General features: G+C 34.6%; 1 long non-coding RNA gene across 1 annotated transcript; it reads right to left on the minus strand.

Moving 5' to 3' along the window:
* Positions 1-26,143: 26,143 nt before the first annotated feature.
* On the minus strand, positions 26,144-47,834 carry LOC144288261 (uncharacterized). Its single transcript, XR_013356233.1, has 7 exons — positions 47,315-47,834; positions 46,375-46,506; positions 45,150-45,223; positions 41,747-41,936; positions 28,199-28,267; positions 27,480-27,630; positions 26,144-26,460 (listed from the first exon to the last, which is right to left on the minus strand). It is a non-coding gene; the product is annotated as an uncharacterized LOC144288261 (long non-coding RNA).
* Between the last annotated feature and the right edge of the window lie 13,114 nt (positions 47,835-60,948).

Here is a 60,948-nt window from a genome sequence, read left to right on the forward strand (position 1 = left end):
GCTTTATTTTTAGTACCAAGAATATGGAAGCAACCCAAGAAGTGTCTATAAATAGATGAATAAAGAAAAAAAAAAGTGGGGTGTGTGCGTGTGTATATGGAAATTAGTCATAAAAAAGAATTAAATTTTGCCATTTGCAACAACATGTATGGATCTAGGGGGTATTATGCTAAGTGAAATAAGTTAGAGAAAGACAAACACCATCATCACTCATATGTGGAATTTAGGAAACAAAACAAATGGGGACGTCTGGGTGGCTCAGCGGTTGAGCGTCTGCCTTCAGCCCAGGGCGTGATCCTGGGTCCCGGGATCGAGTCCCACATCAGGTTCCCTGCATGGAGCCTGCTTCCCTCTCTGCCAAAGTCTCTGCCTCTCTCTTTCTGTGTCTCTCATGAATAAATAAATAAAATATTAACAAAACAAATGAACAAGAAAAAAAGACACATACACACCAAAAAACAGACTCTGAAATATAGAGAACAAACTGGTGGTTACCAGAGGATAGGTGGGTGGAGGGATGGGCAAAGGGAGGTAAAGGGAATTAAGAGGACAATTATCTCAATCAGCACTATATGGTGTAGAGAATTGTTGAATCACTTGAAACTAATATAACACTATATGTTAATTACACTGGAATTTTTAAAATAATAAAAGGAAAAATATAACGACTAATTGTAAAAAGTAAGATAATTTTTAACAGTTGATTATGTAAGAATAGACTGTCATTAAATTATGAAAAATATTCAAATATCATAAATTTTAAACATAAAATGCATATCTCAAGTTTATCTTTTCTGTAGATACAAGTAACTTCAGAAAACTATAGTTAATGAAAGCATGAATTAAAGAGATTAACTCAAAAACTGTAACATTAGAAAATAAAAAAGATAGACTTGATGTCCAAAAACCATTAAAGAAAGATTCTTAAATAATCTTATAAACAGTAAAAATATTTATGTCAAAAAAATTGCTATAATAAAAATACATAACATTAAAGATAAAATTGCTAGTCTGGTTCTAAAATTCCAAACTGTATAAATGAAATAAGAAAACTGGTGTGGGAAAAATGACTCAGAAATAAAATTAAACTTACAAACTTTATCTTGCATATGAGATATGAAATAAACAACTCTTTCACTCCTAGTAATTGCATAATGTATTTTGAGCTTAAAGTTATTTACTACTATAGAGACATTATTTATACCTCAAAAATATTCTATAAAATATACTCTATAATAATGAAGAGAGTAAAAATAGAAAACAAAGTGGATGATAGACAATGAAACTAACACTAATGACAACCATTATAAATGGATTAAATTTCCCTATTAAAATTCAAAGTCTGTCTGGTTGCATTAAGAATATAAAAACATTCATGCTTTTCTAGAACTTGTAAACTTAAAGCCATGTGAACAAAATGGATTTAAAATATATATGTGCATGTCTGTGTGTCTGTGTGTAGAGTGCCAATATATGTCTGTTAGATATACATTTAATTTTGTACCCTAAGAAAACTGTAACTTTTCAAGTTCCTGTTATATTTTTTAAGAATCATATAATCTTCCATATTATTACTTTCACTAGTGCAAAAATCATTAATAATTTCTGCTCAATGTGCAGAATTGTGCAGAAATGTGCTCAAACAACAAAATAAAATTAGACATTATCCGTAAATATTTTTCAATAAAAAACACAATACTGGGTGTGGCTAGCACCCTATATGTATTTATATCTAAATACATTGATACCATGTTTATCTCCTCTCCCTAAGAAGTATTAACTAACATTATAAAGAAAAAAAAAAAAAAGATCTCCCCCAAAGGATAAGAGATTGGCTTGTGTGAGGCATAACTGAGTAACAGATTTAAACAGATTTTCAAATGAATGAAAGAAAGAAAGAAAGAAAGAAAGAAAGAAAGAAAGAAAGAAAGAAAGAAGGAAGGAAGGAAGGGTTTGATTTCCAGAATAACCAACCAAACAAACAAAACTCAGGATGCAAGGCCACAAGGCACACGGAGGGCAGAAGATTTAAGAAAGGAGGCTTAATGAAAGTCTGTCTTCTAAATTTAGGATTTTTCAGCAACTTCCTCTATTCCCTTCCAGAAAGGCATCAGTTAGTCCTAACAAAAACTGCTCTGACACTCCTTCCATGTGCTGGATACAATCCCTACCCCAGGTAGGATATTCTCATATGATTCTGCATCCAGACACATAGAGCCTTCAAATGTATCAAACTGAAGCACTGCTCACATAAGTGGAAGATTAAATCACAGTTTTAAAGCTTTACTCATAATTCTGAACAGATATTAAAAATAACTCGACATGAAATAAAAACAAGAGATGAGCAGAAATAAGATCATAACTCAAGAGTACAGTACAGAGAGCAAAAGGTAGAGTCAATTGACTATAATTAACATTATTTAAAGTTAAAAATAAAATTATACACTCAAATCAACAAAAGGATATAATAAAGAAAAATAATCAGAAAATAAGAACAATTATGAAAATTAAAAATTGAGAACTCTCACAGGACATGGAAAATAAAAGGAAAAGGACAAAAAATGGTAAAAAGATTATGAAAAATTTTAAAAATCCATTTGTGTATGTGCTGCAACATATAAAGAGCTTAGAAACTGTTATTCCTATCCTTACATCAAGAAAAAAAAAGAAACTGTACAAACTGAATATCAATGACTCTGATTAAACCCAAGGTAAATCACCACTCAAAAATCTGGGAAGAGAGGCACTTCATCTGCTTTTCAGAAAGCTGCAGCTATGCTCTGATCATTTGGGGCAGAAGTTGATAGAGTCACAAACTGGCATAAAACACTTAAATGTCTACTTTTGACAAACTGCTGCCGGCTAAATGTGGACTGGTATGAGGGTGAAAAATTCTTAGGTCGTGGTGCTTGGGGGAGACTCCCACACTTTTATGGTATTTTATACATCCAGGAGACCCAAAGTTTCTAAGCATAAAGATCCAAGAAAAATCCCATTGTGGTTCTGGCAGGGTATTTTTTCTTTCTTTCTTTCTTTTCTTTCTTTCTTTCTTTCTTTCTTTCTTTCTTTCTTTCTTTCTTTCTTTCTTTCTTCCTTCCTTCCTTCCTTCCTTCCTTCCTTCCTTCCTTCCTTCCTTCCTTCTTTCTTTCTTTCTTTCTTTCTTTCTTTCTTTCTTTCTTTCTTTCTTCTTTCTTCTTCTTTCTTTCTTTCTTTCTTTCTTTCTTTCTTTCTTTCTTCTTCTTTCTCTTTCTTTTTTTTTTTTTTATAAAGCTAAACAGTCACCATTTATTGGCCAATGCTACACCTAGGTTTTTACCCTACTTACTTAAAGATGTGTGTCCACAAAAATACCTGCATTAAAAATATTTATAGTAACTTTATTAATAATTACTAAAAACTGGAAACAATCAAGAGATCCTTCCACAATCCTCCAGTGTTTGGATAAACAAACTTTGGTACATCCACACAGTGTGATCTGATTCAGGGCAAAAAAGAATGAACCGGCAGCTTTGAAAAGATGAAAATGAATTGCAAGTATAAAATATTAAGTGAAAACAGCCAATCAGAGAGGGCTACGTACTGTACTAGTCCATTTATATGACATTCTGGAGAAGACAAAATAATAGAGGGGGTAAGGAGATCAGCAGGTGCTATGGGTTCAAGGAGGGCTGAACAAGTGAGGTACAGAGGATATTTTAAGGTGTGAAAACTATTCTGAATGGGACTGTACAGTAGATGCACAACACTATGTATTTTCAAAATCCAGTAACTTTCCAGCAGAAAGAGCAAACCTCAACATACATACATTTAAAGAAAGAACAAGAATCATTGCAGAGGTTGGGGAATCCCAGAATGGGACGCAGAGTGTGACCCAAAACTTTATGCAAAGGTATGAGACAATCTCACTAAAGGGAGGTGAAAAGTGGCCACTTAGCTAATTCTGGTAATAAATGGGTCTTCAAGAGTAAAGGCAGAAAAAAAAAAAAAGACTAAAGGCAGAAAGAACCACAGATATTCTGTAATTTGATAAATTTGTTTCTCACACAGGCAAGGGGTAACAATTCTGATAACACTGTTCATGTATACTCTGAATTGAATGAAGAAGTAAATGAATGGTGGATGGTGAGTGCCAGGCTTCTAACTGTTGGGGTGGCTACAGACAAACAAGGGCAGAAAGAAGGCCAGACTGATCTTTCTGGTCATGGGTAGAGTTGAAAACATCGGTATGAACTCCTATTTTACTATAGACACAGGACTGCATCTACAGGTATTTATAGGTAAGTGTGTATAAACGGGTTAGTGTACACACATGTATTTCCTTTTCTCTCAGCTGAAAGGGCCTAGAAACAATGATACGCCAAGAGCAAGAAGCACACTTAGTGCTCAGTTCCCAGCCTCTAAAACCATTCTCCAGGGAAGGGAGTCAGGATTCCCCGAACAAGTGGCTAATCCTAGGACCGGAGCAGGAAATGCATGAGAGGAGCTTGAAACATCTGTAGTGGCAGAAAGTTAGGAAGTAGTCAACAAATTTAACAGTGATGGGGGCATGTCAAAGGGACACAGGGATCCATAAAAGAACTAATGCCAAAGTGGTACAATTTGAGCAACACATTAAACAATAGTAGATTTAAAGCTCGAGTATAAAATATATAAGGCAAGTCCATGCAACCGCCATAACATTTTGAATGAATAAATCAATAGAACAGAAAACTGCTCATGCAGAAGAATTCCAAATAATTTACATAGATACTCTTCCCTCACACAGGTGGTGTGTTATTCCCTACTCCTTAAATGTGGTCTACTCATACTGACTTTTTTTTTCAAACAGTATGACATGTAAAAGGAAAAAAAAATTACAGTTACAAACACTACCTCAGTCAGGTGATCACAAATAATCCAACCAGTGATGTCAGTCATGTTGACAGTATATACCTTTGATACAATGTAGCAAAAATGACACTTCACCGTCATGGTCTTCCCTTTAAAAAAATTTTATTTTTTTATGAGTGAGAGAGAGAGCACAATCAGGGGAAAGAACAATGGAGGGAGCAGTGGGAGAGGGAGAGGGATAAGCAGACGCCTCACTGGGTGTGGGACCCCATGTGGAGCTTGATCTCATGACCCTGAGATTGTAACCTGAGCAGAAGTTAGAGGCTTTAACCAACTGAGCCACTGAAGGGCCCCCACTGTTGTCTTCCTTAAAAAGACAAAATGAAAAATAACCCCATATCTAGTCATGAGAAAAACATCAAAACAATCCCAACTGAGGGACACTGCAAAACTATTTGACCATTACTACTGCAAACTGTCAAGATCATTCAAAACAAAGGAAGTCTGAAAAACTTTTAGAGCCAAAAGAAAACATGACAACTAAACATTATGTTTAAACTAAACTAGATGGAATATTGGAACAGAAAAGAGACGTTAGGTAAAATGAGGGAAACCTGAATATAATATGAGCTTTAACTAATAATAATGTATCAGTATTTGTTCATTAATTGTGACCAATGTGCCACACTAACACAAAATGTTAATAATAATAGGGAAGACTGAGTGTGTGGTATATGGGAACTCTCTCTACTATTGTAACTTTTCAGTAAGTTTAAACCTGTACTAAAATGAAAAATCCTTTGTAAAATAAAAGAAAAACACCAAAAAGTCCCACCTGTGACAGACACAAACACTGAGATTAAAAGGTTACACTTACCTTTCAACATAATTAATAAAATTTCAAAAAAATTGTGCACTACAATACTTCATTGCTAAACTTAAGAACACCGGTAGGTTACCAGAGAGTAAGAGCACCCCCATCACACACACACACTCTAACAACAACAAGCAAGACTGGATTTCAACATAGAAATAAATATTAGAATAGAATCAACTTCTTTATATAAATATATTTAACAGAAATATATAAAAGACTAAAGAAATATCTTCAAAATTTGAAAGGAAAATTATTTTCATCCTAGAATTCTCTACAATCTATATTATCAATTATGTCTGAAATTAGAGTACCAAAAGAAAACCTAAATAAAAAGACAAATTCCAATAATCTATCTACCTATCTCCCTAATGCCTTCAGTTTTTTAGGAAGTTGTTAGTCTGTTGTAATAAGAGAGGAGTAAATCAAATCAGAGCATTACATCTTACTGGAGCAGAAGGGCCATCTGTTTCACTACATTTCTGAAAAAATTTTAACCAAGTGTTATAGCATGTGCCCATTATTTTACCAGTATCCTGAATCCACGTAGAGAATAAAACTTAATCATTTATTTTGCTTGGTGCTCTTATAAGCTTTAGGTAATAATTGAATAAAGGGAGGAGATTTTTTTAAAGAAAATGTGATTGTGTAGTGTTTACTTTAGGACATGTTGGTATTTCCAAATAATAAGAATAAGTGAATTCATTAAATGAAAAGCAAATATTTTTAAAAAGTATATAATTTATTAGATTCACATAAGATTTTCCTATTAGAGTCAATCAGGCTCATTAATATTGTAGAAAGAACGTCAAAAATTAACACGTCATACATATAAACTCATATTGGTTGCCAAACTAAAATTAACACATCTTATTTGCTCTATTAATACATTTTAGAAAGATAATTTGAGCCATTCTAAAAACTACCTTCTGAATAAATACCAGGTTTCTCAGTAACCTTAAACTGCAGCTGCTTCTCCATCCCTGTTTGAAGCCATCTTTCTTCAATCATGGGGGAAGCACCCTTCGTCTCCCTTTCCCATAAAGATTTATATAAGATCTCTTTTTTATCTTTTCCATTTTCCTCTTCTGTAACAGCTGTGCTTTCTCAAAATACCCCACAGGAATGATTTGAGCATGATAACAACCAACATGCTGCTGCTTTGTATTCCTTTCCTAGACTAATTACAACAGAAGCTGGAAAATCTGCTTTGTCTCAAACTTTACACATGAAAAATAAAATAGGTTCAGAAGAAACATTTTACACTCTTATCCTAAGGAAAAAGGGTGGGGGCTGAGGCAGTGGAACTATAATAAACAAGAAGTACTAAGAGAGGGTCTTTTGAAACTCCCATCCATTTCTCGTACACTGTGCCACAGAGGAACTTACTTATGAGGAAAGTTTTGTAAAACTGTAAAAAGAATTTGGTCTTAGTTCTTAAAAGAGGTTTAAATAGAGAACAGAGATGATGATAATAAAAAAGCATAGTTTGCAAATCCATAAAAGCTCAGGTGTAGAGGATTTTCAAAGTAATTGGATATTAATTTGATAATGTTTTCAGAATACTTAAATTTCATGCAAATAGGATAAAGGAAATATTTTGCTTTCATTATAAAATACTTTTCTTTATCTCCTTTAAATTATTACCATCATTCCATTTAAAAATACTTTCAAAATTCTCCCACATTATGATGTACAAAGAATTATATGATATTCATTCTATTAACCATTCCTTGAGGTATGACTAGGAAAGTATGTTTATTATTTCTTATTCATTATCTTCACTATGTTTATTGAAATTATTAATTTTATATATCTAGCTCTGCTTTGAAATTATAATTTTTTTTCCTGAGAGGAACTTTTGCCTGGGATGGCATATGAGAGAAAAAAAGTTTTTCATTTTTATTATTGGGACACTTTTCTCAAATCTTCATTATGTTTCCATTTTTTCAATGAAATTGGATGGTGGAAGAGGATGTGTTATATTAAAGCATTCTTAATGTAAATCATGAATTATCAGTTAAGGCCCAGGTGTAAAAGATTATCTTTAGACTTTAATATAGAAAGTATACAAATTGTAATCAGTAGAAAGGGTAAGATAACATAGTAGTAAACTTGCAGATTCAGAGAACGAAATAATGTTCATTCCAGATAAACATAATTTACCAGTATTATTTCACATATCACTAATACATCATTTATGCACACTAATCTGTGACAGATTCTGCTGTGGGATTTCTAAGATAGTTAATAAAAGCCTCTGAACATGAGCTAAGGAATAACATACTATGGCCTATGACATCTTGAAAATACAGGTGACCCTTGAACACATGGGTTGAACCATGTGATCCACTCTTACATGAATTTTTTGTGATTTATACAATACTGTAAATGTAGTTTTTTTTATTCCTTTTGATTTTCTTAATATTTTCTTTTCTATTTATTATAAAATATATGGTATGTAATAAATAAAAAACAACATATGTGTAATTGGGAAGTCTTCTGGCCAGTAGTAGACTATTAGTAGTTAAGTTTTTGAGGAGTCAAAAGTTATATGCAAATTTTCAACTATGTCAGCACCCCAACCCTCATGTTGTTAAAAGGTCAACTGTAGTCAGCAGTCTAATTAACTCATATATTAGCCCAATCCAGAATATGTGGGGTGAAAATGAGATGAATAGGAACTCATACATATGAAAATAAAATTTTCTTGCAAAGACCATGAGACAGATTATATAAGGGCAATGAATGGAACTCAGTGTGTAATTGGGAGTTTTGAGGACTAAAATGAAGTATTTTGACACTTAAATTGAGACTATGGAATAAGTTGAGGAATGGTAAATGAAGAGACAGAGGGCCACTCATTCATTTATTTGAGAATTATTTATTTAACATGGTCTATAGACAAGAATTTTTATTTTTTAAGTAAACTCTATGTCCAACATGACACTTGAACTTATGACCATGAGATTAATAGCTGCATGGTCTACTGACTAAGTGTCAGACACCCCTGGATCAGCATTTTTATAGTTTTATAGTTTTTGAGGATGTATAGACAAACATCACAATTCTAGGCCTCAAGAAACTGGCAATAGAGTAGAAAATAAACCAATAATTATCATGAATTTTGGCAATAAAGTTAAATTATTTAAATATATCATCAAAACAAATACCACCAAAATTGAGACAAATACATTTCCACAAAGACCAAAAGAATTAAGCAAATATAAAATAAAACCTACACTAGCCAAAGGGTTTTAAATAAGAGCAGAAACCAAAATATAAATATAAAACAAAGTGGACTCTGAAGTAAATCTATTAAATGGAGCTTTTATTACTTGAGATGCAAGAGTTATGATAAAGGATAGTTATATGTAATTAATGTAGTGAATGAGTCATTTAACCCATAGAAAACATTAAAAGTTCTAATACTGCTTCCTCAATATTTAATTGTTAAGCAGAAAAGTTAATGACATAAATTAAGTTAAATAATTAAATGTAAAGATGATATAATAATTATATCTCTAAACTTTCACCTTCCAATGAAAGGATAAAGTTTTTTATGTGTCATTAAGCATTTACAATAAATGATCATATGGTTGACCTTAAAGAAAATCTTTGTAAACTGAAAATCTGAAACTCTGAAACAAAGCTTTTGGGAAACAAATGAAGATGAGCAGTCAAGTTAGATACAGAATCTAATGAATTATAAAAGCAGTGAAACAATAACAGGAATAAGTAACTCTAAGGGCTATGTCTTTGTTAAATAATTAAATAGACAAATAATACTCAGAAGTCAATAAAAAATGAGATAACATGAGTACATATAAACCCAAGGTAGAATAGATGATATTTTAAGAAATTATTATGTGCAATTCTAAAACAAACAAGAAACTGGAGCATAATTTTTCCATGAGAAAAAAAAATGGTCTAAAAAAGAAAATTCTAAAGCTATAAAATTCAAACTATTACAAATAAGACTAATTCCATACAGTTTTATTCAGGCGCATTTTAAATTGTTCACCTCCATAGAAAGAGCTTTCTTACATACTTAACAATCCTTACATTGAAAACAGCCAAATAAAAATCAGAGCATTCAAAAACATTGGAATAAACTTAAAATGATCATTGATTTACAGAATAAAAGAATCAATTAAATTTTAATAAGAATTATGAAGGAGAATTGAATAAATGTAAAAAACCTGCACCCTTTCATATTCAATTCATTAATGATGTTATTTTTCCAAGTTGATGCATATAACCAAAGCTATTTCAGCTTTATAATTTTTGAGATATTTTAAAACTTAAAAGAATTTCTTTTAAATGAGTAACAAAATGCAGAAACAGAAATATAGCCATTAAAGACATTATAGTTCTTTTCTGATAAAGTTGGAATTTAAATCAGTAGAAAGTTATTATTAACAACTGTAATTGGTGGCAAATTTGGTTAAATATTTTTGGAAAAATCATTTGATCCACATTTCTCAAAAACCAGGCAAACAATTCCAAAATGAAATAGAAATAGGTTTGCCTGGTAAAATACAGTACACACAACTTAGAATTTCTGATAACAAAAGTTTTTAATATAATATGTCCTATGCAATATACACTAAAATTATCAGCTTTTTATCTGGAGACTTATTACTATTTTTATTTTCTAAATCTGGCAGCCATAGAGATAAGTTAAAAAAAAAGAACAGACATTATAAAAGAATCAGAATAAGAAAATTAAAGAATAAAAGCAAGAGAATAATGCATGAAAGTAATATATTTGACCACATAATCATTTGATAAGAAACATCTTTAAGAGGTATATCCTATATTTACTGAGCAGAAAAGTTAATAATTTCAATAATTTTAATGTCACTCTTTCAAATCATTAAGAAAACATCCAAATAGACAAAAGAGATGACAAAGTAATTCATTAAAAATATTAAATGCTAATAAATATCTGTCTTCCATTTCACTCATACCTATAGAAATGAAAATTTATTTTTAATAAAATATTATTTTTAATACAATTGTATTAATGAGGTAAAATTTATATACATTAAAATTCATTGATTTAAAAAAAATTCACTGATTTTTAATCGTATAATTTAACTAATTCTGACACAGAGTTATGCAACCACCACTACAATCATGACATAGAGCAGTTACATCACCCAAAAATTTCCCTATGTCATTTTATAGTAAGTCTCACCCTCCAGCTCTGATTTCTGGTAATCACCGAACTGCTTTCTATCATTGTGGCTGTATCTTTTCTAGAAATTCATATGAATGGAATCATATTTCATGTAGAATTGTATTTTTGGGTTCTTTCACGTAGCATAATTCTTTTGTAATTTAAAACATTTTGGAATGTATGTCTGCATATCATTCTTTTTTACTTCTGAGTAGTAGTCCCTTGCATGTAGAACAAATATGTATTGTTCTTTTAATTAATACAGAGCAATGAATGTTACAGAATGACCATTTCTGGGAATAAATTGCTCAACTACTCTTTTCATGTATTATACATAAGGAATAATATCATGTAGCATGGTAATAAACTGCTATACATCAATAGTAGTACTTAGTATATTTAATTTTGTTATTTAAATAACAAAACAAGTAATACACACAAATAATTCTATTTCATGTTAAATTTTAATGAAATTGGCAAATCTATTCTAATAATGTATGTTACTAATAAACTTATTTCTTTCTGATCTCCAAACTTAGTATCTCTTACTTTTAAAATGAAAGGTTAAATTTCAGATTACCAGATAAGCCACTGAAAAGCACTGAAAAGTCTTAATCATTTTCAACTCTTCAATTTGTGAATTAGTAGTATTTGGGTGTTGGGCAACTTAATTAGCTATAGAAATATAAAGGTTGTTATACCAAAATGGGACCACAACAGTCAACCCAAATCTTCCTTCTTAAGTTTAGGTTTATCAAAATAGCCTCATTATTTGTGTAGGTAGAAATTATAATAAGGTTTATCTCTAAATAACATACTACTATCTGAATTTAATTTTTTAAATTTTTTTTTTAAAGATCTATTTGAGAGAGAGAGAGAGAGAGTGAGCATGCAAACATGGGGAGGGGGAAAGGTGGAGGGAGAGAATCTCCTAGTAGACTCCTGCTGAGGGCAGAGCCCAACAATGCAGCCTCAATCTCATGATCCTGAGACCATGACCTGAGCCAAAATCAAGAGTCCATGCTTAGCCAACTGAGCCACCCATGGGCCCCTTCTCTTCACATTTTAAACTTTAGTAACTTTGCATAGGTTTTCTAACAATAGCAACAAAACCATTACCATATGTTATAATCTTAGGATCCAATGAATCCATTAAATCTTAGTGACTCATATCCTTGCTTAGCAGGATCCTGTCTACATTAGTATCTATTTCTAATTCTGCCTTTATCTTTTTTTAAAATACAAATTCTTGTAACCTGACCAAAGATGTTTGAAAATAGGCTTGTCATCTCATTCTGAGTTGCCTGACAACTACCAAACTGAGATCTGAGTAGCCCATGTGGTGGGGAATGCGCGTCTAAGCTTCCCACACCATGGTGGTTTCTTCTTCTCATCACAACAGAAACATACCATCAGTCAGAATGTGCTGGGCAGCTAGCTGGTCCTTGCACAGAACATCTTTAAAGTGCCTCTCAGATCCAGGCTGCCAGTCTATTACTCCATTGTCATGGGCCTATCCCATTTGCACTCCACAAAGGAGAGGATTTGTCACCAGAACAGATACCGACTCTGTGAGCCAGAAGCACCCTGGGGAGGATGGTGCGGTGGCACTTTTATAATGCAGATGCCTAGGGGCACCTGGGTGGGTCATTTGGTTAAGCATCTGCCTTAGGCTCAGATCATGATCCCAGGATCCTGGGATGGAGCTCCAAGTCAGGCTCCTTTTCCCTTTGCCTGCTGCTCCCTCTGCTTGTGCTATCTCTCTCTCAAATAAATAAATAAAATATTTTTAAAAAAATAAATAAAATGCAGATGCCTAATCCCTCTTAGACCAATTAAGTCAGGATATATGGGAATGGGACCAGAGTACCAGTGTTTTTAAAATCTTTCCTAATAATCCTAATGTGCAGTCAGTGTTGAGCTTCTGACATATAAAGAAAAATATAAAAAACTTTCACAAGGTGCCTTATGAAACATCACATAACATGTATGAGAAAAAGAGTGATGGATGTGAGCATATGAAAATTGTCAAGTTTTATATTATAAAATATTCTGGAAAAATTTCTAGTGATCTACACTGTAGAAAGTGTTGAAAAAATATTTAAAGACAGGGGACTTGGGTGGCTCTGTCGGTTAAGCATCCAGCTCTTGATTTTAGTTCAGGTCATGATCTTAGGGTCGTGAGATCAAGTCCTTCATCGGGCTCCACGATGAACATGGAATAGGCTTTGTCTCTCTCTCTCTCTTCCTCTGCCCCTCTTCCCCACTCCCTCTCTCTAAAAAAGAAATATATATGTATATTTTTTTGAATAATTATCTTAAAATAGTAAATATAAATATATATTTAAAGACAAAGGGTCAAGGATCTTACTTTGAAATAATTTCTATAACATTTTAAGTAGGAAAAGAAAAACAATTTAATAGAAAAACAGCAAATGGTCTGAATGAAAAATTTGCCAAACAAAATATGCCCAATGAACACCATATCTCAACAATAATTCAGAAAATGTAAATTAAAATGAGGAAAGTTTTTGCCTTATAAGGAGATTAATAATATTCAGGGTAAGTATCCTGAAATATTGTTAATGTATAAACTGTGTCTTTTCCAGGCGAATTTAACACTTTCTACACAGCTTAAATATTTGTACCAGTAGTTCATGTGTACAAAAACAAATATAGAGTGATAGTCACTGAAACAGTGCAAGAGTAAAAATTTGGAAATGAAATAAACGGCACACAAGAAATGCAATGACTGATAAACAACTACAGTTTTCATTGTGTCTGGCCAGGAAAGTCTATGGTGTAGTAATAAACATCTCCAAACCTTAGTGGCTTTTATTTATTTATTTTTTAAAGATTTTTTTTTTTTTTTTTTTTTTTATGAGAGACACAGAAAGAAAGGCAGAGACACAGGCAGAGGGAGGAGAAGGAGGCTCCGAGCCCGATGTGGGACTTGATCCCGGAAATCTGGGATTAGGCCCTGAGCCAAAAGGTAGATGCTCAACCACTGAGCCACTCAGGTGTCCCAACTTAGTGGCTTTTAACACAAAGGTTTATTTCTTACTCATGCCTCATGTCTCCGTATCTCCTAGCTTCAGGGCCTTGCCTAATGGAGCACCTGTTATTTCGAACCTGCTAGTCTCTGAGACCTAGAGATCTGTCACCGGCAAATAAGTATCCTGGCTAGGGGTGCCTGGGTGGCTAACTGGCTTAAGCATCTGCTTTCAGCTCAGGTCATGATCAGGGTCCTGGGTTGGAACCCCATGTTGGGCTTCCTGCTCTGTGGGGAGTCTGGTTCTCCCTTTGTCTCTGCCCCTCCCCCTACGTGTGCTCTCTCTTTGTCTCTCTCAAAGAAATGGATAAAAATCTTTAAAAAAAATTATCTAGATCTATATCTAGATCTATCCTGGCCAGAAGGTGGCACATATTCATTCTACTAACAGAATGTGGTGGTATTTTATTTACAGTGAAGGAAACATTGATAAAATGTTAAACGATACCAATTTGTGCAACAAACAACAAAGTGGGAAGTAATATGCTATTGCACTTTGCATACCCCACTCAATGGGGGTGTGTCTGTGTGTGTCAATGTGTTTACATCTGTGGAACACTGTATTGGGTAGCTTGTTTCCTACTGCACCCCAAATGATGGCTAGGTCCAGACCCCTCTCTGAGGCTTACAAAGAGGAAAGAGAAAAATAACTCTGAAAATACTATCTCCTTTGAGCCATGCCACACCTGCTATAGAAGGAGCAGACCAGGGCTTTATGGGAAAGTTGGTTTTAGTGATGGGAGGTATTAGGAGTGAGAGGTTACTTTCTTCCCTCTTCATAGGGTGGGTGTTTGAGTCCTGCTTCCTTCACTCAAAGCCAAATGAAGGCATAGCTCTGAGAAACTGGCTGAGAGTGGTTTTCTACCCAACGAACACTTAACCTTCCTTCCCACCACATGCTTGCTCAGCTGCTGAAACAGGCCTCCCTGTTGTGGCAAAAACAGTAAAATGCGGTGACGAAGTTTTTACAAAAACTGGACCTCTGTTTCTGGAGTTTGGGATTAAGTATAGATTTTGAGACTGAAGACTACATTTTGTGTGAGGTGTCTGAAGGTAGAGGCTTTTGAAAGTAGCTATCAATAGGCTGAGAAACATCTTCAGGATAGTATGCCTGAGAGGACAACATACTCCCATGATCAATCTCTGTACTTCCTGGAGAAGAGGGTTTCATAAAAAAGCATGGAGTCTAATGTAGGATAAGAATTCTTCAAGTCCAGACACTGTAGAGAAGATACAGATGTTGGTCAGAGCCAGAAGGGACAGAGGTTGTTGGCCCTCAGGTGTTTCTACAGGACACTTATGACTGCAAGTGAAGTTAAAATTCATCCTAAGAATTTCTATGCATTGTAAACTCATAAGCCACAAACCAGTGGAGGCCACCAGTAAGGAGAAAACCTGAGGGAACAGGACAAACCAACATGAGCCTGGGGACCTCTCCTGCTACAGGTGGAGTTCCCATTCATAGGAAAAATCCTAATTTCCACTTTTCCTCTTCCCAGTTCCATTCCCAGAGGGTCAAGACCCAGAGGGTCAAGACCCAGGCCACGATCTCTTTTCCTTCCAATTTTAAGTTATGCTCTGTATCTCTCTGCCCACTAAAAAAAGGGAAAGAAAATACAAGTGAGGAATGCTACAGAAAAGACGACTATTGAACTCGATATTAGAATCTTAATATGTACTGAATACTGACTTAAACTTTAATAAGTAAAAGCAGTCAGAAATTTAAGGGAAGAGGTACTTGACAGAGGGGATGTGAACACATTGTTTATGAAGGCAGAAGCCATAAAACTAAAACCACATTGTGTTTTATCAAATTAATTATGACTCTTTCATAGGTTACCCATAGGTAAGATGATTACATGTTTATATGTTAATGAAAAATCTTTTGGCAAGTAATGTATTAAATTGTTAACAGTGGTTGGTCATCTCTAGGAAGCAAGACTGGAGAGAATGGTACTGTAAAGGGAAACTTCTGTATTTTCATATTGTAAGACTATTTTATAGACCTTTTTATAACAAAATATATTAGTATTATAATTGAAGATTAATGGAAAATGACTTCACAAATTCAGTTGCATAATGTTCAAAACTATTATATGGCTATGGAGCAAATGGAATAAATTCTGTCCTACTTTTTTACAAATAATTGGCTTTCTTTACATTTAAATATTCATTAGTGTAGTAGAAAGAGGATAATTCTACAAACTAAAACTGGTCATGTCTTAGTTAATACATTTTGTTTCTATTGTTCGTAAAGCGTAAGGCTTTTTGCTTATAATTGCCTTGTCATGAATGGCCACTTCTCAATTATGTGTGGTAATGACAGACAAATATTGCATGGATGATTAAAAGCCACAAATAATACCCTAATGTAATTTTAGGTAGTATTTTCTATCTCTCTTTCCATGTAAGCTCTTAACAGTACTATTAGCAATTACAAATACAAATTGGTTCAGGTTTTACAGCCTCTCTGTCATCCTCCTCCTGCACTGCGATGGACCTATTGACACGAAGTGAAAGGAGTGAAAGGTAGTCATCAACAGAAAGGAGGAGGAGAAGGGGGGTTTGCTCCAGGAGTCCAGTGCCATGTCGCCAGGATATGAAACCCAAAAGTGAAATCGGAAACGTTAATTGTCCTGAATTTATGTGACTCCATTTCTCATATAAATGGTATGCGGATGTCAATAGCTCACTTACATTTTATTACTGAGGAGGTCCTCTATTTATCCACAGCTTCTCAGATCCCTGTTGTCAATTATGGCATTATACTGCATGAAGATGTTTTAATGATGGCAAACTTGATAAATGGACACTATTTTTATTATTGTCTATTTCTTCCATCAGTTCAGTTATATCAATTCTGACCCATATAAAATCAACCATGGGGCTGTTAAAATAGCTTGTTGAGAGAGTGCCATATTCAGGGAAATGAAAACAGTGTCTTGATAATTGTCTCTTAGCACTAGGACATTCTTTTCTAGTGGTAGCAGCTGCTCTCTCCTTCTGTCTCTTATTGTGTTGACTGATTGGGCTTAACTATAGTGACTAATTCATCTATCCTCACTGGAATCTCTTCACCCCTTTCCAGTGCTGACTGGAATTCCCTGTCCTTTGTTTCTCATTCTCTTTTATCATGTCTTAGAAATATTGGAGTTCTATTTTCTTCAGTTCCTCATAGAAATAGTTAGAGTTCCTACTTTGGGTCTCCTTGGAACATATAAAAAGGCCACTCTCTTCCATTTGGTGTGCTTTCTTTTAGAAATCCCAGCCAACTAATTCTTATTCAACTCTCCAGTAAGGTTTTGATTCCCCTCACTGCAACCAAATGTCATTTTAAAAGATTATACTGCTGTCAGGATTAACTTAAAAGTCTTATCCTTAGATACTCTATGGAGCAAAATTTTAAAATACTGCTTTTCTCTTATTTCTTGTGCTGTCTTAAAAAATCTCAACCCCAACCTGAACTCTGTTGGTTCAAGGGTCCAATGTATTGCATTTTAATACCCTATCCCATTCAAATACCTTATACTTTCAAAAAATAACAAGTGACATTAAAAAATTACTGATATTTAAGGAATACATCTCTTATTATCCTATCAGTCACAAAATGAAATATTCTGATAAAGTGTGGTTTCCAGGAAGAGTGATCACCTGCTATAGTCCTTTCTAAATTTTGTTTTGTTTTATTTTTAATGATCTTTCTTGATCACCTGATGCATGAAACACAAGAGATAACTCTCCAAAGGTATATTTTATCCAAATAAACATTGGTGTAGCCATTTTGTTGAAAAAGTATACCCTATGGATGTAAACAAAACATAATTTTATTTTTAAATTTTATTCAGTAGAACGGCTTATTTTTCCACTGGATGAAAATGTGTGCTCTATGACTTTCGGGCTGAATCTAGAGTAATAAATTGTTCAAGATTTATCTCAAGTTATAAAACATGACCTCAATTTAGAGGTTAGAAGTGTTCAGTGTAAGATATTAATCAATATTTCAATCTTCATTCAAAGCATGGCAAGAGTTCTTTATACACACACATGCATGCACACACAAACACACACACACACACCTTACAAAATTTTTTTGCCTTCTTCAAATCTGATACCTTTTTTTGCCCTTGCCTGAGGGGTTCCTGAGAATCCTGGATCCAAATCTTTTTTTTCATTCTGTTTGTAATAGTGACCTGATGCCTTCAGTGGCAATTACTGCTTCTTGAGAAGTGCATAAGTTGAAATTCCAGTTCTGACATCCTTTTACACTGACATTTATAATGGCTCAGAAAAACTCCCTCATAAGTGCACTGTTCATATCTCAAATATCAAGAGAAACTTTCCTTACCTTCCTTAATACAAATATATAACTCATGTCAACTTAGTAAAAGAGGTAAATGGTTTATGCAAGAGAATCTAAATTTTAATTCAGATATACCAAATCCTTCACAGATTGTTTAGAGTTATATTAGCTCCACATTCAAAAATGAAAACTACATATTTGGCCTGAGAACAAGCTGTAAAGAGGAAATGAACATCCAAATGTTGAAAGGAAGAAATTCAGATACATGGCTTATGGTACATCAAATATTAAATAAGAACATATAAGGAAAATTAGAGGGCTTGACTATCTAAAGTGTACAAAATATCCTCAAAACAGTCACAAATTCTAGGTGGACTACATTAATAAAAATGGTACAAAATTCAACTACCCTTTGAACTTGAAGTGCAGAGAAAATATAAAATAAATAATACATCCTTGAAATTAAAATAAAAATCAATGTTGATCAGTTGCAGATTAAATGAGATTTGCCTTACAACCAAGATTTAATAATCAATAACTCAGAAGTTTAGTAATGAGAAATTTGTAGCTAAGAACTATGTAGATCAGTACAACTAAACCCAGATATATATTTTTCAGATGAAAATGAAGAGAATAACAATTTCCCAATTGTTACTGAAGCTTTTTTTTTTTTTTTTTTAACATTAGATACTTGACAAACTGATGTGTTAATATTCTGGTACAAGATTGAAAACATTTTTAAGGAATGAGCCTTTTTAGCCAAGGTCTTTTGGGTTGACAAAAAAAGAAATACCATCCAAAAAGGGTAAGGTAGTGTTTTTTAGTTTTATTTGTTTGTTTTAAGATAGAATCTCAGGGAATCTAGGAGGAGAAAGTTTGGGCTTCAATTAAACTAGAACTGAGGCATGGCAAGCCTGGTACCAAAGAATGACATAATAACTTGAATTTCTGATTTTCTTTTTAGGGGTGTGCCATTCTTCTTGCTCATCTAAATTACTGTCTTCTTTTGCCCTTTGCACATGGACCACTGTAACCACTGGTGCTGACGGTAAACTACTGTGCCTCTGCTGAGAGCCATTCGTCTCCCCTATAAACTATCTGGTAGGTTCATCCTAGTTCCTCTGGTCCCATCTGCTATTGGCAAAGAGACAGCTTTTGTGATACAGTTGTCCCTTCTAGGAATAGGTCTATTGCTTTGATTTTGAGCCAGAGGATATAGTAGTGTTTAATCAACTGTTATATTGACAGATTTGAGGAAGATCTTCCAATTTAATTATTTCAGTCCTTGTCTTTTACTACAATAGTCTGAGGATAACAGTTTCACAAATACATATTAAGGAATGGAAGACAAAAGACTTAACATGTCACTTGTTTTACCAATATCGCTCTCTGTTCTTTTCTAGAACAGCTCTGATTTTAAATGTGCATCACCTCTCACTCAGCTAGAGTTAACTAGGAAGACTGCCTCTGGACACAGAAGTAGATTCTCCTTAATCCAAGAACTGTTCATGTAAAATAGTTCTTACAGAACCTATTGAAGGTATGAAAGGTTAGTCCTAATATGTTGTTACTTTTCTGCTCAAATTTAATACTTAGAATTCTCCTAGTTAAGTTGATATGGAAATGAGGAAATGCATAGGAGGGCCTCTACTACTTATATGGCTCATAATAGGTATTTAGAAGATGTAATTTGAATTAATATGCTTCTACATGACTTTGGACATATCTCACCTTCTCTTCAAACCTCAGTTTCTTAAATGATTTTTCCATATGGCCAATCCCCAGTATGTCCTTTTTTCCTGCTATCAATCTCTGTGTTTTTCCCTACGCGGCACGTTGGAATTTGAAGACACAATTCCATTTAGCTTCAGAGTCTATCTCTCTAGTCGGCATTGGGAAAAGATGAACTACTGGAGTAAAAAGAGAATTTATAAGTGCTAGGTCACTGAGCCTAGACCTCTCCCCTATCCCCTTCTATCTACTTTCCAAGCACCATGTACTTTCCTATAGACACCTGCACCCCAGTGTTTATAGCAGCAATGTCCACAATAGCCAAACTGTGAAAGGAGCCTCAATGTCCTTCGACAGATTAACGGATAAAGAAGATGTGGTCTGGGGCAGCCCAGGTGGCTCAGCAGTTTAGCGCCACCTTCAGCCCAGGGCCTGATCCTGGAGACCCAGGATCGAGTCCCACATTGGGCTCCCTGCATGGAGCCTGCTTCTCCCTCTGCCTGTGTCTCTACCTCTCTCTCATTTGCTCTCTGTCTCTCATGAATAAGTAAATAAAATCTTAAAAAAAAAAAAAAAAAGATGTGGTCTATATATAAAATGGAATATTACTCAGCCATCAGAAAGGACAAATACCCACCATTTGCCTCAATGTGGATAGAACTGGAGGGTATCATGATGAGTGAAGTAAGTCAATCAGAGAAGGACAATCATCACATGGTTTCACTCATACGGGGAATATAAGAAATAGTGAAAGGGATTATAAGGGAAAGGAGGAAAAACGAGTGGGAAAAATTAGAGAGGGTGACAAAATATGAGAGACTCCTAACTCTGGGAAACGAACAAAAAGGGTAGTGGAAGGGGAGGTGATGGGGGGATGGGGAGATGGGGAGATGGGGGGATGGGGTAACTGGGTGATGGGAACTGAGGAGGGCACGTGATGGAAGGAGCACTGGGTGTTATACCATATGTTGGCAAATTGAACTTCAATAAAAAAAAGGAACATCTGTTTTCTGGGTTCATTTCTCCTCTTTCACTCCCCTTCACTCACTTAGCAATAGTTCATGCCTCAAGCTCTGCAATTCTCCAATAATATCCCAATCACAGAGTCATAGCATTTCTAGAAATTATATTCAAGAGACTTTGATCCACTTAGGTTTTATTAAGTCTGTTTGTGTCATATGAAGGCTGAGAAGTATTGATTGATACTTCTAGAAACATATCTCCTCTCAAAACCATTCACTTATTATAAACAAAACACATCAGGCATCAGGACTTTGGGTTTAACAGACCAATGTTAATTTGCCCTCTTTTTTTGAGGGATAAAGTTCCCATCATCTTAAAAGTTTCCAACAAAATATATTTATTCCTCTCTGTACTGATTCTGCCTTAAAAAATCCTACACTAATTAGGATCATTGATTCAACAAACATTTGAGTTTCTTGGAAGACCAGGGAGAAGGGAAAAATATGAGTAAAACATTTTCTCTGCATTCAAAAAATAGAGAGGACATGTAAACAAATAATGGCAATACAGAATAATATGTGCTAGAACAGAGTTTGTACTTGACAGTAAGTGGGAGTATAATGGATAAAGAGAAAGGTTCTATCCAAAGGCTTCTGATTAGAGTGTATAACAAGCAAATTAGATTACTCACAAGTACTTAAACTACTTTCTTTAAAATATGAGTTAAGTCTTCTCTGGATATGCTTTAATTACTTCAAGTCCCTGAGTAACAATCAATCATCAATTAAGTATTTATTATCTCCCACATGCATAGCATGGTTTTAGAAGCTATAGAAGACACAGAAAAATAAAGCACAATCTCTGTCCAAAAAAGCCTATATAGTCCAGCATGTTCAGTAAATCAAAATATAGTTATATCAATTGAGAACAGGTTTTTCTAAATCTAATGTTTAGATTTCTTTGCTTAGGAAATGATTACAATAGGACATCGTATTTAGATTATTTTAATTAGACTATTCCACTTAGCTTGCTGCCAGATACCTTTGCCATGCTTTACTTGAAGAACTTCCCCTGAAACCTCACAAATGCTTTTAAACCAAAGAAAAACCAAAAGAGGGTCAATAATCCAATGATCTAAACTACTCTGTACAATACCCAGCCCAAGCTAGTAAAGAGTAAAGAACAGAGTGGTATACACAGAAAAATATCAGTAGAATTGCAGAATAAACTACAAAACAAGATGATTCCACTACTTTATGTGGGTAAGGATTTTTCAGTAATTTCAGGATATGGAGATTTAGAAAATTATATCTAAGACTCACAGCATTTTATCTTTTATAATAATAGTAGTAGTCACAGCAACATTACTTACTAACTATGGAGTCCCTACTATATTGCAAACCCTGGGACTTAGCAGGCAGCTAATGTAATCAGAGTCATGCTTTAGAAAGATCTGGTAGGAACCAGATTTCAGAAAGGCCAGGTTAAAGCCAGAAAAGTACATGAAGAACTTCTCATCAGTAAGAGCAAACAGTAGCATGGAGTAGGAGATAACTAACAGTTGAGTTGTAGGAAAGTGGACAAGTTCAAGAAATGGCTGAGAAGTAAAACTGAAAATATCTGAATTGATTAGTCACAGTTCCCCAGGGGATAGAAAGAGAAAAGATGGCCTTCCATACTTCTGTGTTGGGTAGCTGTGTAGATGACGGTGATATGTCATATTTCGGATATGTTAGGTATAAGGTTCTATGAGAAAGCTAAATGAGAAGTCAGCAGTTAGCTGGTACGTCCTCACCTCAGGACGTACTTTTGGAAAGGAGATGTGAAATTCCTCATTACTTAAATTATATTTGTTATTAGAAGAGTAGACCAGACCACTCAAGGTGAAGATGCAAATAGAGTAAAAAGAGCTCATTTAATTTCATTTCATCTTTAAGGTAATCTATGAAGTAGGTTTCTTAGACTTGCAGTTGACAAACCGAAGCTCTGTTAGATAGAGCTCATGAGTTAGTAAGTGGTTTGTCTGACTTGACCTCCATATATATTTGATTGCAAAGCTGACAATTTAATCCATAAATGGGACTATAATGCTTATAATTATGATTGTCAACTCATGGTGTATAACATGTATATCGTCCTTATGTTATAGGTTACAGTCTATAAAGTTAGACTTGATTGTTTTCTTTTCACCACAAAGTTTTAAGTAAAAACTCAGGTCTTATACAGCTAACTATTTGACCTGAGAATTTCTGCCTATTTCAAGAAAATTATTAGTGCTAAGATAGATATAACCACTATTACTTTAAAATGATTTATTCCATCTCTCTGTGTTGTACTCTACACATTAAGAATGTGCACACACACAGACACACACACACAGACACACACACACACACACACCCCAACTCTGCTAAGATTAAAAAGAATTAAATATTTTTTGCGGAAGTCTTCACATAACTGGGAAGAAAGTGGTAACTCAAAGAAGTAGTGAGCAGACTCTAAAACAACTGACCAGAATGGTGTTAATGTTCCCCTCTGCCTGACAAAAGTTTATACACAGGTTTCTTCCTGACTACAGGCCCCTGACTTCCCTTTTCTTAGTGCATTCACTTTATAAAAATGGCAATTGTGACATCTTTCTCTTCCTCTTTAAAATATATGTGGATCCTCTCCCAGGTTTTTTGACAGTTTTACAATCCACGAAATGTCTTTGTCAGGAACCTAGGAAGCATCTAGGTTTAAACATCTGTTTAAAGTGTAAACACTGGGGGCACTGGAGCCACTCAGTCGGTTAAGCATCTGACTCTTGATTTTGGCTCAAGTCATGATCTCAGGGTCATGAGATAGAGACTTAGGTTGGGCTCCAATCTCAGTGTGGAGTCTGCTTGAGATCCTCTCCCTCTGCCTCTGCCCCTCCCTGCACTAGTATTCTCTCTCTCTCTCTCTCTCAAAATAAATAAAAAATTTAAAAAAATAAATAGAATAAAATAAAATAAAATGTAAACATTGAAGGAGAAAGCACCCCTCTCCCGTAGTCTCCTTGGATGGGTAGAATAGTAACTTTAATGGGTGCTAATTAGTGAATATAGATAACCTGATCACAGATAAAAACATTTACAAACTCAGGAGTAACTCAGTGTGCTCTACACCTCCCAACCACCACCCGCCCATCCTTGTCCAACTCCACTGCCTCAAGTATTTTTCTACTAGTTCATCCAGCACTTAACAACTCTTTTTCCTTTCATTTCAGTGGAATAAAATTTAGTTTCTCTTATTTCAATAATCTTGAATAAAGTCTTCTTACATGTTTAACTTTGGTGTAATTTTTACTTGGACTTGAAGTTGTAAACAGAAATGGAGACCAAGGATGACAGCCAGAAGAGTCACAGAAGCCCTAAAGGAGAGGGGAAGACTGCTACAGCCCTCAAATACCAGTTGAGATTTAGCTTCTCAAACAAAAATAGAAAGCACTTCCTAATTAATGAAAAAGATCAAAGTAAAAGTACAAAGGGATAAATGAGCAAGCCAAATCCATAGTACAGTGAAAAGAAAAGGTCTTCTGAAGTAGAGAGGAACATCTCCACTCACTAGATGTCAGTAGCACTCCCCCAGATGTGGAAATCAAAAATGTGTCCAGCCTGCCAAATATTCCTAGTGCAGCAAAATCACCCTGCTTGAGAATGCCTGGAATAGACAAAATAAAACCCATATATGTACATAATTATTGTGTTCCCTCCAAAGGTTCCAATTTTCATATTGAAATGTTTATACATCACAAAGCCTAGTATTCCTCCAAATGATCTATTTCTGTAAGTAATATATGGCCCATGGAACACATACGTGTGAAGTACAACAATAACTTAATTGAAGTTTATTAACCAGCTGGCACAGTCAAGAAAAACAGAGACCTGCCAGTTATTCCATTCACTCATCCCTGTGCTCATGAAAGCAGGTGACTGGGTCAAGTGAATATATTCACAAGTTCAATATGAACTGGGTTTTGTTTGATTCTGGGCCCACAGAGTTAGAAATACTTCCACATTTGAAATCTCATCAGAAAATATGTGTGTGCAAGAAGTGAGTTTATAGTTGTTGAAACTCTTCAAATTTTTTCATGGATTTTTAGTCACTTTTTCTGAGTCATTTTTACTTTTGAGATGTTCAGGCTCCATTCTTATCAAGTGTGAACTGATATTATTCCCCTAGGATACTTTCTTTCAAATTAGACAATCAGTCTGGTATACAGAGCATCCTAACAGTGATTTAACTTTGTCCATCATCTTTGTTGACCAGGATGGCTCAGAAAAGTCTCAATACCAAAAGGTTTGTCTCTGCTACTGTTTAATCATCTTGCCCTGGAACACCGGTTTATCAGATAAAATATATCTATAAAATGGTTCTGTATTGCTTTAACAAAGTTTATCTGTAAACTTTTGAATGACATCAACATTTCAGTCAAGCTAGGAATATAAAACGTCAGATATCTGTAGTTCAAATTTCGATTTTAAAAGATCTCCTCTTGCTAAGTGTAGTCTACAATAATGTTTCACTCTGAATAATAGCCTAACCTTTGTCAGAAATTAATGTCGACGTCGTTAAATGGGCTGTACAGCTAACTGTGAAGGAGAACTGCTAATTATTACAAAAAAGGGGGAAGTAAATGCATAGAATATGGAAATGTTTGATCTCAGCTAGCAGAACTAAATATAATCCAACAGCCAAATAATACCACATCAGCAGCTCTTAGGATTGGTTTTTGGCTTCTACTACAAATGCACTTTGAAATTTTTCATATGTAGTTCATCGGATGATACAATTTCAGGACCTATAAGGTCCTTTGCACTTAGGGAAATGATAAGCTTTGAAAAATAACAAGTGCATTGTTTTGTTTCCTGCTACTTATGTATAAATTTTTTGTTACACTTCTTTTGAAAGAGAGCAGTTAGGGATAGAATTGAGAGAGTACTGAACATTGTTTTTCAGGGAAAATGAAAATTCATGTCTGCCATAGTGGCCTCTTAAGTCTTCATATACCATAGCAGGAACAATTAGTCTTCTCCCATGCAATGGAAAAGGAAGTTTCCATGAAAAAAAAAAAAATCACTTATAGAGAGCAGGTTCATTGTGCATGTTCTGAAATGATTGACCTTGAATCCAATTTATTAAAATAATTGTAAAGAGAAGGTTTTATATTTTTAATTACTGGGGATATCATAGAAATGGATAAAATAGCACATAGCACATTTAATTATCAAAATTATATCCCTTAAGAACTCATGGGAAAAAGTCATATACCAAAAATATGAAAAGCCACTCAATCTTTCAATAATTAGAAAGACTGAGGTACCTGGGTGGCTCAGTTGTTTGAAAGTCTGACTCTTGGTTTTGGACCAGGTCGTGATCTCATGGGTTGTGGCACTGAGCCCCGTGCTCAGTGGGGAGTCTGCTTGAAGATTCTTTTCTTTTGTCCCTCCCTTTTGCAGTTGTGCACTCTCGTTTGCGCTCTTTCTCTAAGATAAATAAATCTTTAAAAAAAATCAGAAAGGCAAATTAAAATTTCTCACCTCGAAGTGGAAAATACTTTAAAACTACTATGTGGGGCAGCCCCGGTGGCGCAGCGGTTTAGTGCCGCCTGCAGCCCAGGGCGTGATCCTGGAGACCCTGGATCGAGCCCCACGTCAGGCTCTCTGCATGGAGCCTGCTTCTACCTCTGCCTGTGTCTCTGCCTCTCATTCTCTCTCTGTGTCTCTATGAATAAATAAATAAATAATCTTTAAAAAAAAGAAAAACTACTATGTGGAGAATGTTCAGAGATGCCCTTTTCTTTTTGGCTTGCCATTGTAGAAATCTACACTAACCTCCTGATCAGAGATGCTATTTCATATACATTATTGGAAACCAATCAGGTTTAGGCAACAATTCTTATAAAAGATGATGGTGACAGCATTATTATTCACAGAATACTGAAATACATTTAGTTCATGTTTTGGTAGTTTATTAACTACCCATTAAAGTCATGCATTCAGAGTATACTTAGTAACATATGAAAATGTTAATGACATAAATTTAACTGAAAAACCTGAATAGAGGCCTATGAGTCCAAATTTTAAAAAGGAAATTCATTAACATTTTATGGACAATAACAACAAAGAAAATAAAAAGAAATACATTTGAATGCTAGCAGTGTTTATATTTGGTTAATGAGATAAGAGGTGGTTTGTGGTTCTTGTACACTTAATTTCTAAAAGTTAGAAAATGGACTTATTTTTAAGGGTAAAACTAAACATTTGATAAGAAAATTGTGTCACTGAAAGTCTATTTTTTATGAAGTAAAATTATACAATTCTCTAGGAGAGGTTTAAACTTGGGTTTTTATAGCAGTTAATTTCAAAGTCTTTTGAGAATTGAAGGCTACATTCCTAAAAAGAGCAGTTTCCAAGAATAAACAAACAAAAATAACCACCTACTTGAATGTATACCAGTTTTTATTTATATATTTGTATCTATAAAATGTACCTGAGGAGTATATATAGAGTCTCCTTACCTGTGACATTTCCACGTCTAAAGCTGATATGCTGTTATTGCTTGTTCACATGTGCATGCTGAATAACACACCTTGCAAAAATAAGCAGTTGAAAACAGAAGACAGTGTTATAGTATTGTCATTCAGTTGCTGTCTATGACTTCTTAGTTGCCTGCCAAAAATTAGGTATTTTTCATGAAAAAAATGCTTTTAATGATCGATCAGCTAACAAATTGATTAAGCCTTTTCTTAATATTGCTAAACAAAGAATGAGAAGTCAGATAAATATAAACAACTGGATTGTCAAATTAGAGTTACCTGAATCACAGGTCTTATTCAATATCAAGTCTTCCCCATAATTTCAAGAACAGATCCCATACACAAAGCGGAGGAGGTCCTGAACCCCTGGAGCAATTTCCTAGACTTCTGGATCTGGCATTCTCTGGCACAGATTAACGTATGAGGTTTATCGGTAAGGTTTATGGTTTTTTATGGTTTAACATAAAAAAATAGGTGGTTCGTGCAACATTTCCACTTTATACTCAATGCATACATTTAATGTGCCATATTTCTAGACAGCTCTGTTCCATAAACCCATGGGTTGCTGGTTTGTTTGTCATAAGGAATCCTAGATAACCAGGAATATTCTGCTATAGGCATTCCACAGTTAAGAGTGCTGCTAACAACACATGTTGAGTTAAAGTTACTAGTATGTTCATAAAAAAATCAGAATGGGTTACCTGCTTTCTGTATTTCCAAGACTCATCCACCCTAGCTCTGTAAAGGATGTGAACAGACTTCAGACTGTGCTGCAAAAGTGAGAAAATGTCTCATATGTCACATCATGGTAAAGGCCAGTCCTCAAAGAATCAGTCAAATTATACTTCCTCTCAGAAAAAAAAAAAAAAAAAAAGTTTTACTTCTTTTTTCAAACGTGTTAAAAGCATTCACTTTCATTCTCTTTTTTAAAAATTTTTAAAAAAGATTTTCACTTATTTATTCATGAGAGACACACACAGAGAGAGAAGCAGAGATACAGGCAAAGGGAGAAGCAGGCTCCATGCAGGGAGCCAGATACAGGACTTGATCCTGGGTGTCCGGGATCATGGCCTGGGCCAAAGGCAGGCACTAAACCACTTAGCCACCCAGGGATCCCTCTCATTCTCTTTTCTACCATCTCATTTTTTAAAAAAGATTTTATTTATATATTTATAAAAGACACAAATAGAGAGGCAGAGACACAAGCAGAGGAAGAAGCAAGCTCCCTGCAGGGAGCCCAATGCAGGACTTGATCCCAGGACACCAGGATCACCACCTGAGCCAAAGGCAGATGCTCAACCACTGAGCTACCCAGGTGCCCCTCCACCATCTCATTTCTAAATGCATTTTATAAAGATGCAACTTTAAGGTCCTATATTTAATCACATTTGCCATTTTAAGGGAATATCCAAAACTCATGTTAATCTGGACTTAGTTTTTTGCAATTGACCAGTTTCCAAATTGTAATAGAATTTAAAATGTGAATATCTTAATAAAGCTACTTTAGGGTCTCATCACTGTAGCATCCTCATCTTTGGAGATAAAATATCCAAAGCTTCGAAAATCCTCTCATCAACCACATTTGCAGGAGGTCCTCCAAAGTACATGATAGATATGATGGTTTCTTTAAATAGAGAATAGTATTAAAAAAAAATCACTAACTGGCTGTGATAGGAAATACTCATGAATTGATCAAATTAAAAGATCTATATTTTCTATACCTCCAAATCTATAACGATCTGTCATACAATCTGTAAATTTAGGGACTCCATGAAGCACAGTGGTGTCATTAGGGAATATGTAATAGATAAGGAAAGACATAGAACCCTAGCCTGGCGTCTTACTCTCTTAGTATAAAAGGCTCAGCTGGCATAGATATTTTGAGTTATCTTTCTGTTGTGTACTATGGAAATTTATACCATTCAGGGAAATGCATCACAGTACTATTAAAGATAGATGAAAGTATGCTTTTTTTTTAAATGAGAGAAAAAAAGAATATAAAAGGGAAGATAGAAAAAGAGTATGGTCAAAATATCTCCATCCTTTGTATTAGGTAGGGCAGTTTTAGAAAGAAAATATAGGGAAGTTGATAAAAATCTGTCCACAACTATGTAATCTGTGCTAGGACACAGTCAGATGACAACTGTATTAAAGTATTAGATTATCTAACAGATAACAAAATATTTTAAAAATGTATGAGTAGATAATACATGATGGTTAGCATCTAAACAAATATCACTCTGCTAGTTATCTCTGATGGAGCTCCGATGTCACTTTAAGTATCTATAATGCAAGGGAAAAGGACCCAAAGAGTGAGGAAAAGTACCTGTAAAGAAGTTGTATCACCTAAATTATAAATTTACTCTATTTTTGGTCTTTTTTTTTTTTCAAAGACTAAAGCTAGTGGAGACTTCAACACTTTTTGAATGAAGTTCGATCTTGGAGCTCTTAATCTCAGTGTCCAATAACACACAACATAAAAGTGCTAATATTTGAACTTTTGATTACTGCCCAATGTTCAATTAAACAATATCCAATAGAAATGTGAAATACTCTTTTATATATATCCTATGGACAATTTCTAGATATTTTGGTATCTGTGTAGGACAATTTCACTTAAGATTTTTGTCTAATTTCCTCTCTCTCCCCCAAAGGGCTTATATTATTGGATATATAAACATAATTAACAGGCAACATTTCTATTTATAGTATCAAGGTTAAGCCAAGATTAAAATATGTATCCCAGGAATACCTGGGTGGCTCAGCAGTTGAGCATCTGCCGTTGACTCAGGGAGTTATCTTGGGGTCTGGGATCGAGTCCCACATTGGGCTCCTGCGGGGAGCCTGCTTCTCCCTCTTCCTATGTCTCTGCTTCTCTCTGTGTGTCTCTCATGAATAAACAAAACCTTTAAAAAATGTATTCCAACACCTTTAATTTAAGAAACAATCACATATTAAATTAAGTGATCTAGATTGTTGCCCACTTTAAACGATTTGTATTTATATTGCATGTTACAAAGACTAAAATTAAACTTGTCAAAAGAAGAAAAATTCCCATTTTCTATGCTAACAGTCATTATTTTGTTTCTAATAAAACTTTCAAAGAAAAAGTTTGCTTTTCACATTTTTGAAGGATTCCTCTATTTCCTCTACCAACAAAAAAGAAGGATTTTTGTGTTCACAATCATTGATTGAAAGGGACTGGCTTATGCTCTCTTCAGATTAATCTTACAATAGTTATTTCCTTGAACAGCCATCAAATACATAATATTAGCATAAAACCATAATTTTGCTTTTCACTTTTGCCAATATTAAGATTATGCTGCCATCTGATTCATAGGCAGGTTTACAGGCATCCATCAAGTTAAATATATTTTAGACTATAAAAATAAATTACTCATCAGCTTTTTATTAACTCTATGTCATGTATATATATGTAGGCAAACAGACACGTGACCAAGACAGACATTGCTGAATCTTACAGGAGTATGGGGAATTTAGATAGAATTTGTATAAGATTTGCAATTACTAAGAAACTGTTTATAGGATTAAAATACAATCCTGAAAATAGAAGAAAATATGGCTAGGGGATAAGAATTTAAACATCCACACGTTTTGTAGGTAAAAAGTTGATATGTGATTGCATTGGTGGATAAACTATTTAACTTATGATGAAAATGGACCCATATATATTTATTATATGCACATAATGAAAAGAAATGGAAACACACTTAGGAGTTTTCTGAAATCTGAGAGTGTCTTAACCTTTCCTAAGCTATGAGGTTGCTTCCTTTCACACAATCTTCAATGATAATAAAAGTATCATGGTAACTCTCACTTTTGAATAACAACATTATTATTACTAAATACACTAGTTAAAAAGAGAAATTTTGTAAAAAATAATCATTTTTAAAATAGTATTGTTTTATGTAAGTTGGTAGATACATCGCATTGTCAGGAAATCTACCTGATTTAAACTATGCTGTCATATTTTCCTCATCTGAAAAGGTAAAGGAGAGTATATGAAGGAATTAATTCATTTGTTAATTTAATAACATCCATCTGGTGTCCACCAGGCACTCTTCTAAATCCTGGAGATATACTCAGGTACAGATAGATAAGACTGACATCACTTGGTACCTACATTCCAGTGGACAAGAGAGATGATAGACAATGGAATTCCAAGTAATGATAAGTGCTATAAAGAAAAATTTAAAAAGGCAAGGAAAGGAGAATTAAAAGAGGTGCAATTTTAATAGATGGTCAGGGAGGACTCTCTGAGAAGGCAGCATTTTGACAGAAAATTAAAAGACATGCTAAAAGGAAGTCATGCTATATTTGGAAAGATTTCCGAAAAAGCATCAAAGGCTTTGTGAGGAGAAGTATGTTTGAGGAGTAGCAAGGAGATGAGTATAATTGAAGAACATAAAGACAAAGAGAAAAAGGAAGAAAATGTGGTAAGAGCTGTAGCCAAGGGTAAGACTATAAAGAGTATTATAAGCCATGGGAAGGACTTCATTTTTTTTAAAGATTTATTTATTTGTTTATTCATGATAGACACAGAGAGAGAGAGACAGAGACACAGGCAGAGGGAGAAGTAGGCTCCATGCCAGGAGCCCGACGTGGGACTCGATCCCAGGACTCCAGGATCACGCCCTGGGCCAAAGGCAGGTGCCAAACCGCTGAGGCACCCAGGGATCCCCAAGAACTTCAATTTTTAAGAGATCCTAGGAAGATCTTATGTCTCAAAGATGAAAGGTAATCGCCAAATAAAAAAAAAATTCAAAATAAAATGCAATAACTATTTTAAAATAACTTTCATTTAATGCCCTACTCATTCACATGATGTTGAGTTGATTTTGTAGATTTTTATGACCAGATTGATCCATAGCTATTTAATACGTGGAGGTATATAGTGAATAGGATAGTCAGTCACATCTTTAAATGAAACATAGCATTTAAAGAAAAGCCAATCAAAAGTAATTTGCCAAAAACCAATACAATTTTATAAAGATTAATCAGTTGTTTTAAACTGACTTAATTACACAGAATCCTAGACACTACTAAAAGAACGGCTGGCTAAAAAGCATGGCAGACCATAAGTTCCATAAGGAGAGGGAGCAGTTCTAAAACAGCTGCCCACCCTTCTGAAAATTACTATGAAGTTCAGAGAGTAATCACACAGAATCAGTATATGTGAGCGCAATCCGCCATCAGTAATAAAACAGCAACTTACTGTGCTGAGGAAGCTGTTGTTTTGAAAGTGCCCCAAATTCTTAAGAAATATTCAAAAGTAAATACACTCTGGAAACAGTAAGAATCTACCCCCAAAGCTGTAATCACCAAAATGGTCCCACTCAACAAAAAAGTGAAAGGACAATTAACATCAGCATTGTATCTTGTGTCTAAAATATAAATTTTAACTGCTATTTTTATATCAAGTCAAACTATGACATATGTAAATTCTTTAGAAAAGAATGGCTTTCCATTTTACACCTTGAAAAACTGGAACAAAAACACATTGGTAACCCAACTCCTAATATAGATGTGAACACCAAAATGTCACGTTTTGGACTCATCTGAAGGATTCATAAACCTGATTGCTGTCGGTAGTATGTTACCATTACATGATTGTATCTCAACAATCAGCCCAGATTACATAATATTACTAACCCAATAAGATCTTTGAAAATACTTTGATAAATGCTATTCTAGACTACAATCCTACATTTTTTTTTAAATCAGAACATTGCTTTAGTAACCAAGAAACATAAAGTCAAATTAGTTGCTCGAATATGGTCATTAGTTATTCTCAGATGTTTTATGGAAGGAAGTTCCTTATTTTCTGTATTCCATTTTAATCTAAGTTTGTGGCCTCTATCCATTTTGTTTAGTTTATTGAATACCCAAATCTTTTAGAAGACAATTATAAATGATAGGTACTATTAGCCTGTCTTAAGAAATCTAATTTGAAAAAAAAAAAAAAAGAAAAGAAATCTCATGTGTGCTAATGCACTGCCCTAAAAACATTGCCCAGGATTCTTTTTCTTTTCTTTCCAGTTTTTATTTAAATTCCAGTTAGTTAACATATATATAGTGTAGCATTACCTTCAGGAATAGAATTTAGTGATTCATCACTTAACGTACAACACCAAGTGCTCATCACAACAAATGCCCTCCTTAATCCCCATCACCCACCCACCTCCCCTCCAACAATTCTGTTTGTTCTCTATAGTCAAGAGAGTTTGTTTTATTGTTTGACTCTCTCTTTCCCCCCATTATGTTTATTTGTTCTGTTTCTTAAATTCCACATGAGTGAAATCATATGTTGTCTTTCTCTAACTTATTTCACTTAGCATAATACATTCCAGCTCCATCCATGTCATTACAAATGGCAAAATTTCTTTCTTTTTATGGCAGAGTTATATTCTACTGTGTGTATTTGTATATATAGATATACACACAAATGTCCACTATGGACATATGGGCTCTTTCCTTAATCTGGCTATTGCTGATAATGTTACTATAAACTTTGGGTGCATTGTCTCTCTGAATCAGTTTCTGTATCCTTTGGGTAAATACCTGATAGTGTACTTCCTGAGTCATAGGGTAGTTCTATTTTTTAACTTTTTGAGGAACCACCATATTGTTTCCCAAAGTGGCTGCCCTAGTTTGCATTTCCACCAGCATTGTAAGAGGGTTCCCATTTCTCTGTGGGAGAGATCCCAATGTGCAGGATTCTTGTAAAATCTTTGCAGCTACAATGTGAATTATAACACTATCATTGTCTTCATCTAACAGATGAGAAAACTGAGGCCAAAAAGGACAAATAACTTGCTGATGGTCAGAAAAATCAGAGCGTATGGTCACAGGATACAAACCCTGGTGTTCTGAATTCTAGAGCCAAAGCTTCTGATTGGCATCTTAAACTGCTTTTCAGGGGAAAAGGGGAGAGACCCTGGGTGGTAAGGTTGGTAAATGTTTGAATCTCCATCATGACAGCACAGAAGTTACTCTCAGTAGACACATACAATTTATTTGAGCAATGAACTAATTGCTTTGATGATGAATTAGCTAACTCCCAAGCTCATTATGATATAATTATATTAAATTAATGGATTATAAAAATAAAAATGAGTGTTGCCATAGAAAACTGCATATATTTTACTTGGGTCAAAGATATCAGAGATCTTATTTCTGCACATGAAGATTAATAAATGAATATTAAATAAATTATTAGAATAAGTAAGAGCAATGAATGAAAATTAGGATGAAATTTTTCACTGTTTAGGTTGTTTGTTACCTAAATAAATATTTAGACTCTGCAATATTAGAGACAGTGGTTCCTTAGTGATTAACTATGTTCCCTTTACAAATCCACCCATGATTAAGGGTTAATAAATTTCTTGGTTTTGAAAAATCTCTCCTTAAGAGTATTCTATAGAAAATATGTAAGAACATCTTCACAAAATTAATATCATTGAGGAATCCAAAACAGAGGTAATTATATGTTTAATGTTTAACTTGGTTTTAATTGAAGTGCTTCTTATCACACAGCTGGGTGCTATTAAGAAGGAGCTCTTATATCTGAGTCCATTCACTCTGTAGTATACAACTTTAATTCTATTAATTTTAAACACCAGTTGTACAGTGGTTTTAAAGAATGTTGAGTGTGAAGAATTACTCTACTATCAAGTCTCATTCTATAAAGCTGTCATACTTATTTCAGAAACAACAAAGGGTATCAAAGACTAGAAGCCTATGTTGGTAGACACCAGTTAGATCCATTCTTTCCATATCTAACCATGTTATCTATTTCAAAGCAAAAGGCCAAATGATACATTGAGGAAATGTAATTATCATCACAATACAAAATTATGTGGTATGATTTTGATTTTATTATATTAGTATAGCTTTGAGTCTTCATATCTCATCATGAAGATCAGCCATTTTTAATATTCCTATTGTTCCATATAAAATATAATATTTTAATGGGTGCTATCTCTTATTGCAGTACAGTAAAATTATAGCACCAGAGATTACAACCAGAGCAGTAAAACAATTCACTGAAGAGTAGGTCCAACTACACATGTAAATGTGTGATTTGAAGAAAATTAAAGCATACCGATGTTAATATCATCAAATGCAATAGGGCTTTAGCTTTTATGCAGAAAACTATGTTAATGTATAGACACTTTCACTGAGTCACATAAAATCAATTGCTGCATCAACATGTTATAAAAGGATGAAAGTAAATAAAACCTGGCCAGATTTTAAAGCATCTGAACAGGATTTAAATACAAATCAAAATTATACATTAGGCACATAATAAGTGTTTGGTAAATGAATAAATATGAAAGATAAGAACATATATAATTATTTCTCTCAGTCACTGAACAATATTGTTACTTCAGGGACTGAGGCCTAGAGGTTAACTCCCAAGAGGCCTCACAGGGGCCCTTTATTGCCTTAGTGAATTCCCTTTGGTATAGGACCTAACAGTCAGCTTTGAAGATTCTGCAGTCTAAATGGTACAAGGCACTTAATGCCATCAATCTCCTCTAAAACCAATTCCCTTTAACTAAGATAATGGCACCTCTTTATAAAAAACAGAATGCTGATTTATTCACTTCAAAGGGGGCATTTCATCCCATAATCTTTACATTTTCTCCCTTTTACATAGATCTACACAGGAATCCAAAAATTAAAATGAAGGCTGATTGGTGGACCTTGAACGGAAGAAGCAATCTTTAATGGCTTTGGTCTACAACAGTATGATATGTCCATTTTATAAGCAGGATTCTCTGGCTTAAGGGATTGATGGTTGAGAACTATGTCAGCAAAACACCCTCTCTTGAATATTACTAGTGACTGCTACTACAAGTTGTTGTTGTTTTTAAGATTCGAATTACTACTCCCTTTCTGATTAATACATTTTTCTTTAACTGTCTAATGAGCAGTATCAGGGGTGTTTATCTCATTACTCAACAAGAGGTTTGTTCAGATCTATTATCTGTTGTACCTACAACTTGAATTTAAAGTGTTAGCTACATTGACTCTAAAATACATCTTAAGGAAACTCTTATCTTTATCAGATTACCATATCTATCTAAAAATGTAACATTTCTACCATGGCACCATGTGGAATAATTTGCTCACTTAAAGGGCCTAAAACTTTCTGCTTCAACTTCTAAAGACATAAACATAATGGGACGGAGAGAATACATTATTTTAGGATTCACTGACATCTAAAATTCTTGCATCACTGGGTGCTTTAGAATGATTTCTGCATATTCCCATCTTCTCTTCAATTCCAACAGCTTTGGAAAAAAGAAAAAGAAAACTATCTCTTCCCAGTCACCAATACCCAGGGAAGAAATGGAAGGAGTGTTGATCACTCCCTAACAGATTGCTATATACATTATTCTCCTTTGGTATAAGTGTCATTAATATTTTATAAATTATATTAGGTTGGGGGTTAGATTATCCACAATGAGGTCTTTCATATCTCTGTCAATAGTTAGTTGTGTAGCATTTTGCACATTATCTAATCTCATTTGTAAGTGGGGTTACAGAGTTATCAGAAGTTCTTAACGTCATCATGTTTGTGGCATTGACACAATCCTATCGGTAATTATGGCTAATTAACCCAGTGACTCTTGAATGTGTAGTGGGAACACAGATCAAGAAAAGGAAGAAATGTATTAGAATGCATTAGATTTTCAAAGTAGAGAAAACGCATGTATTTATGATAAACCATTAACTGAGGAAGACTAAGATAGATTCCCAACTTTTCACAAATACTAACAATTGCTAGAACTCTCTTAGGTCATAGAATTCATAATGTCTTTTATATCTGAAAGGTAAATATATATATATATATTATTTGTATATATATTTGCAACTATAGCCACAGCATTCATAGGTTACGTCCTACCATGAGGACAAATATCCTTCTGAAGGAGTAACTGTTATCACAAGCTTACTCTCAGCAATTCCTTATATTGAAACCAATCTGGTCGAATGAATCTGAGGCGGCTTCTCAGTTGACAAAGCAACCCTAACATGATTCTTCGCGTCTCATTTTATCCTCCCATTCATCATTACAGCTTTGGCCATAGTCCATCTTCTATTCCTACACGAAACAGGATCTAACAACTCCTTAGGAATTTCATCCGACTCAGACAAAATCCCATTCTACCCTTACTACACAACCAAGAACATCCTAGGAGTAATGTTCTTAATCCTAACATTAATATAACTGGTCCTATTTACACCTGACCTACTAGGAGACCCGGACAACTATATCCCTGCAAACCCCCTCGATACTCCCCCACATATCAAACCTGAATGATACTTCCTATTCACCTATGCCATCCTACGATCAATTCCCAACAAACTAGATGTACTCGCTTGTATATATATATATATATATATAGAGAGAGAGAGAGAGAGAGAGAGAGACAGAGAGAGACAGAGAGAGACAGAGAGAGACAGAGAGAGAGAGCTCTTCTTTCTGACAGTCCCAGTTCTCGGTAATGGTATAAATTTTTTCTGTCACTCAAGATTAAAACCTCAGGTTTACATTTGTTTGTTTTTTTTCTTTACTTCAGCACATTCAATTACATGCAAGCCCATAATAATTTCTTTGAATTATACCTACTATCCTTTCTGATGCACATCAACTATTCAATTCTAGCTCTGGCTTTCTCTGACATGGACTTTTTTTAAAATTTATTCATGAGAGACACAGAGAAAGAGGCAGATATATATATATATATATATACCGATAGATGATAGATAGATGATAGATAGATAGATAGATAGATAGATAGATAGATGATAGATAGATAGATAGATAGATGATAGATAGATTAGATAGATATCAAGAACCAGTAGATTGTAGTAGCTTTGGAGTCTCCATTTTTCCCCTATATTACACTTCTGCTTAAAAGTTGCTGAATACAGAAATGATTGCTTGATGTGAAATCACAGCTTCTTATAATTCATGGGCTAAATATGTGGGGGTATGAAACAATGTAGGTGTAATGATTCGACATTAAATTTAATTTGGGTTAAAATTCCACTGAAAATTTTTTTTTGCTAAGGTATTCTCATTCTTAGGATAAATAGCTGAATTGATATACACTCATAAACACTTTATTGGGAAAAAACAAGCATTTAGCTATGTCTCTGGCCAGAACTAGAACAGCTTTCCATTATTACACTTATGACTGACTTCAAACATTAAAGAGAGAGAGTCACATATGAGGCAATGTGGAGTTCAAGTCACAGAGCAAATATTTTCCATTTTTTTTACATCAAAGTTCAATCAATAACTTCATATCAAACCTGAATGATACTTCTTATTCGCCTATACCATTCTACGATCAATTCCCAACAAACTAGAAGATGTACTCGCTTGTATATATGTATACTCGCTTATATATATATAGCTCTTGACCTTTGTTTATGCATTAGTCAAATATAGAAAAATTAACAAATACACAGGAAATGTGATGCTTTCTTAATTTAATTAATATTCATAATATTCATTATGTGTATGAATAATGGTTAGCAGACAACCACAATGGGGGAGGGGATTCTTTCCTTCCTCCTTCACTTCTTCCTCTCCTCCTTTCTTTCTTCTCTTCTTTCTCTCTTCCTTCTCCATATTATTTTTAAAGTCTAGTATACCAAAATGAGAATTTGGTGGGAGGAAGAAATTAAACTCTAATTTACACCCTAATGTCTCTACACATGTGCCAGTTTGATAGGAAATGGTAGTCCTAATTAAACTAAGTAGTCCCATCTGGATAAATAATAATAAGTGAATAATGAAAAGCATATTGTGCATCATTGACTTGCATATATAAAAATATCTTTCTTTCCAAATTAGCTCTTCTTTCTGACAGTCCACTTCTGGGTAATGGCATAAAATTTATCTGTCACTCAGGATTAAAACCTCAGGTTTACATTTGTTTGTTTTTTTCTTTACTTCAGCACATTCAATTACACGGAAGCCCATAATAATGTTTTTGAATTATACCTACTATCCTTTCTGATCCACATCGACTATTCGATTCTAGCTTGGCTTTCTCTGACATGGACTTTTTTTTTTTTTAATTTATTCATGAGAGACACAGGGAGAGAGGCAGAGACATAGGCAGAGAGAGAAGTAGGCTCCATGCAGGGAACTAGGGAACTAGGACTCCAGGATCACACCCTGGGCCAAAGTCAGACACTCAACCACTGAGCCACCCAGGCGTCCCTGACATGGACTTTTGTAACAGCTTCCGAAATATGCTGGGTTTAATAAGCATTGATATCCTCATTTCACATCCTTGTGACAGACAAATCTGAACTGGACAATAATTCAAAATGATAGATTGGTAAGAGATGAAAAGACCAGACAAATAGAATGCTAATAGTTAATTAGGGCTTCCTGCATGCTAGGAATTATTGTTTTTAATCCTTAGTAAAACTTGGAGGATTTCTAGTAGTTTAGTATACATGGCTAATTTTTATGAAAGAATTTTGTGGCATTAAAAAAATTGCTAAAGATTAGTGATGCCAAATAAGTTTTTGATCAGTGTCAAAGAGAACTTGTACTATTAATCTGTGCAAACATTCATTCATGTTTTCTTTTTTTTTTTTTCATTCATGTTTTCAATTTTTATATCTACTTTGTCCTTGGCTCTTAATTTCCTCTATTACTATTTTACACTATATTCCAAGTTCTACTTATTTTAATGGCATCAGAAAGATAGAAAGTGAAAAGATATTACTTTGCTGGATAGCTAGGTGAATCAATGATTGACAAATAAGGGTAAAAGCCCATAAGATTTATTTTCCATTGCATTTCTTAGATTTCAACAGCAGCAAGTATTCATAACTAAAATATTCACCTAATTTCAAAGGACTTTAAATTATTCAAATAGCTAGAATTTTAAACTTGTATTCTATCTACTTTTAAAAATGTTTGAAACATACTGCAAAAAGTAAAATCTACAGTATGGTTTTTTTAAAAAATAGTAAATTATGTACCAGATGGGAATAATCTGATTAGCATCATAGAGTAGCTAGCTAGTTCAATAAAACTTGAATATTGACTCGGTAACTGAACACCTACTATGTATTGGGCTCTTTGATATAAAAAAAGAATAAAATAGACCCTTTGTCTTCTAATTTATATGGTTTAATTCAGGAGACAAACATATGTAAGAATTATAATGCAATATATTACCACAGGTATTAATTTAGACTTCCTAAGAAACAACTTCAGATTGTTAGTGGCTTAGAAAGTAAACTATTGCTTGCACACAGGTTTAGCTGAACTAGCCTTGGCTGGACTTGATGGCACAGCTTCAGCCTTTGCAGCATCTGGGCCTGTCTCTAAGCCATGGATTGGAATGAGATCTGCTCTGTTTCTACCATCTTCTTTTTACTAGTGGCCACATGGGGCATATTCATTTCATGGAAAATGATACTGGTACAACAAAACAAGCCAAACTATGCAGGCACATTTAAAACCTTTGTTTGCTTCAAATCTGCTCATATCCCTTTGGCCAAAACAAGTGACATGGCTAAGCTCATGCATTTCAGGAGTGTATACAAACCTCAAGAACGATACAGAGACAAGTAAGTATCTGCCAAACAACTCCGTTCATGACTGCACTATGTAAGAAAGGAAACTCTTAAGTGGGCTTCCAGTCTGAGGCTGGACTTTATTGTACAATCAAATGGGAAACTTTTGAAGGTACTTGTCTTTCTTCCTCCCAAGTTACCTCTCTTGGGTTGGCTTCTGCTTTAAATGATAAGAAGTAATAAGAATCAGATGAGGTTTATTCCAGGACACTGATTAATGACACTGATTAAGCTCCATTTACTGGTATGTATTTTAGTAGACACATGAAGTGGCTCCCTCAGTCACCCACATCTTATTCAGTCTAACCCAGCTCCCACATTGTTGCTGATGCTCTTCTACTCCTTGACAAACTGACCCAGGAAGAACTGGCTAATAGCAGGTTATGTCATTTTAATCATCCTCTACCTTATCATCCATTGAATAGGCCCATGTTTGGGGCTCAACAAATGGCTTATGTTAAGATTTTAAGATCTGATCTTAGAGGACAAAGAGTATTCTTTCCTCCATACACAAAAGCCTATGAAAGTATAAAATTACATCAAAGCTAAAAAGGCAAGGAAAAATTTAGTAAAGACTATTACCATAGGGAAGAGAGACTGACCTCAATGCCCTCTGGAAAAGGGCTGGAGAATGGGGCGCCTAGCTCAGTCAGGTAAGTGTCTGCCTTTGACTCAGATCATGATCCCAAGGTCCTGGGATGGAGTCCTGAGTTGGGCTGGGCTCCCTGCTCAACAGGGAGTCTGCTTCTTCCTCTGCTTCTCACACAGCTCATGTTCTCTCTCTCTCTCTCTCTTAAATAAATAAATAAATAAATAAATAAATAAATAAATAAAATATTTTTAGTAAGAAAAAAAGGCTGGAGAGTTCTTAAGATCTAAGGTCTTAGGCCATCTAAGACTAATTTTGCTAATTGAGCTTACTCAAAGGAAAAGTAAACTTTTCCTTTCATCACAGGAGGTAGTTTTACAACCATGTTATAACAAAGATTCCCAAGTAATTCATATGTTATCATGATATGAAATTTTCTATTCTTCATATGATATAATTTCTTGACCCTCTACCACCAACCTAGCTCTTCCTCTGTTTATACTCCAGTGCTGCAGTTTTGGGTTTTTTTTTGTAAAAGGATGTCTGAAATTAAATTGTTGATTTCTAATATATATATAATATTTTATATAATATAATATATAATATTATATATATATATATCCGGCAAGCAACTGGAGGATGGCCATACTTTGTCTGACTACAACATTCAAAAGGAGTCTACTCTTCATCTTGTGTTGAGACTTCATGATGGTGCAAAGAAAAGGAAGAAGAAGTCTTACACCACTCCCAAGAAGAATAAGCATAAGAGAAAGAAGGTTAAACTGGCCGTCCTGAAATACTACAAGGTGGACAAGAATGGCAAAATCAGTCGCCTTCATCGAGAGTGCCCTTCAGATGAATGTGGTGTTGGAGTTTTTATGGCTAGCCACTTCGACATACAATATTGTGGCAAATGTTGTCTGACCTATTGCTTCAACAAACCAGAAGACAAGTAATTGTATATGGATTGATAATAAAAGAAGTGAACTGATAACAAAAAAATTAATATATAATTTAATATTTTATATTTAACTAATATAATTAATTTACAATCAGCTGAGGCCTCTTCTGCTCTAAATTAAATTGCTGGTCTTAGCTTTAAGTCAACTATAATTTTTATAAAATTTTTTACATAAAATAGTTTAGTTTTTTCTCCAGAAACCTCTAACAGGTTTTTCTTCCTCATTAGCATCAGTGAACATTCCTTCTCCTATGGGTTTGAAATGATTTAGTGACTATTTCTTCTGAAGGTTTAGTTGAATGTTCTATAAATGGAACCTCATTTTTGTTTTAATCTCAGTCTTTAGTTTGTCTCCTCATTCTCTTCAGGGTATCTTGTTAATCTAAAAACTGCTAAACACTGCTCAAAACATTTTAAATTCCAGATTTTGTTGTTTTGTCCATCTTATTTACTAAATTTTAATCCTCTCTAGTCAGCCAAATGTAGAATGCCATTTCTCAAATTACTGCATATTTTTCTTTAGACAATTGATGGCTTGTATATATGACACTTATGCTTGTTTACTAACAAACACCATAGATCCCACAGGCTGTTCACATGAGTAGACATTTTCTGAGATTTTTAGATTCTTATTTTTTCCTTTTCATTCTTCAGCATAGACTTTTTGTTGTTTGGATGTTTCTGAGAAAGCTGTCTTTCATTAATTTATTCATCCTTCTATTCTTATATTGTATATTCTGTCCTAACCACAAAATGCTAGAAGGTGGCACAGAGAGATATTGAGGAACAGACTTTACACTATGGGAGACCACTTCTTAACAGAACAGGGAATTTATATAATAGTAAGTCTACTGTTAAATGTTACAAGAGAGATACATACAAGAGAAAAACAACAGGGTCAACAAAAGCTTCTCAGCAGAGGAGGCCATTGCCTCTAAAAAACAAGTCTGTGGAGCCACAGAAGGAAACAAAGTTTAGGCAAGTTAATCTGCATTTGCTGAGTGTTAGTTTTTTTTCATTGGTGCACTACAGACTTTTAAAATAATAATCTAAATGCCTTGCTCTCTTGCTTTGTATTTTGTTATAACAGCTCTGGCCCATTTCTTGAGTGGCCTATCTTCTTATACTCAAGCAAATGGTCAGGAACATTTTGGTGAATTTACTTAATTTACTTTATATCACCTAACTCAGAATATCATAAAGATGCTTGTCATATCAAAGATAAGCGTGAAAGATGTTCAACTTGTTTTGAAGAGAGGAATTAATTTTAGTTTGGCCATCATTGCGGACAATGTAGTGTAAAGAAGGAAAGACATTAGGGCAGTGATGTTAGCAAGATGGTGGAACAGGAATTTTCAGTGCTGGTTCCTCACAGAAAAATGATTTTTGACAACCACCCACAGATGAGAGTACCATTTTGGTCACTGGGGAATTTAGCAGAAAGGCCACAGCACTCTGTTGAATAAAAAAAAATCTGAGAATAGATGCATTGAAGAGGGTAAGAAGAACAGTTTCAGTTTACATGCCTCACTTCTCCTCCAAGAAGAGAAAGGTGTGAAGAGAGATTCCATCAACCTGAGATTTTTCCAATAGGGGAAAGTGAGAGTGTAGTGAGTGTCCAGCTTCTCCAGCCAAAGGGGGCACTGTTCAAGAGACCCACTTCATTATTGCCCTGCCCAGAAAACTGGGGAGATCAGCAGGGTGAACAGTCTAGGAGTAGCTAGGTGCAGGGAAAAGGGGTAGGAGCTCACAGCAGCTGGGGTACAAAACTCAACAGAGTTTTGGTTTTTACTAATTGCCTTATGGACTCCATCAAGAGGGCTTCCTATGAACTTAGTAGGACATAGTAGATCCCCAGCACTCTGTGTGCCTCCCCAAGCTGTAATAAATACCCCAGCAGAAGGCATTTGCAAACATCAATAGACTATATGCAAACACATGCAGATAGCTGCTTGACTTTGCTAGACTTGGGGAAAACACAACACCTTCAACACTTGAGGACAGTGACCAAGGAAAATTACATTTAAGGTTCTCAGCCCCTAGAATGGCTTTATGGGATTTAGAGAAGGTATATAATTCTACATAATCTACTTCTGTACATATATCCAAAGGAAATGAAATTAGGATCTTAAAGAGGTATTTGTACCCCGTTGTTTATTGCAGCACTATTCACAAAAGCCAAATACGGGAATAATTTAAATATCCATTGCAGATGAATGGATTAAAAAAATGTGAGATATACACCTATCCAGATCTATATAGATATATAATGGAATATTATTCAGCCTTTAAAAAGAAAAAAATTAGCAATTTGCAACAACATGGATGAACTTTGAAGATATTATGCTAAATGAAATAAGCCAGTCACAGAAAGGCAAATACTGCATGATCTCACTTACGTGTATAGTTTTAAGAAGTCAAACTCATAAAAGCACAGCGTAGAATTGATATTTACCAGGTGCTGAGAGTTAGGGGACAAAGGAAGGTGTCAGTCACGAGGTTCAGAGCTTCCATTATGTCAGATAAGTGCTGGAGAAATGATGTATAGCATGATGACTCTAGTTAATAATGGCATATTGTATACTTGAAATATGCTAAGAGAGTAGATATTAAGTGTTCTCACCTCCTTCCCCTCACACACGGTAACTCGTAAGGTGATTGACGTGTAATTAGCTTGATTTACAATCATTTACAATGTATACATATGTCAAAATATTATGCTGTACACCCTAAATATATATATATATATTTCTAATTTGTCGATTATACCTCAATTAAACTGTGGGGCAAAGCAAGAAAAGAGAGTAAGACATTGCAAAAAGTTTATCTACTTTTTAAAATAAATATTTCCAAAGTACTTGATCTTCCTTTTGAAAGTCTATGCTGAGGTACACATTTCTTTTATTTTTAATGTAGTTGTTTCTTTGTGGATGAATTATATCTGGGAAGCTGAGTCTACTTAACTGAGTTGTTCCCACACCATAATGAAAGAAAGGGATGCCAGTATCCTGGAACTAAAAAGCCTGCCTTTGAATGTTCATGACAAAACAAAAGCAACCAGAAAGCAGCATCAGCAGAACATACAAAAGCAGCAAAAAAGAATTGCCAATCATTCCATAACCTTACGAAAATTTACTCATTGAAAATAAAATGAAAATTTATCCTTCATGCTTACTGAAAAGAACAGTGGTGCTCAAATTTGGTCCCCCATTGGAATGAATGCTTTACTCGACAGGATAACAAATGAAAATTGGATCAGGGACACATTTTCAATGAAAAAGACACACTGCCAGATGGCTTCTTGGCAAAGGAAAGGGAAGAGTTGATTAAACTGTCATGTGATGACTTCAAATTCAGCAAAGTGCAGTTTAGCAACTTTTTGTTGAGAAGGATAAAGGAGGACATTCAGGTACTAGGCTTGGTTTTGACAATAAGGTTTAAGATTCCTTTGCGGCTTTACTGGTTTTCTGCCATTGCTTGCAATAAGGGAAAACACAAAATTAATCTCAACCGAGAACAAAATTTCTGCTGAAGAGAACTTGAGTTTCTCTAGAACTAATTCTTTGAAACCTTGGTGTCAAACACACTCTTCATAAGGCATGTTTTACTTTTCAAGAAAAACATAATGTGCATGTTCATTTACAGGTGCTGCTACCTCAAGGTGAATTAGAATTTCGTACCTTTCAGATAAGAGGGGTATTATAAAACTTCCACCAAAATACAAATATGTTCCCTAAGGACTTGTTATCCAGTTCATGTACGGGAGAAAAATAATTTTCCTTCTACTTCTCTGGGCTCTCGGCTGAGAATCCCTGTAACAAAAGACAGATTAATAGAACAACAAACAGAAACTTAATAACATGTATACCTCCCGTATATATGGGATAAACCCAGAAAACTGAGTAACTCTTGAAAATGGCCCAAATCACCACCTTTTTACTTTATTTTTTAAATATTTTATCTATTTATTTGAGAGAGAAAGAGAAAGAGAGCAAGCACAGTGGGGAGGAGGGTGCAGAGGGAGAGGGAGAAGCAGACTCCCGCTGAGCAGGGAACCCAATGTAGGGTTTTATCCCAGGACCCTGAAACCGTGACCTGAGCCGAAGGCAGAGGCTTAACTGACTGAACCACCCAGGCGCCCCCAAGTCACCACCTTAAATACCATTTCCAGATAAAGATAAAAGATGTTGGAGTGAGGGAGACCAGGTACAGAAGGTTACCAGAAAAGGCACAGTAAATGAGGTTATGGCTTCTATGTAGACTTAAGTCCATGCCTTCTCCAATGATGAGAGTTTCTAGAGATGTATCATTATTCTCTTCCTACTATGGAGAAAGGCACACACTACAAATGGATATTTCCCTTATAAATGTAAATCTCTGTTACAAAATGGTAACTTCCACTCCTGGTTTTCAGAGCTCTTCTTGCATCTGCAGCCTCTCAAAAATAATCAGCCCCAAATAATTCAAATGCCAAAAAGTATATTTGAAGATGGTAAGTGCTGCCCCCCTTCATTTGTCAATCATCTTTCTCCTTTCCTCTAATAGGAGATTCCTAGTTTCTTTCCTAACTGTACTGGCCCCCATACACAAGAGTTGTCAACTAGATGGTTTTTCACCCACCTGGCTTGGGGGGGCCAACAACACATGCACTTGGATTCTGTGCTTGGTGCAGGGTTGGGCATATAACTCAAGGAGAGCAGTCCACATCAATTTTGGAACTAGAATGGATGCTGAGAAATGACTCTTCTCCTGATGCTCCTGGATACTAAAAACATGGTAGACAATTGCTGCCACATAGTGAAAGCCTGCCTAAGAATAAAAGAACACCCAGAAAGTAGAGACAATTATGAGAGGAAAAGCCAGACATATTTCTGATGGCACTGATTCCATGCCAGGCTCCTGCTTTGCTAAAAAGTACCTCCGATCTTATAATTTTCAATTGTAAGCCACTATTATTAAGCCACTTTAATTATTGAGATTCTGTCTTAAAAAAAAATAAAAGAGTGTCTTGACTAAAACACTAAGAATCTGCGTTTGGGAGGTGGATGATCTCTATATTTGTTTAAGAGAAAAGATATTCACATCAAACTAAGAACAAAGCATCCCAGAACAATTTCTGGAATAGAGCAATATCCACAGAGTCTGCAGAGCCACAGATCTTTGAGGTAAGACATTATATCATACATAAATTCTTATGTCCTCATAGTGTAGGACTCATAAGATTTTTTAATCTAATTGAATACTAGATTCCTTGCCTATAAAATATTATATATGAACTCATCAGAGAATACAGTTTGTACCTATTAAACTCATGAGTAAATTATTTCTTATCTTACTTCAGTTTATTTTTGCCTTAAGTGTTTTTGTTTGTTCTCATGTTCTTGTCTGACTCCATAATAGCTGACATTGGTAAAATAATAATTAGATATTCAATTAGAGAGTGTCCACAAATTTAAATTCTTCTATTTATATTCTTCTAGAGAAAATTCCATAAAAACGTAAATGAGCATTTTCATTCATAATTGAGATAATTCATGAACATTATCATAACACCATGTTTTTTTTTTTTAGCATCTTTTCACTGCTTAAAGCACTTTTATGTGTATTATTTCATTTGCTCTCTGTACCTCCTTTTCAAGGAACTTACTACGTTATTACATAGCTGATAGAACATCACTGGGCCACAAGCCCACCAACAAACAAACACTAATCAAATAAAAAATGCCCTCACTGTTGCTGTTTTGGTATTCCCCAGAAGTATCAGCAAGACATGTGTTACTGAAGTTTTCGTAACAGAGATGGAGAGAAAATTTACATCGTATGACACTGAAATTTTAAATTAAGAAAACCTAATTAGACATCTTTTCAATTTTCAATTTTCTGTTTTGAAGTCATAGTCTGTTCCCCCCTTACCGGGCCTACTTTCCTTACCTCTTGCATCACTCTGTCACCTCTCGTTCATACTTAAACAGAGAAACTTGGCTCTATCCCCACCCCTACATCCTTCACCTCACTCATCAAAAGGATCCAAATGTCTTAAAACATACTCCTCAAAGCTTAATATGCACATCCATCACCTGGAAATCTTGTTAAAATGTCAACTATGATTCAGTGGTTTGGGGAGGGAAACTGTCTGGGATTTTGCATTCCTAGAAGACCAGATGACACAGATATCATAAATCTGAGGATGACCCTTTGAGTAGCTAGGTTAGAAAACTGAGGATGATATTAACATAACCTGTTTTCTCCATTTCTACCATCAGTTTGTGCCAGTCTGTTTTTATGAAGCACAATTTGCTTGTCTATAAAATGGATATACGTACACTCATTTGTATACAGTGATTGTGAAGATTAAATAAGCTTTTGTACTGAAGGTGCTTTGGAAACTGTAAGCAATGACATAAATGTAAGGTATTCAAATTCTACATATGTATCTGTGGCATGAAATACCAAATAATTATAGAGAGTCTACTAGTGCAAGGTCTTGTGTTAGGTAATGAAATCACATCAATGAACTATCAAGACAGTCTTTCCTGTTATGAAATTTAAAATCTCTTAGGAAAGCAAGATGTTAGGATATTATAAAATGAGTAAGTTAATTACAAATGGTGATCTCTTCTAATAAGAAAGAGTGTATGACAGCACATGAAAGTGACCCCCAACCTACTCTAGGAGTCACATTTGCTTTATTTTAGACATTTCAGTAATAATTAACAAAGAAAAGAATAGGAAGTAACTGGCCAGGAGAAATTAAACAGGCAAAATACTATGCAATAGAAATCACATGGTTTGTTCATGGATACCACCACCAGGTAAAATTATTAAACTAGCTTTTCCCATTCATCTGAAGCAACACATTGTTTTTACATGTGTCTCCATATTTATTTAGACTCTTTTATGAACTTTTACTTATAGACTTGAAAATTATTTCTAACCCAGATTCATACTGTATTATTCATAGTCACCTTATATTAAATTGTAAGTTAATAGTTATATATCAAGTTTCCACTCAATACTTATTTTTTAACAGCATGTAACAGAAAGAAGAAGTTCAAAAATCCCTTCCCCTCAAAAAAGCTATAAAATTGGGCAAAATCTGCAAAAAATAGCTCTGGACGCTACTAAAAGCAGACCATAAGTAAGAGAGAGTGTTTAGTCATGAAAAGTTGCCGAACACTAGATAAAGTCCATGGGAGATAGTGGCTTTTTTTGCCTAGACCTATTTTCGTAGCCATGCCCAGCTCAGTTAGTGGGTGCTGACCGCGTAAAGCCAGAGCTCTTCTGCATGCGGAGTGTTGTCATGTGACCTGCAGCTGAGGCTAAAGCACAGGCTGAGTGGCACTGTCAGCAAAGTAGCACATTCAATAAAAATGAATGGGTTCTGCCATTCTCCGACTGTAGTCTCATTTGGGGCTATCAGTAGACCTGTCATATATTTTACAAAGAAAGTAAAGGAATGAAAGAGCATTGGAAGAGTGAGACAAACTCTGGATTCATCCCTGGCTGGCTCTCAGGCTACCTGTACATGCAGGAGATATCCAAGAGGACACAGTGGAAAGCAAATGTCAAAAGAGACTTGAAGCTATCTGAACTTTACATGAGCTCCCTAACTAAACTATCTACAGAAGGCAGAAATCATACACGTTCCCAATGTTTGAGCACACCCTAGAACCTACCCTAGTTGATCACTGGGGTATGTGGATGCAGAAACCCCAGGAAGCCAGGCTAAAACATCAAAAATAAGAAAAAATCTAAACTAAACTGAGCAGAGCCATTGGCTACTGCAGAAACCACACTAGGTACAATATATTATCTAATATGCTAATTTTCAACAAAAGACTATGAAATATAACAAAGAAACAGAAAATGTGACATACACTCAAGAAGTAAAGAAGACAATAAGAACTGTCCCTGAGTGGGTACAGATGTTGACCATAACAAAGACTTTAAGGTAGAAATCATAAACGTATTCAAGAATTAAAAGAAGCCATGTTTAAAGATTACAGAAATGTATGTAGTCAATAAGAAACACATAGAGAATCTCAATAAAGAAACAGAAACTATTTAAAAGGAACCAAATAGATATTCTAAAGTTCAAAAGTACTATAACCAAAATAAATAGTTTTCCCCATAGCATTTTAGATGGCAGAAGAAGAATCAAACTCAAAGATGGATCGATTTCAATTATCCAATCTAAAGCCAAAAAAAAAAAAAAAAAAGATTTTTAAAAGGGGAATAGTGCCTCAAAAACCTATGGAATAACATGACACACACCAACTTACATGTAATAGGAGTCCCAGAAGTAAAGGGAAGAAAACTATTTTAACAATAACGGCCTAAAAACTTCCAAATTTGATGATAAATATTAATTTACAGAGCCAACAAGCTAAAAAAAAATTCACATGGGACAAAGATAGATATATGTCTGGACAAATAATAGTCAAACTGCTAAAAGACAAAGATTAAAAAGTTGTGAAAGCAGAAAGAGAAAAATAACTAATCATGTACAAGGAAACAACAACATGATTAACTGCTAACTTCTTAGCAGAAACAATGAAATCCAAGAAGGTGGTGAGCTGCTTTTTCCAAAGTGCTGAAAGAAAAAATTAAAACCTATCACTGCAAAATGTATACTAATAAAACTTTCATAAAAAAGAAAGAAAATAGGACAGTCACAAATAAACAAAGATTAAGTAAATTTATACCTAGCAGATATGCTTTAAAATATATTAAAGGAAGTCTCTCAGTTTTAAAGTGCATGACATCAGGTAGTAACTCAAATCTACAATAAATAAATAAATAAATAAATAAATAAATAAATAAATACCAGTATCAATGATGAAAACATGGATAAATATGAGTGCAAATATATTTTTCTCTCTCTCCTTAAATAAAGAAAATATTACTCAAAAAGCCAATAATATAAGACTATATTGTTGGGTTTATTGCATACATAAATGAGATACAAGAAAATAACAGTGCCAAAGAAGGAATAAAAATGTAAGCATACTGGATAAAAGCTGCTATTGATGTCCAGAATTAACTAAGTATTAACCTGAAATTGATGACGATAATTTAAGATTTATATTGTAATTTCTAGGACAATCACTAAGAAAATAACTAAAAAAAAAAGTGCTAAAAAACAATAGAGGAATTAAAATGGTAAAATTAAGCTTTATAATAATCACAAAATAAGATAGTAAAGAAAAAAACAAACAATAGGCATGACACATACATAAATAGCAAAATGGCAGAGGTTAATCCAGTAATATCAGTCGTATCTTAAAAGTGTGCATAGATTAAAACTCTAATCAAAAGATAGAGATTGTTAAACTCAACTGAGGACACTATTCAGTTATAGCCTATCTGTAGATCTATAGATAGATTGAAATTTAAAGGATGGAAAAAGTTGCATTATGCAAGCAGTAACAATAAAAGAGTTTCAGTGAACATATTAATAGCAGACAGAACAGATATAAAACAGAAGATATTACTAGAGAGAATGAGGGACATTTCATGATGACAAAAGGATTAATATATCAGGAAAGTATAATGCTATATATATATATATATATATATATATATATATATACACCTAAAAACTGAGCCACAAGAGACAATGGAGCAAAATCTAGGCAAACTGAAGGTATAAGTAGGCAACTTAAAAATCATAGGTATAGATATCAGTACCTTTATATCAAAAATAGATTGTTTTAAAAATTAGGTAGAACATTAGTAAGAATATACATGATCTGACCAACACTAACAGCCTAGTCAACTTAATTCATATTTATAGACTCTTCTATCAATTCTTTTCATGTATACATGCATTTGCAGGATACATCTTAGGCTAGACCACAAATCAAAAGTCAATAATTTTAAAGGACTGAAATATTTAAAAATACTGAATCAGAAATAATAGAAAGAGGTTGGGAAACTCCTAAATACTTCTAAAAAATAACACATGCATCAAAGAAGAAACTGTGAAGGAAATTTAAAAAAATATTTTTAATTAAATGAAAAACACAACATGTGAAAAGTTACAAGCATAGATAAATCAGTTTTTGGAAGGAAACATGTAGTTCTAAATGCCTATTTTGGGGAAAAAAGGTCTTAATCCAATGTCCACTGTAGAAAACTAGAAAATAATTAAACAGAATAATAGTAAATCATGCATAAAAAAAGATAATAAAACTCAAACAGAAATAAATGAAATGGAAACAGGGAAACAACAAAGAAAACCCAATGAAACCAACAGCTGAGTCTTTGATAGGATCAACCAAATTGACAAAATTGTAGCTATGCTGATGGCATCTCCCAGGCTCCGTCCTTGATCAAACTTTAGTGAGGTTCCCCTGAGCCTGTGGAAGGCTCCACACAGCATCCTTATCTGCCACTGACACTTCAAGCACCACTGGATGAGTCATGTGGTCCAAGAGGCAGAGCAGCTTGCAGAGAAGCCTGGACTAATGGTAAAGTCCTCAGCTTTGGGCTCCATGCAAAACTAGCAGCATTTCAGGTCACTCAACAAACGAGCCAGAGTAATACACCCAAATGAGAAATATATTGCCTCCAAAATCTAAAGAGTACACTAGGCATTGGTACCTTTTTATTTTTTGGTTGTAGGAGGGGCCAGGTATAAGAATTTATCTTTCACTTTGGAAGGGATATCTCAACGTGCCTCCCAGCACTCAGGTGGCAACTACTGAGTAAGTAGTATTCGTGAACAAAAAGTCAATTGCAGGTATATACTTTTAAATATAAAAGGCATGCCTCAAATTTAATTAACAATAATGATTTAAGTTCATATTTTCAGAAGATATTTTATAGGTCAAGTCTGATGGTGGGAAGAGAAAAATCCCCAAAATGCTAAAAGGCAGAACTTTATAGAGTACATGGTGTCCTTCCTAACCACAAAAATGATGGGCACCATGAGCCTCAAGGATTCAAAAGAAGTCAAGTTAAAGATGTGGGTCAAATCTGCGATGGGACTTACCTACTCTTGCCTGCCACAGGAATGGAGACACCTTCCCATGGTGTTAACAGGGAGAGAGAAGTACATGAAATACTCAGACTATTTTGAGCAGTATGGCTCTGTCTTCAAATAGGTCATTTGTTCAATATTTGTTCAATATTTGTTCAATATTTGATGGAAAGAATGGAAGCTGCTCTCACAGACATGGGGGAGATAACAGAAGTTCAGATACCTCTCAGGCATTCGTCTGCCTTTCTCTTGTGCAGCTGCCAAGACACCTTCACAAAACTCACCGTTTGCTCCTCCTATAGCTTTCCTGTTATGATATGTCTGCTAGTTATATTAGAATTCTTATATTTTTCCCCTTAGGTGCAAACACCAAATATTATTAAAAGTAGAATTAAAAAGGGGGTGCCTGGGTGGCTCAATTGGGTAAGCATCTGTCTTCAGCTCAGGTCATGATCCCAGGGCTCTCTGCTCTGTGGGGAGCCTGCTTCTCCCTCTCCCTCTGCTGCTCCCCCTCTGCTCATTCTCTCTCTCTGTCTAAATAAATAAATAAATAAATAAATAAATAAATAAATAAATAAATAAAATAGAGTTGAAAACTTTGTGTTGTTGACAATGCTCCACAAGTTTAAGTGATTCTTGAATTTAGATGCAAGACAGACATTAATCACAATTATTATAAACAGGTGAATATTGTCATTCCCAGAAATGATTGCTATTCTTTGTAGACTTAAGTTTTCTGCAGTTGCTGTTAGGCCTGAGCACTGTGTTTGAACCTGTTACCAGACAGCCTTACTATCTTTAGGTTGTAATTATCTTTTTTTCTGACTAGGGAATTAATCTTATTTAAATTTCTGTCTCCTCTCCTAGCCTGTGAATTCCATGCAAGTAGAATAAGTATTTATGTATTTCTTGTACCCTAGTGCCTAGCAAAATGTCTGGTATGAAGTAAGTGCTCAATCAATATTTTTCACTAAGATTGAAGCCCACAAAAGATATTTTCCCTCTCTCCATAAAAGTAAAGCCGGTAATTTTACGGACATATTTTTGAAATCTTATTTTTTATGATTGTGACAGTTACTGCATATGTCCTATAATTTTGTTCTTTTTTTTACAGAGGGAGAAATAGCTAACTGGTCTTATTATATAAAATATTTTGCCATAAAAAATTGAAAGTAAATTGATTTTCTTAAATTCTCAGGGCTTGCTCCAGGCATGGGAGCACATATTTTTAAATAAAACACAATTAGTGATTTTCATAAAGGCAGAAACCATTGACTTCATTTTATTCTCCTGTGTGAGCTGATGCTTGGTGACAGTTCCAATCCTCCATGGACTTGTCTAACAATTCTGACTAGGCAACTCTATATTGGAACAGGGTAGGAATATAATTGTGCTCTTGTTAAAACATGCTGTAATGTCAGGCACACTGAATCTTAATTCCCATGGTGGATCCAGATAATCAGGAAATTCTCCAGCTGCAGGAAGATTTTGAAATAGCATGTGACATTTTTACAGCTGGCCATAATTTCATGCTTTGCCACCTTTGATCAAAGTGTCACCTTAAATGAAAGCAAGAAGACAGAAAATGGTACTGTGAAATCCACAATGTACCCAATCCACCTGAATCTAAAGGTAAAACCTACATACAGTAACCATGCTCTCCCCAAAACTCACATACTGAGGGAAGCCAATTAAGTTAGAGAGCTCCTATAGCTAACAATATATTTTAAACTATCTCTAATATTATTTTATAATTTAAATCTATCACAAGTAAATTCAAAGTATGAATTGAATTGTAGAGAAAGCATCAAATTAATGGAAAGATACAAATTATTTATATACTGAATTACTCTCATAAGGCATAAGAAAATACAGTTTCTGTAATAAATAATATATAAGTAAGCATTCCCCAAACTACAACTGTTACCTAACAAGCCAACACATGAGGATCAAGCAGTATGTATTGACTCCTTCCTGCATACAAGTCGTTCTCACTGGGAAATGATCACGGGTTAGTTTAGGAGGATGAAATATTTAGGAATATTAAATATTGAAGATACTATACTACTCGGTGTTAGGGAGGACTTCATCTGCTCGCAAACCTCCTAGGTCTGGTACCATAAATTTAGTTGTGACTCAAATATTTGCAACCTATCTTAGTCTGTTTTGGCTGCTAAAACAAAACGACAAACTGGGTAGCTTACCACAAACAGAAATCTATTTCTTACAGTTCTGGAGGCTGGAAGTCTGAGATCACTGTGCCAGCCAGCATGGTTGAGTAGAGGGCCTCTTCCAGGTGGCAAGACTTCTCCTTGTATCTTCACGTGGTGGAAGGGGCCAGGCAGCTCTGTGAGATCTTTTTTTCATAGGAGCAAATCCCATTCACAAGGGCTCCACCGTGATGACCTACGCACCTCACAAAGCCCCCACCTGCTAATATCATCAAGCTAGGCATTAGGATTTTGACATATGACTTCTAGGGGGACACAAATGTACAGACTATCACACGATCTAATAACTGTAGTGTAAGTTTTAAAACTTCATATATCCCTGCTGCCTCAACATCTCCCAAAATAGACTGTGAACACCCCATCCAAGTGACCAAGTCTACCCACATGATGAGGCAACCCCCGCTGCAAGTTCTTCTTCTTATATTCCCCTTGCTGTGATCTAGTACCATTAAATGATATCCCATCATGCTTTTTGCCTCTCTGTGTACTCCACCATGACCCCCACTTGTCCATGGGTCTTGTGCTTTCTCTGCTCCCCACCAGCTTGTTTGAGCCCACTCCCTTTGTGCTCCCCCCCATATGGCCCGTCATGACTATGCCTCTCTAGAAACTGTGAGTATATTTAACTCAATTTTCTTGTACTTCTCCTTTGTCCCCTCTTGTGGGTGCATCTCACTGGCCATCTCATTAAAGAATACAATGCAATGATAAAATAGGAACTTAGAGATTCTTCAAAGAGAGCTGTAAGCTACGTATGGATAGGCAATCTGATGAGTTAATTTTATAGATGAAGAATTTAAGATCTACAAAGGCAGTGACTTGTTCAAAGTCTCCAGGCTCATGAGTAGTAGAGTAAATATCTTATTTTTTTTAATAGAAAATCCAGTATTCTCTTCTATAAAAACAATATGCTGCTGCTCTAAATATCACATTTTCCTGCAAATTTTCATGATTTTTACAACAGGTTGGCTCTATAAATTAAAATAGTAAAGACCAATAATTATTGCAAAGATTGTCCACACATTAATTAAACTCTGGGTCAGTTAATCTGCTCAAATAAACAAGTTTGTATAAATTATTTTAGGATGACTATTTTTACAGTTAATATGTTAAAACCAATGAAGCGGTTGTGTATGCAACTGCAAATGGCAAGGAACTCTTCCCTCACTTCTGCATTTTTTTGTTGTTATCCATTATGGTGTAAATAGCTACCATAAACTTAATATTTGAAAACAAAAACCACATTATTATAATTCATGATTTGCTGGATCAGGAATTTGAGTAGGGCTCATATGTGGGTTTTGTTTGTTTGTTTGTTTGTTTGTTTTTGCTTTAAATGGCAGCATTTACCAGAGACATTCTAGGGTATTCAAAGTGGTAGATAGATGATGGGAATGTTGGTCTCAACTGGGTCACTTTCTATACGTAGCCTCAGAGTCTCTTCATGTGTTTCAGCAGAGTCACTGGATTTCTTACATGGTGTCCTAGACCTCCTAGAGACTTAATTGGAAGCTGCCTGTCCTGCTAAAGGCTAAGCCCAGAATTGGCATAGTGTCATTGCTATCACACTCCAACAAGGTAGTAGAAGGGAAAGTAATGCTGCTAGGAAGACTGCCTTGCTAATGTCTTTACAATTATCCTTAATCTTACACAATACATTATCGGCAAAAATGTTATATTCAAGTAGCTTTAATAATTGCATTCTTTTCCTTATACTTCTGATTTAGAATTTCTAAGTTTTCTTAATAAATGTTTATTAGGAATTTATACATGTTTTATGACATTCTAAGTTAGCCACGTTGAACTATCACTAAAGCTGCCCTTTTAATCTATGTTTGCAAACTATCAGATACACTTTAGTTTTGTTTTTTTTTTTAAGATTTTATTTATTTTTTCATGAGAGACACAGAGAGAAAGAGAGAGAGAGAGGCAGAGACACAGAGAGAGGGAGAAGCAGGCTCCATGCAGGGAGCCTGATGCAGAACTCGATCCTGGGACTCCAGGATCAGGCCCTGGGCTGAGGGCAGGAGCTAAACTGCTGAGTGACCCAGGGATCCCCACACTTTAGTTTTATTTAAACTTCCTATTTTTAGCAAGCTTCACATTTTTGGGTTTTGCTGTCTCTTGTTATATTGTAGGGTTTTGATATCATTGAGACTCAAATTCAGTTAAATTTGACCTGAAAGCTTTTTTTCCCCACAACTCCTTGAGTTTAATGTATCTTTTAAAAGTGATTTTATGCGAAAACTATAGACAGTACAAATATATCATCTCAGATTGAAATTGACAAGAAAGGGAAGACAAAGCAACTATCCAATACTAGGTATATGGATAGAAATGTAGTAATCACTAGCAGGTAATATATTTTATTTAACTGTTGTCACAGGAATAATTGGTATTAAATAAGTATAATTAGCTAGATTTTTACCGATAAAAGAATGCAGTCTAAGTTGGGAGAATGATTGCCAAATCTGGGAAGGTACGCCTCCAAATTCATTGTTTTTTTTGCTTTATGACATTAGTGTATAATCTTGATTGGATATTTATATGTACTTGAGTACATATAAATTCACTTCACCATGAAAATATTATGGAAAGTTCACATACTCCATAATCTATATGTAAAATTGAGGTAAAATAGGAGTAGAGTTCTGCTTATATTATACAGTGGTTTGGATTGGTAAATGAAATAGAAAGATCAAATATTGCAAACAAGCTTCAATGTGGTTTTACTTTTCAAATGCATAGACAGTTTTTAATTAGTGGATATGTAACAAAATGTCTATTTAGATATTTTATTACAAAAACTCAAAGTCTATGTATGATATTTCTCTGACAGAAGAGAACCCTGGAAGCAGTTGTAGCCAAAATCATATTTTCTCACATGGAAAAATGTGAAACCCCCAGAGATACTAATAATATCTAAGAAAGGAGCCAGGTGATTACCAAGGCTAATCAGGATTTCCAAGGACTCAGATAAATTTGAGACTATAATAGGATTACATTCTCTGCTACTCAAGCCATTGATATTTGCATATTACACTGGTAGGGTTTAGAAACTGGGATGGCTCTACTAAGCCCAGATTTGTGCCAGTAACAGAAGACAGAACTTTTCTTGACTTCCCTTTCTGCAAAGAAATAACAGAGGAAAAAATAAGCCACCTTCTAGGTAATTACTTTGAAATCTCATGATTCAATGAGATAGTCTGTTATCAAATCAGAGTGGGGGAAGAGAAAGTAATTTCAAGTGCTAATTATGGGAGATTAAAAATTCAGAAAGCAAAGAATATTTTTATAAAACTTACCTTTTAAAAAAATTCCACTGTTGAGAAGTTACATGAGGCAAAACTTGGGTAAAAGAAATGTTGTTCTCTCTTAAATAGTGGGAAAGAAAGATGTTATATTACAACCCATCAAAACAACACATATTATGAAATTAAAATTACATATCTTATGAAACATATGCATACATAAAAGCAACAAGGAAAAAAGCATGAATTCAATATTACAAACCATTTTCTTAGAGTTAACCAATTAAATTATAGTAGAGCAGAATCATGTACTATTTTTGACTGAAAAGCATCTAAATGCTAAGTATGATTGTAAGACAGTTGATTGATTTGACCTGCCAAAATAGATCAAGGTGACTGATGGTGTTGAGTCACTCTCTAACCAGTTCTTCAGTAGCACATACACACTGTTCACACAAAAATAACCATTTCACTTTATTTTTAAAACCACATCCCCCCCAACCCCCAGAGAATCAATTCTAAATACCTGAAAGAATGGTAGCCTACTCTCTCTATTAAAAGAGTCACTAGTTACACGTGGCTATTTCAATTTAAATATAAATAAATTTAAAATGAAAGAAAATCATGTCTGTAGTTCCTCAGTCACATTAACATTAGTTCCATTTCAAGCACCTACAGTCACATGTGGCCATGGCTACCATATTGGTCACTGCAGATATAGATCTTTTCCATAATAGTAGAAAGTTCTGTTGGAGAACACTGATCTTGATAATTTCTTTAGTTGGAATTGAGCTTCTATGTATAATATTAATGGCTAATTAGTCTTGAAAGACCTTTCCAAGACACAGAAATTTTGGACAAAAGATTACTGATATTACCATAGTTATTACTTTCTCCAAATGGATGAGTAAAATACAAATAATAGAATTTTTTTCTTAATAGGCAAGGAATAAAAACAGAAGTCATAGACTAGCATATGAAAATAAGCACAACATAATTAATAGTCAAAAAAATTGTTGCAATAATAATGACTGTTTTTAAAAATCTGTAAGATTAGCCAAACAAAAAAAGTGGCCCTCTTCATTCATGGCTGGTATGAATATAAATTCAGCAAGAGATCTGATAGCATCTTGTATTGTTAAAAAATACATGTTATGATCTACCTTTATGAATCTATCCGATAGAAATTAAGGCCTTGTGGTTTATTTAAAATTATTTATGGTGGCAAAACTTGGAGACAACATTAAATCAATGTACATCAATAAAGGGATAGTTTGATAAGTTATGGTACACTCATATAAAAATTATACAGTGGTTTTTAAAAATGTGTTAGATTTTCCTTCTTTCATATGCAGAGATCATACTTTAACTACACAAACCTGATATATTTTTAAGTAAGAAACTGAATGGAAGAACAAATATAGAAAAATAAGAATCATGTATTAGGAGAAGAATAAGAGGAAAAACAAAAATAATTACCAAATATAAAACCAAAAGCTGAATATATGTGCACACACATGCATGAGTACATGAACACATGAACATGAAAAGTTGTGGAAGGTTAGAGACTAGGCTTTTTTATTATTATTATTATTAATGAGAGACACAGAAAGAGAGGCAGAGACATAGGCAGAGGGAGAAGCTGGCTCCCCGCTGTAGGACTCGATCCCAGATCTAGGATCAGGACCTGAGCCAAAGGCAGATGCTCAACCACTGAGCCACCCAGGCATTCTACACCGGGCTTTTAATATTAATATTTCTGAGAGTTAAGAAAGGAGTTTAAAAGAA

Source organism: Canis aureus, chromosome 18, assembly GCF_053574225.1.
Source record: "Canis aureus isolate CA01 chromosome 18, VMU_Caureus_v.1.0, whole genome shotgun sequence".
Classification (NCBI taxonomy): Eukaryota; Metazoa; Chordata; class Mammalia; order Carnivora; family Canidae; genus Canis; species Canis aureus.